Source organism: Leptidea sinapis, chromosome 36, assembly GCF_905404315.1.
Source record: "Leptidea sinapis chromosome 36, ilLepSina1.1, whole genome shotgun sequence".
Taxonomy (NCBI): Eukaryota; Metazoa; Arthropoda; class Insecta; order Lepidoptera; family Pieridae; genus Leptidea; species Leptidea sinapis.
Window position 1 is genome coordinate 4759132 of NC_066300.1, and position 61822 is coordinate 4820953.

The 61822-nt window shown below is 36.3% G+C and overlaps 1 protein-coding gene and 1 non-coding gene across 2 annotated transcripts; one reads left to right on the plus strand and one right to left on the minus strand.

Annotated features, from left to right (window-relative positions):
- The first annotated feature begins 11246 nt into the window (after positions 1-11246).
- Positions 11247-57637, plus strand: LOC126975622 (phosphatidylinositol 4-kinase type 2-beta). Its single transcript, XM_050823612.1, has 11 exons — positions 11247-11597; positions 20012-20130; positions 33697-33897; positions 40338-40463; positions 41532-41629; positions 46633-46762; positions 47479-47636; positions 49311-49386; positions 51824-51963; positions 52670-52779; positions 54193-57637. The coding sequence occupies exons 1-10, from the start codon at positions 11372-11374 to the stop codon at positions 52755-52757; spliced, it is 1362 nt and encodes a 453-aa protein (XP_050679569.1). The 5' UTR covers positions 11247-11371; the 3' UTR covers positions 52758-52779; positions 54193-57637.
- On the minus strand, positions 27789-27861 carry Trnav-cac (transfer RNA valine (anticodon CAC)). The gene has a single exon. It is a non-coding gene; the product is annotated as a tRNA-Val (tRNA).
- Positions 57638-61822: the final 4185 nt, after the last annotated feature.

A 61822-nucleotide genomic window follows, 5' to 3' on the forward strand; every position in this document is an offset into this window, starting at 1 on the left:
ACAGCTGTTCCTTGATGAGATGTCCGCCACAGGATTCAACGACACCCGTGTGTGCCTGCAATTTTATTACTGGCAATGTTGTCTCGTTCAAAAACGATTGCGATGTCTTGAAACACAACTGTAGATTCGATACAAGTATGTAGATCTTATATAAAACTAAACAAGAATGTAATAGAAATTTTAGAAGTGCTAATTGCTTGCGGGACGACTGTCGCCTAAGTATACGTACATTACATTGTGCTTGCAATTCTCCGGATATTGAAAGGGTTATGCTGCGTTTCCATTTACAAGATAAGTTCCGCGAGAAATGTCCGACAGTTTGTCTGACAGCAGCTTGCAAGTGTAAACCCCATTGCAAGTGCTGTCGCGACAGTTTATCAAGCGCTTCTTGCGAGTAGTTGCGAAAACATGTCTGCTTCGGCTCGCGACAGATCTCGCTGCTTATCGGTCTAGTTTCGTATATCTCGCACTTCGCAGCAAGTATCGCTCGCACGGCTTGTGTTTTATAATGTTATGTATAATTGAAAATAATAAGTCATCGGCAAAGTCGTGGAAGGTCTCGTGAAGAAACTATAAAGTTAATAGGATTTTATAGCAGAGATAAATTACAGGAATTAGTGCAACATGTATACACTATTGCAAGAACTTACGCAGGACTTCCACGAGCTTGCTTGCAGGTGGAAACGCTTATCTAAACACGCAAGAAGTTATTCTTGTTTGGCATAATAAATCGAAACACTTTAAAAAAGTACCTATTCCTCATGCTATTTACATTTGTAAAAAAAAACAATATTGTAATAAAGAAGGTAGTTAATTACAATTTAAATATTATTATGCCGCAAACATCAGTTAAATAACGTGTGATTAAATTATTTTTATACAAATATAATAATATAATAACAATATTGACACACTTTTGCACAAATGGAGTGAATTATTTTGTTTTCTTTTAAAAATCGTATATAAATTAAAAATAAACAATGAAATCTATTTAATTCTCGTCCATTGGTTGTGTTTCAGTAGATATATGAGTTACAAGAGCCGTGGTAGCTGAAGTATGATACAAATGGTCTAGTTGACCAGCTAACGTAAGGGTGTCGAATTTGAGTGGCGGTGTGCCCGCGCATCGTAAATATTCATGATAATTTTCCCCAACACGCCAAAAGTATAATTTAAAAAAAAACAGTAGCGTCCGCGTCGTTAAAAAACTTACCGATGAAATATAATCTTTTAATTGCTATAATCATCGTGACCACCGAGATACAAACTATAACTTTCTTTCCCTTCTTCTTAAACTTCAATATATTAGTCATTTCTTGATGAATTTTAGCAATTCAAAGCAAATAAATATATACAGAAACAGAACAGGTACAGAAAAGTATACAGACCTAGAGCCCAGTCTAACATCTTACTTTATATGATCTGATGATAAATAGTGCACCAGTGGGAGGTTCCTTTGAACAGAAGCAGTAATTTGTAAGCATTACTGTGCTTCGGTTGGAAGGGCGGCGTAGCTAGTGAAAGTACTGGCAAATGAGACTTAACATCTTATGTCTCAAGGTGACGAACGCAATTGTAGAGCCGCTCAGAATTTTAGGGTTTTACTAGAATCCTGAGTGGCACTGCATTGTAATGGGCAAGGTCAATGTCTCGTCCCTTATTTTCATAAAAAAAAAATCGTCGACGTCGTCGTATTATGTGCCATGTTGGACAACGCTATAGGCCACTTGGGTTTTTAATAAGATGTATGAAATTTAATTTGTTTTCAGGCTTTAAAGTGATACTAAATGAGATTTGCCCTTGGGAGTTCAAGTCACGAAGATTCAACAGTGCGCCAATTTTTGACTATAATAATCCAAAATATTATAACGAATAATTATGATTTGCAGAGATTATATCTAGGTAATTTTTAGCGTTAAAGTTTTCATTAATATAATACTATTCTACAGAAATTGTTTAATTTTCACAAATAACCTTTATTTGATTATTTTTATGCGAATATAGCTTATATTCGAATCGAACCCAAAAGAGTCAAGTCGTGCACATACCTCTTGTCGGGCGTGTATGGAAATGCGACCAAATGAAGTGACATAGACATTAGTATAGTATCTATCTCTCGACCCAAATGGCGTAGGAGATTGGCAATGGTGACACCAGCAGCTGTCACTTTGAGCTATCTTATTTGCTTAACCTGCAGCAAAGAGTATAATAATATATAGGGAAAAGAGAGCCCTCTCTACGCATTACGAGCTGTCTATTTGAAAACTAGCGCCATCTGGAGATTGGCCCCGAAAATAACTATATATATGCTCGAAATTATAAAATTAATTTTTAATGTTGTGGTGCAATTAAATAACTAACTCTACTATTTTATGTAGGTATTGCAATTTTCTACCAAGTTGAAATTGCGCGTAGAGTTAGTTATTTAATTTTGTCACAACATAGAACATAAAGGATAGATTTAGTAGTGTAAATATGCAAAATGGAACACGAGAGCTACACACATGCGCAAACGCTAGAAGTAGTCGCCATTTTATGACCAGTAGGCAGTGACATAATTAAAGAAAAGTTGAAAGGTTTCAAAGCGAGTGACAGCTGACAAAGCTTTCATTTTCAGGCCAACTAACACTGGCACTACAGCCTTCTGAAAACGTCACTTTAAGGCGTCTGACCTGCAGTCATCACTCTTTTATAACGAGTGATCACTTCATTTATTTGCAAATTGACAGTGTAAACTACAGTTTTCATTGTTAATCTGCATATACATATCCAAAGAAATAATCAGTCTCCAGCCTGCTTAAACTGATGGATATTTGAATTGCTTAAATTATATTACATATTTTTTTATATTAACTGGCTCCGTCGACTGAATGTCGTCGATTCGGCTAACGTCAAGGTGGAGACATTTTTTATTTTTTATTTAGCTGATTGAAGTATATAAAGAGCTGATTTAAAAGGAAATGATCGGTTGATATAGCTGTGGTTTTTTTTTGTGAACTGAAGAATAGGCAACAAGAGTTAGAACGGTTAGTAATAAACACCCATAATATTAACTACCTTGTTAGTATCTAATCTAAGTTTAAGGGAGAAATGTGTGAATGTAAGTGGGAATATGTGCCTAATAGAAGCGTAGAAAGTATCCACTTGTGTGTGGGCGAAGCAAACTTCCGCTCAAACACAAAGTGACGCTGTACAAAACCATCGTACGGCCCATACTGTCATACGCAAGCGTCGTTTTCGCGCACACCCAACCGAGCTACTTACGTCGTTTGCAAGTAGTTCAAAATAAATTCACGCGCATGGCAACCGGAGCCCCGTGGTTCATCCGAAACGTTGACCTTCACCGCGACCTAGAGCTTCCGACGATAGCTCAACACTTTAAAGAGATCTCGCGACGCTTCTTTGACAAGGCGCCTAACCATCCCAACATCTTGGTTAGGAAGGTATGCGGGTACACCCCCCTTCACCATAGTCTCAACCCAATAAGACGTCCCAGACACGTAACGGTAGACCCGGATGACGACATCACCATCGCGAACGCGTCATTTTCATTTTCATTCTCTCTCCTTCCCACAAGCACACAGCCGGTCTGAGGTTCGAGTCTCCTTAGGAGACGCCCCGCGACTGTTGTTGCGTAGTCTTTGCGGCCTCCACGGCCCACGTCCTACTTCGCTGTGAAAGCCAGGGCTGCTAACAGCACAGAGGAGGTTTTAGTCGGTATGGGGCGTCCGCTTACGCGGACACTCGAGTCCGACATATTACGCCCCGTTCCGGGGCGTAAATACGTAACAGTATTTCCAAAAAAAAAAAAAGCGTAGAAAGTAAGGAGGATAGAAATTACAATTTAATATTATTGCGGGAAATAAATTTGTAAAGAATCTTTATGAAAGGGGAATGGCATAAAGTAAGAAGAAAAAGGATGTTGATGGGGCGAGGGATATCCGTCGGTAGATAATTTAAAGGAATTGACAATTTAGGGCAATAGAAAGAATATGTTCAAGAGTACCTTCCTCAACGCCACATTCACATATAGAATGGTCCCTTACCCGGATCTTGGCCAAAAATACTGGGGAACAGACAAATCCCAAGCGAAGTCGTGTGATGACAGAAGTGAAAAGTTTATTTTGTTTTTTTTTTTTGAGGAAAGCACCAGGGCTTAGAGGGGATGAAGGGTTGGATAGAACCATAGAATTTACCATTAGTTTGTTTTGTGGTTTACCATGAATCAACCAGAAAGGGTTTAGACATAGCGCGTAGATCTCGAGGAAAACAGTAATTAAATTTTAATGTTCCAGACTTAATCGCGTCTTTAGCGCACGAGTCTGCAATTTCATTTTAGTTATCCCTAGATGGCTAGGTTTGCCCTGTACTTTCCCCGGGGCATAAAAAGAATAGGGGAGTCCCAGGCCCATGGGTGTCGTAAGAGGCGACTACGGGCTTCTTAGAAGTGGGAGAGTCACGCAGCCGTCTTTTGACGTCAGCACAATCGGGCCAGACTCGTACGGGTTAATTACCACACTCGCACAGAATACCGGCGTGAAGTAGCGGCCTAGTGCCGCTATGATTCGCATAGGTTAGTGTCGAGGACCGGAGGCCATATCCCCCCCCCCCTTCCCCAACAAAGATTATGAAGCGGTCCCTAAAGAGATAGTACCCCAGGAGGGTACCGGCTCTACCAGAGTCGGAGAATCCCTCCCCGAGCACTCTAGCTCGGGCTGCCCTTCGTATTCTGGGGAGGGCACAGTACCGCGCATGACCAAGGACAAACGAGGCAGTAACACCACGGCACCCCGCTCCACACTCAACGTGGACTTTTGCAATATCAGGGGAATTCACTCCAACTTAATCGCCGTCCACCACCACGTTGAGACGGCGAAGCCGGCCTTGTGTTTCCTTACGGAGACGCAGATATCTCGAACTAGCGATACGTCATATTTAACGTACCCCGGGTACAAAATTGAGCACAATTTTTTGCCTCATGCCGGGGTATGTGTGTACGTTAGGGAGGATATCTGCTGTCGCCGTCTCGGCAATTTTGAGGGTAAGGACCTGTCCACTCTCTGGCTCCGCGTAGATTTAGAGGACCGCGTCCGCATCTATGCGTGTGTATACAGGTCCCATAGTGGTAACGCAGTAACCGAGCATCTCATGGGCTGCGTTCAAGCGGCAATTGACGACGTGCTTGCACAGATCCCCTCTGCTGAAATCGTAGTCTTGGGTGATTTCAACGGGCACAATGCCGAATGGCTTGGATCACGTACCACAGACTACGCAGGGCGATCTGTGCATAATTTTGCATTGGCGTACGATCTGTCGCAATTGGTTGAGTCGCCAACGCGGCTCCCGGATTTGGATTGCCACATGCCGTCCTTATTAGATCATCTGCTGACTACACATCCCGATGGTTACCAGGTCATTGTTGACGCCCCTCTCGGAACGTCCGACCATTGCCTGGTCAGGAGTGTAGTACCTATACGACGCCCACGTCGCAGACCACCAGCGACCCGCCGCGTTTGGCACTACAAGTCAGCAGATTGGGATAGGATGCGTTCCTTTTTTGCATCCTACCCTTGGAGCAGGGTTTGTTTCCCTTCGGATGATCCTAGTGCCTGCGCCGTTGCAGTAGCCGATGTGATACTACAGGGCATGGATATTTTTATACCAAGCTCTGTAGTACCGATCGGTGGCAGATCACAGCCCTGGTTCGATGCGTCAGTTAAAGCAGCATCTGACTGTAAAAAACAGGCGTATCAAACTTGGGTTGCGGCGCTGGGCACAAAGGATCCGAACTGTACAGTTCTTAAGAGGAAATACAACCGTGCTTCCAGATTTTTTAAGCGGCAAATCGCCCATGCAAAGTCTAAGCACGTCGTCAAAATTGGCGAGCAGCTTTCCAGTTACCCGACCGGAACACGCAAGTTCTGGTCGTTGTCGAAAGCTGCTCTTGGTAACTTCAGCCAGCCGTCCATGCCGCCGTTGCACATGAGGAATGACACCCTGGCTCATACGGCAAAAGAGAAAGCCGATCTCCTGTGCGCTCTTTTCGCCTCCAACTCGACTCTTGATGACAACGGAAAAACACCGCCGACCATGTCGCGGTGTCAGAGCTCTATGCCTGAAGTACAGTTCAGACAGAAAACTGTTAGGCGAGCTCTGTTTTCGTTGGACGTCAGGAAGTCGAGCGGGCTGGATGGCATTTCTCCAATCGTGCTTAGAACGTGTGCCCCTGAGTTGACACCGGTGCTAACGCGCTTATTCCGGCACTCTTATTCCAAAGGCGTAGTCCCTGACTCATGGAAGTTAGCCCTTGTCCATCCGATCCAAAAAAAGGAGACAGTTCGGATCCTGCAAACTACAGGCCTATTGCTATTACCTCCCTGCTCTCCAAAATCATGGAGAGCATAATTAGCCGTCAGCTCTTGGTATACCTAGAGGGTCACCAGTTGATCAACGACCGACAATACGGATTTCGCAATGGTCGGTCGGCAGGTGATCTTCTGGTATACCTAACACATAGATGGGCTGCGGCTATTGAAAGCAAGGGGGAAGGCCTGGCAGTTAGCCTGGATATAGCGAAGGCTTTTGATCGTGTATGGCACAAGGCGCTCCTCTCTAAACTTCCATCATTTGGGCTTCCCGAGAGCTTGTGCAAGTGGACCTCCAGCTTCCTCACTGGGCGCAGCATACAGGTCGTTGCCGACGGACATTGCTCGAACCCGAAGCCCGTAATGCTGGAGTGCCCCAAGGCTGTGTGCTATCTCCTACGCTGTTTCTTCTGCATATTAATGATATGTTGGACACCTCCAACATTCATTGCTATGCAGATGACAGCACTGGTGATGCCGTATACACGGGCCATGCACGTCTCTCTCGGGAAATCGTCGACCAGTGCCAGGAGAAACTTGTGTCTTCTATCGAGTCCTCTCTTGAGAAGGTCGCGGAATGGGGTAAATTGAACCTTGTCCAATTTAACCCCCAGAAGACTCAAGGTTGCGCGTTTACCACTAAAAAAACCCCATTTGTCGCATCACCGCTCTTCGACAACACTTCCCTAAAAGCCTCGCCTAGTATCGGAATACTGGGTCTCGAAATCTCGAGCGATTGCCAATTCCGTGGACATCTGGAGGGCAAAGCCAAATTGGCTTCAAAGAAACTGGGCGTCATTAATAGAGCACGGCAATACTTCAAGCCGGCCCACATTCTAGCGCTGTACAAAGCGCAGGTCCGGCCACACATGGAGTATTGCTGTCATCTCTGGTCTGGCGCACCCCAGTATCAGCTCGATCCATTTGACCGCGTGCAACGCAGAGCAGCTCGATTTGTCGGGGACCCAGTACTCTGTGAACGGCTGGATCACTTGGCGTTGCGTAGAGACGTCGCTTCATTGTGTGTCTTCTACCGCATTTATCACGGGGAGAGTTCCGAAGAGCTGTTTTACCTAAGTCCTGCCGCCGAATTCCACCTTCGCACGACACGCCACAAGTTAGGATATCATCCTCACCATCTGGATGTGTGGCGGTCCTCCACAATGCGGTTTACAAGGAGCTTTCTTCCACGTACTACAAAGCTGTGGAATGAACTTGCTTGTGCGGTGTTTCCGGGACGATACGACATGGGTACCTTCAAAAAAAGCGCGTACACCTTCCTTAAAGGCCGGCAACGCTCCTGTGATTCCTTTGGTGTTGCAAGAGAGTATGCGCGGCGGTGATCACTTAACAACAGGTGACCCGTACGCTCGTTTGTCCTCCTAGTCCATAAAAAAAAAAAAGGTATCCAAGCTAATGCAACTTCTATTCCGTTTATGTGACATCTGTACGGAATGCCTTTGTTCTTAAATTAATTGTGAAGTTGTTTAAGATTTGAAAGGATTTTTTGTTGGGTCCAACAAGCAGCTTAATGAGTCAGACAGGATTAAAGCCTTGTTGATCTTATGTGATTCAACATATGACACCGCCTCTGACAGGGCAATTGATTCGCCAGTAAAGATGGAATCCTGCGGGAGACTTTTGTAATTTAAAATTATATGGAACTTAGGGATCCAAACTGCAGACCCGACCCAGCTATCGTTGGATAATTTGGATGCGTCCGTGTACAACGTCACCCAATCAGACCAATCAGAAGATGGAATTGAATTTTCTATTGGCTTCAGGGCAGTGTTTAGTAATTCCAAAGTCAAAGAAAATTTTAGGTTGGAAAATGAGAGACTGATATTCTCCTTCAAAGACTGGGCATAAGGCTGATTAGAAAATGGGAACTGGAAAGGCTTTAAATTTAGTATAAGAATTTATTAAAGGAGGTGGATCTTTATGAGACCAATATAAAGAAGTTTGAATAGTTAGAGACATAGAGTGCAGAATATCAAGAAGGGAGTGTGCGCTAAATTGGATTACGTTAGTTAGGAATCTATCGGCTAGGTTTTGACTTCGAAGGTGAAGAGGTGGGTCTACACACTCCACTTGGAGAGCGTTGACGGGAGAACATTTCATAGCATCAGTTATGATTCGTAAGCATATAGACTGGATTTTCTCTAATTTGGACAGGGCTATTTTGCTACATGGCTCAAGTAGAAAACTACCGTAATCAAAATGACTACGACCGATAGCGATACGACAAAATGATACTTTTGGTGGCATGATGATTTAAATTCATGCTTTTTAAAATTAAATTTATTATATTTTTTACAATCGCTAATAAAATGCTCACAGAAACATTTGTATTTTTTTACGGTGTGTGTGGATTGTTGCGTCTACTATACTCAATAAATCTAGTTTTTACGTCATAATTTACATTTACTTTTTGACTAACTCGTGTAAGGCATTACATATTTTAAGTAATTGCCTTTTGAGTGTTTTTGTTGCGTAACATTACATATATTATAGTTTAAATGATTTGTAAAACGATAAAGCTGTAAAATATGTCAATTTATAAAAGTGGCAACACAGGCAATAATGCCAGCATGGTATGTGATAGGTTACAAGCAGCTCTTCGACTCGTCGAGGAATGGTGTAAAGACCATGAGCTCTCTGTAAACCCACAGAAAACACAGGTAGTAATCTTCTCTAACAAAAGATTGGTAGGGAACCACAGACCGCCCACTATCTCCAATATAAGACTACAGTTATCAAAAGAGGTCAAATACCTAGGTGTGATTCTAGACAGCAAACTGAACTGGAGCAGCCACCTTGAATACAAAATCAACTCTGCGAGTATCACCTTATGGCAATGCCGCAAGATGATTGGAAAGAGATGGGGTCTCCAACCAATGCTCAATTATGGCTGTGTAGTGTGGTGGACCAGGACTAGACTTACAACTTGCATCGCCAAATTACAAAATATTTCAAAGGCAAGCATGCTGTGCGGTGACGGGATGCATGAGAACAACTCCTACCGCCGCCTTAGAAATAGCCCTGAGCATCCCTCCGCTACACTTATTCATAGATCAAGAAGCGGCAATGGTTGCGCTAAGATTAAAACATCTGAAAACACAGAGAATTGAAAAAGTAAGACATCTTAGCATATTTTCAGAAGCATGGTCAGCTATGCCACTTGTGGAAGCAGCTAGTGATAAAATAGAGCGGACTTTCATTTTTGACAAAAAATACAGAATAGAGCTCGAGGAAAGGAGCGATAGTGTCCTTACACACTATGAGCTCGACCTCTACACAGATGTTTCGAAGACGTATTCAGGCACAGGTACGGGAGTCTTCTCGGAAGATCTAAATATCAGCATATCCGAGCCCTTGGGTAAGCTTAACACTGTATACCAGGCTGAATGCATGGGGATTTTGCTAGCTGCCAATGCTATCTTGGCCAGAGAGGTTCAAGATCACTCCATTAGAACACTCTCTGATAGCAAATCAGTATTACAATCCCTTCAAGGTAAAATAATCAATTCCAGCCTATTACTTGAATGCCACTCAGCATTAAATAAGGTGGCTGGTAAAAACAACAACCTAACACTTCAGTGGATCAAAGGTCACAGTGGGGTCAGGGGCAACGAGGCGGCAGACCACCTAGCTAGAAGGGGTTCTTAGACCCAACCGTGTGGACCAGAGCCTTTTCTGCCTCTACCACATAGTTGGTTCAGGAACCACTTAGATCAAAAGATAAAAGCACTACATCAACAATACTGGGATAGCCTTGAGGAGTGCAGGCAAGCCAAAGCAGCTTTACCTTGCGCCGACTTGCGTTTTACCAGGGAAATCTAACAACTTAATAGGTGTCGACTAAGATAAATATTATGTGCGGCCACAGGTCACGGCAATTTTAACAGGCATTTCTTTAATATAGGTGTCACGGAAAGCCCTCTATGCAAAGGTTGCCTGGGGGCAGAGGAAACAGCCACTCACGTTCTGCTGGAATGCAGTGAAGTGGCAAACTACAGGGCGAAGCACCTGGGGTCACCAGGCGCTCTTCGGGAAGTCTTCCGCGACGTTAAGAGGTTGGGTGACTTCTTGGAGGAGCTTGGCTGGTTGGAGTAGCCTCTACCACCCCCGCACGCAAAATAGGCGCATATGACGTCGAGTTGCGGAAAGCGCCCGTATGAAGAAGAAGAACAAGAAGAAGAGTGGCATTGAGTTTCATGCCACTTCTTCTCATTAAAGCTCAACCTTTTGCGAAGTGGCGGTAAATTTGATTTTCATAAGTGTCATTACCTTGACCTACATGAATATGTTTGTCTCATTATATCAATTCGCAATCCAAGACCAAGTGTATTGATGTCTCTGTCTTCATGTAATGGATTACGGATTTAGAATTTTTCTAGAATATTAATTATCTAAATGAAGTCGTAAGGTAACTAAACACGATATTTTATGGTAAGTACTTATTTATTATTATAAATGCAATTTTTATATAAACTATCCCTGAGGTTGGCATTACTTTCTTGACAGGTCAGAGTAACTACTCTCTTATTTCGGTAATATTATTTGAAGTATACGTACTACTTTCTTTTTACTTTTACATGAGTTGAAGATGAAATTAGCTTTATAGAGCGCAAGACAGACAACCTCTTCACCTGGATCACCCCTACTCAAATCAAATTTTAGTAGATAATATATTTAATTGACGGATTGTGGTTGATTTGCTGATTGACCTTTGCTGGTCTAAACGAGCACAAAAAAAAGGATCTAGAACAGTGTCACTGTCACTCTTTATAGTGACATAGCGTCAAATGTTGTCAATTATGATGTGATTATTCTGCAGAATTAAGAAGATGTCATCTGTCACTGGCAGTTGTCAGTTGTCACTTTTCAGTACTTTATTTTCAATTCAATGAATGACCAGTGTTTGTGTAAATGAGTGTGAAACAAAGAATTTTACAATACAAAATAGATGAGGCTCATTATTGGCCTATTTTGTAACATTACTCATGAGTACGGAAGAGACTCTGTTGAATCTCGAGTTCGAAAAATCTACGATATCAATTACGCATCCTGATGACGGCGTGGTATCACTTTCAAGTAGTGCAGAGGACATTTGTTTAGTACCTGAAATTGGATTCGAAGGAACCGTGGATTCTCCGGGAGTAAACCGTGAGTCGCAGCCTTTGCTTGGCGGCCGCGGAGACGTAGAACTTTCCTTCAATCATTTCCCAGGTAGTTATATTGTTTTCACATTATTGGAATTTGATTAGTGATTCATGAACTAGTTTTCCCTACCTTCCCATATGCTTATTTGATGTCTAATATATTTCCCTCATAGTATTTATCATTTATTATCTTATTCAAGGGTCATTAGTCTTCTAACAAGCTGGTTGTATTCGAAAATATGAAGCAATAATTTTCACCTTGACATATTCCTCAGCTTTCCTTGTAATTATGTTTTTAAACTAATTACTCGATAAATAATAGAAACATGATCAACTAATCTCTAGGTTCAATTAGTGAGAACTTCAGGTTGTTGTCTTTATGCTTACACATTACTGAAAAATCTATGATGTGAATATAGTTACAGAAGTCATTATGTCAATTTTCAGTGAACTGTAAGATAGTTTGGAGTTTTCTAAAGATATAATGAAAAATTGAATATCCTAAGAAATGGAATTTTCTTTTAACTGCAGTAAGTTTTTGGTTGTTACATGCATTTGTGCTTATCTAAATGAAATTTAAGTTTAAAAAGTACGTTAGTACAAGATTAAAAATAAGCAGCCATATGCTACATTTCTATGGCTTTTCAGGCTTGTAGGCACAGTAGTTAAATACAATAATAGCTAAGACATAATATAGACACAATTTTGAGTTATAGAGAACTATGGAATTGTTTTTTTTTAAACTGTACTTCAATAATAGTAATATTTGATATGATAATTAGCAAAATATTCAAATAAATTTAGATTTGTTTGTATGGAAGGTGCTGCATTTAATTTTTTTTTTACTATTTTCTTTTTGTCTACTACACCAGCCCGTAGTGAGTGTCAACTTCACCGAAACTGAAAAGAAATTAGTTCATGCTGCGTTTTTCAACAGAGATTCTCACACGAGAGTCAACAATGCTAGGCGCTCAGCCAGAGACTCTTTATATTTGTAGGGCGTAGAGTTTAACTAACCACTAAACATCTGAAGGTTCACCATCAACTTTTAATTGCGATTCAATTCCAGTTTAGGTACCTAAACTTTATAGTGTCAAATTATAAACCATTAAGACCTTTTTAGTACTTATTAAATAATAGTAATAATATAATAATAATTTAGTACTTATAAATAATTACATATATTATAGATCTTTGAATTACAAATTAAAGGTTTGTTTAGGTGTTTTCGTAAAATTGAACTGATTAAACCAAACAATTTGTTATGTTTTAAAGTGATAAGTTTAGAGTGACATATTGTCATAAAATCTTGTATGCTTTGATCAACTCTCAGGTTGTAGCTTCATCTACAGGATCTACTTTACAGTTGATTGAAATTGACTTGAGATGTCACTCTTGTAAATCTAAACAATTTGTTATGTTTTTAAAGTGATTACCCTCACTTCTAGGAATAATTCACAAACAAAATTTTATGAATGATGCCGGACTCAAACCCTACGACCTCTGGCGTTCTGTGTCAGTGCTCTAACCAACTGAGCTAACCGTTCGAGTGATGTATCGTCATAAAATCTTGTGTGCTTTGTTTTTTAAATTTTTCCTTTCTGTACATGTATGTTTTCACTATTCTGCTAAGAAAGTAGCAACTTTTTTTGAATTGCTCACTTTGACACATAAGCTATCCAGTTTTGGTGGAAATATTACTTCATGGTACAAATGATTGAACAAACTAAAACAGTTTGCGATTTAATTTCTGACTTGATTTGACGTCTTACTAAATTGGATAGTTCTAATGATGTCGTGGCATGAAATAGCAAAGCAGTTCATTTTAGGTTGTCAATTGAATCCCCATGAGAGTTCATTGTAGGCTTTCTGGTCTGCTTAACTAAACACAGCTAACACAGATTGTGGTATGGGTGCCAGTGTATTTCCCTCATTGAGTCTTGAAACATCTATATAACAAGGACAACTATGTTCTTTTTATTCTTCCGAAAAAGAAATATATCATTGGGTACATTTCATAATTTGTATTAGTTTTTCAGTTGATAGGGGGTGTCCACAAAGTGTGTGTGACACTGTGTGAAAATGGAAAGTGAATGATGAATGTCAGCTCCATACCCTCATCTAATGGTCAAACACTACAATATCACTCCAAGTCTGTCTGTACTCATGTTCGTCAATCAAAATAGACTCTCCACATGTATATTCTAACATCATTTAGTATGGAGGACATTGATGGTCCTTTTACTTATACCTTTGGAGTGCATATAAATATTTTTTAAATGCATTTATCATGGGGAGTGTTCCGGAGAGCAGTTTCACCTGATTCCTGCTGGCGAATTCCACTTCGAACAACATGCCACAAATTAGGATATCATCCCCACCATCTTTCTTCCACGTACTACAAAGCTGTGGAATGAGGTTACACAATCAGAAAGGTAGAAAAAAGGCGGAACTATAGACGGCGGCTATCGGTAGGAAGGGAGAAGTTCGGGCAGTTAGGCTGGATATAGCAAAGGTCTTTGATCGTGTATGGATTACTTGTGTGATGATTTGGAGGCTATTCAACATGAGTACCTTCAGGAAGCTTTTCCTTTGAAGGCCAGCAATGCTCGTGTTATTCCTCTGGAGTTTTATGAGAATGTGGGTGGCGGTGATCACTTAACACCACACTGATTACCCTCCCTTTCTATAAAAAAAAGTAGTGTAGGTATAGGTTAATCTATTATTGTGCTACATAGCCTAAAATAAATATTGCTGTCATAATATCTTAGTGCCATCTCCCACAGGTTGTATTGTATTAACTCAACCACCTCAGCCTGGCGTTAATCCCAGTGGTGTTAACGTTTTTGATATTAACTAGGTGGTTACCAATGGTTCAGAAGGTGAAAATGTCAGTCTTCAGAGCCAACTATTGGACACTAATATAGAATACTTATAATATGTTTGTTGGAGTGGTTTCCAAGTTTAGTACTTTGCAAAAAAAAATATTTTATCGTTTGTAAAGGCCTCATATAGGCTAGGCCTAGTTTGAGGCTAGATAATTTGTTGTTTATTATTATTAATTCTCAAATTTCACATATAGTATTCACATAAATTGTCCACACTACTTGTAAATGGGTCTATTTGAACGAATTGGCCAACTCTTTTAGTCTGGGTATGATTTAACATCCTTTGAGTGATTGTATTCTAACACATACCCAGAGCATCAGACACTAACAAGTGAACTAGCTACACATGGATGGATAATGTATACAGCATTAAGTGCAAAACAGGTGCATTTCCGACATTATCTTTATACATAAAACTGAATTGCTGTTTGTTAGTATCGCTAAAACTCGAGGACGGCTGGACCGATTTGGCTAATTTTGGTCTTGAATTATTTGTGGAAGTCCAGAGAAGGTATAAAAGGTGAATAGATATGCAAATGTTTGGAATTAAAAGAAACACACACACATTTTGTTTTTCTTTTGATGTGTCCCCCATCATCCAGAAATCAAATTGAAAGAATAGTTTAAAATGAATAACTAATTAGAATCTTTGTATCTGTCCAAATTTCTCAGGAGGTAAAACACAAACTTAATTTTAGCTACCTATAGTTGGTAGATTAACTTCAGTTGTTAACTATGATGGCAATACAACATTTGCTGGGTCAGCTAGTAAAGTATAAATATACATGTGTATTTGAAAAACGGTATGTGGCGGGCAAGGATTGAACCCGGGGCTAATTATAGGAGCGATTTATTTATATCATTAACATATTATATTATAGATCAGTTAAACAATATCAACAAATGTACTTTTCTCATCTGTATTCCAATAGCCTTATCTTTTGTTCTTCATACGAATGTGTCATAAATAAAACTTGTTTACTTCAGACTTGGCCCATAGCTATACTTGTTATTATAAGCACTATGTATATCAAAATATTGAAGACCAAAATAATTAATTTGTAACTTTAAAAAACCGATGGATTCACATATGTACTATCCTACAAGATGGTATCACTATATTATATATACTTATCTAAAATATATTTTTTTTAACTGTCTGAGCGGCACTGCATTGTGATGGGCATGGCGTATCAATTACCATCAGCTGAACGTCTTGCTCGTCGCGTCCCTTATTATCATCAAAATAAATAACAACAGTAGTACTACTCACTCTGACTGAATATCAGGTATCTAACTATGGCGGTATATTGGATACAGTTCTTAGCATCTTAGTAATATGGTTTTCTATTTGAATGAATCAAATCCTGAAATGAGAAATCTTTTAAAGCAAATCACTCAGTTAGTCAAAAAGAACAATCCTGATCATCTGAATGTGTGTTGTTTATTCAGATTTGTTCTCAGGGAAGTTTCTACCATTTATAGTTGTGAGTCCATGTTAATTAGAGAGATGGACTTCCTAGACTTTGTGTTGGTGCCAGTGCCGGTGTATCAGAGTGAGGAACTCCAAACTGTGACTGAGAAATGTGTGTTGACAGGTTTATGGGGCCCAATTATACATCAATGCGCTTGAAGCTCCTCTGTCTGGAAAAATATGAAATGAACATCATTAAATTTTCATTATATGAAGAAACTTACTGCACATCTCGACATAAGGTTCCTAGTTGCAGGGACATTTTTATGGTATGCCTCTAGAACATTCTCCTGGCATACAATCTATCAACATAATATGCCAATTCTTTTTAAGTTGTTACTCAATACTTTTATTGTGTATCTTACAAATATCAGGTACAACAATCTTAGAAGTCAGCTCCGGTATAGTATAAGATTGCAAAAAAAAAGAATTTGTAAAATGATAAAGGTAAAAATGTAGATTTAATAATTGCTTCACATTAAAGCTCAACGTTTTCCGACGTGATGGTAAATAGTAATAAATCTATCATTTGACATTCATAAGAGTCATTTATTTGATTTTAATGAATAGTGATTTTGATTTGATTTGACTTGTAAAACTAGAGGAATCAATCAATTGGCGACCGTTATATACCGTCGAATAAAACTAAAAACACATTGGTGACGAAGATCGAGCTGGGCCCGTTTCGTGTACGATGGACGCTTCATGCTATCCCTTTTACCCCAGACAATAGACACAACAAGTGCACATCTTGTATAAATCAATTAAATTTTAGGTAAAATGATAAAAACGATCGAGAGAATTTATGCATCGCAAATATTTCTTTGGTAGTTCATACTTAGCATGCAATTTGATAGCATTAAGAATACCACAGAAGTACCCTTGAGTATACCAAGTAGATACTTTATCAACCGCAAGTCGAAGATCTTCGTGTATTTAGGACAAAGTTGCGAAACATCTTGATCAATCTTTGACCTTGAGTTTTCTTAAACAATTTGTTAGTTTGAACTGATCTCTCTCGATTTTGGGATCAAATATACCAACAGTTTTTATTTATTTAATTAAGTGATTTAAGTTTTCTTTAGTGTTAATTCCGCCAATTATATATAATCTCGTGCCAGATTTTGGCGAGACAACAAGTCCTGAGGATGCCTTGTGTCGAGGCGAAACACGTGTGGAATTCTTTTAAATTAAATATTGGCGGAATTAACACTAAAGAAAACTTTAATCATTACTTTATTAGTACCTTTTATTGAATTAGGCGTTACTTTGCGGAAATTCATAATTATACAAATTATTTAAGTTTTCTTTAGTGTTAATTCCGCCAATATTTGTTTTTAAAACAATTCGACACGTGTTTCGCCTCTACACGAGTCTCGTGCCAGATTTTGGCGAGACAACACGTCCTGAGGATGCCTCATTATTCGCAAAAGATGGTAATGGATCTGCCATAACAACTAGTTACTAATTACTAACTACAGTCGAGACGTTAAAATTTGCGTTAAAATATCGCGGAAGCTCAAGGTTAAGGAACCTTTGGATGTAAGGACATCATGTGGAAGTTCCCGTTAATAGATAAGAAAGAATATATAATAACTGAAAATTATTCATGTGAGTGGAAGTAGCCGAGAAGTATGCCAGGATGTGGTATCTACACCTATGTATAAACATGTATAGGTAGATAGTATTGTTTACAACTGATTGTTGCACAATTATTCCACATTGATGACGCACGACTCAAACACACGCATAACACCTACACACACACACGCATAACAGTAGGTACTCTGTGTAATAACTGTACAGTGAACCGAGATTGTAAGGAACGAAAATGTTCCGGTTTTGAGGGGAGCAGGCACATACGATTTTTTTGTTTTTCATCTAGTCTACGCGCTAAGGACTAATTTCGCATCGACGCGTGTGTGTAGGTACAGTTCCCATACCTATTAGTGATTAAGAAGCGGATTATCCATGGGCTATGTCCAAGCAGCATTAGCCGTATATTATATGTATACTAGGTATTCCCTATCCCAATTGATAGAATCTTCCATGTGGCTCACAGACGTAGATGCCATGTTGGAACTTCTAATGTCGTCTCAACCTGAAAAATACCAAGTCTCCCTCGACGTTGCATGTATTTGGTTGCCTCGAGCATGCAATGCCGTCTAATTTTGTGTGCAAATTTTATTAAAATCGGTCAGTAAATAATGTAATAATAGTTTTTATAACCCTTAATATTTTTTAACTTCTACAAATGTCTATGCAATAAAAATAATTTAAATTTTGATATTTTGTTTTGTTTGTTATACATATTATACACAAATAAAATTTGAAAAACAAAATTTTTTCTTTTGACCTCCTATAATACTAACCCTAGAAGTGAGGGTTATCATTTAAAAACATAACAAATTGTTTAGATTTACAAGAGCGACATCTCAAGTCAATTTCCTAATATGCAAATATTGGGGTTGAGCAGGTTATCAACTGTAAAGTAGATCCTGTAGATGAAGCCACAACCTGAGAGTTGAACAAAGCAAACAGAATTTTATAACGAGGCGGTACTCGAACGCCGGAGTTCGTGGGTTCGAATCCCGCATCGTTCATAAAATTTTATTTGTGTATTAACCCTAGAAGTGAGGGTTATCACTTAAAAACATAACAAATTGTTTATACATATTATGTACATATATACCTATGCATTTGTTTAGGTGAAGTGAAGCCCACCGGTCACCACCTAGATACATATGTAGAGTGTAAATATAGGAATGGTAGATTCAGGGACTGCCCGAGATGAGACAATATTGATCATTGATGAGGCACACACACACATACACACCTTATTTAGTTCACATTAACAGTACCAGCCAATACATTTGTCCCGAATTCGAGAGGAAAGCGATTTAGGTCGAGATACACTTGTCTCGACTTATACTCTGATAAAATATTCTCTTTTTACAGATACTAATTTAGAGAAGGTAGTTGTAAGAAGTGTAATCACTTAGCGAAACAAACATAGTTATATATACGTCCATAATATTTAATATTGTATGTCTGGATGTATGTTTGAACTTCTTTAACGCAAACACTACTGAATGGATTTTGATGAAACTTTGCAATAATATAGCTTACACACCAGAATAACATATAGGCTATAATTTATAAAAATATTGTGTGAATTATCTATACATTTTAATAAAATTAGAGTGTCTGTTTGTAATATTGAAATAACTATTTTTTACTAAATGTATATTATGAATATATATACGGTACATACTCCAATATAACATTTTTGTCTGTCTGTCTGTTTGTTCCGGCTAATCCGACGACTTTTATTGGCAGGTAGCTGATGTAATAAGGAGTAACTTAGGCTACGTTTATTTTAGATAAATAAAGCAATGTCCACACAACGTTTGCCGGGTCTGCTAGTATAGTCATAATGAGAATCCCAGGTATAGTTGTCGCGAAGAGGACCTTGACACACCCGGAACAAGTGTAGTGCGTTCCACATAAAAATGAGGAAACTATTGATAATATCTGAGAGGAACCACTACATCTTTGTCAACATAATTTATACGAGCCTCCTCTCTCAGAAGCAAAGGGCGCAATAGATCCTAAAGGGTCGCAATATTCGATGGGACCTACGGCCTCTTAGCCTACACAATCCCTTTTTGACAAAAAAAAAATAGTAAACTACCAATATACTACAGCTTCAGCTAACATGATTGTTAGAGATATAGTTGTGTAAAAATCAGATTACTTTGCGCTCGACGCACATTTATATTCTGATAAAAAAAATAAAAAACAATATTACCGCAGAACTTGACTAAACAGTTATTGCAAATAAATAACTGATATTGCTTATACGAGTATTATTTTTGGCAAATATTTTATTACAGATCTTGATATTTTCTTACATGATTTTTTTGCATTGACGAAATTAGGAGTCAGTCCCTCTGATGTTAAATGGCATATTCTGCCCATCACGTGATCTATGCCGTATGGCTTCACGAAATTACTATAGGGCGTACCATACTGCGATACGAGTTACTCCACCGATTGTATCTGGCTGCGCTCGTCACCCAAAGCAGATGGAATGTCTAAATTCATTTATTGTTTCAGATGACCCACAGTTCAGTGAGCTGGTGTGGCAAGCAGAAGTTGCCATCGACAATGGTATATTCCCGGAGAGAATATACCAGGGCTCGAGTGGTTCCTACTTCGTTAAGAATCCAGGAGGGGTGAGTCACCAATTTCGATATACCCCCTTATTCATAATAGTCTGCTAACTTAAAGCATTGCTAATTCTCACTCTGTCATCTTCTATTAATCTAAGTCAGAATGAGAAAAAACACTCCTAAGCGGCTGTTTAAAGTTAGTGGACCATTATGAATAAGGGGGATAATGTTTACGTTTGAGGGAAGAGTATTGCCGCTATCGCGTATTTGCTCACACTTGCCACTATTTATTATAATAGAAGGGCTTTTTTGCCACTGGTAACATGAGATATATGTTTTATAGAAGCCCTAGATTTAGGAATTGCATTTTACTCTGAATTTGGGAAAGTGACCGGTTAATATCTTAAGTAAACTTTCCTTAAAGTGCTAGTGTGATCAAAACTATAACATCAACCCATAATTGCTTGAAGTACCCTCGTTCTTGGTTATTTCATCTAATATTTTATTATGTCGTTTTTTTTAATTGATATTAATAATATTCGACAGTTTAATTTTTTTGTCAATAGTTCAATACTCCATCATGTTTTGTCTCTATCGCTCACGTAACTGTTTCCATCCCACTCACTATTTTATTGGTCCTGCAATTATCGCTCTTAGCGCTTAGCGTCAACTATCAACGAACGATTATCGGACTTATTTGGTGGTATCTAAACATTAACAAACCCTTATTCATAATGGTCCGCTAACTTTAAACAGACGCTAAGGAGTGTTTTTTCTCATTCTGACTTAGGTCAATAGAAGAAGACAGAGTGAGAATTAGCAATGCTTTAAGTTAGCAGACTATTATGAATAAGGGGGTAAAACACCCGCCGGCAATAAATTATTTGATTATGATATTATGGAGTAAAAAAATCACGTGCACAATCAAAAACATTATAAAAATCTTTTTAGGGTTCCGTAGCCAAATGGCAAAAAACGGAACCCTTATAGATTCGTCATGTCTTTTCCAAAACTATAAGAACAATACTGTTGAAACTTAGTAAGTAGATATTGTATTCTGTGAGCCGCATTGACATTTTCACACTAAAATAGAAAAATAACATTAAATTTTTGGGGGATACTTGGAACTGAAACTCAAATTCTTTTTTTCATCAAACCCATACGTGAGGGGATAGGTCTTATTATAGATATTTATGAAAAGGTCTTTAAAAAATGATATCAAACCCTATTTTTGCATCGCGTTTTTTATATTATTCTGTTCCATCCACAAATCCGCTATAGGGTTGCAAGATGGCAATCGAATACAATAATTGTAGTACGATATATTTGGTAGGTCTGAGAATCGGTTGCATCTACTTTTTACACCCTAATTTTTTTTTATTACTTAGTTTGCTGGGTCAGTTAGTTACACATAATATATAAAATTGAGTTCGTCGCTTTTTTGGTTTTGTTTAGATAAGTACAAGGTGATTTTTCTTTTTGAATAATTGTTATATTGTGGGGAGATAGGTCTTACTAAAGATATTTATGAATAGGTCTCTAAAAAATGATATTGAGGTTTCTAATATAATTTTTTTCTAAACTGAACTCAAGTTTGCGCAAGAGACACTTCCACAGTGGTAAAATATGTCTTCCCCCGTAATCTATACTAATATTATAAAGCTGCAGTGTTTGTTTGTTTGTTTGAACGCGCTAATCTCTGGTTCTACTGGTCCGATTTGAATGATTATTTCAGTGTTGGGTAGTCCATTTATCGAGGAAGGCTATAGGCTGTTTTTTTTTAAATTAGCGATCCGTAATAAAATTGCTATTTTGTAACACAAGGTGTAAAATCGAAAACCTATTTTTGCGTGCGCTGCAAAAACTATTGACAATAGAACAAAATAATGTACAGGCTATAATATAGGCAATATTTTATTATTTATAAAACTATCGCGTGAATTATACTTTATATGGCAAAACAACGGTTGCCGGGTCAGCTAGTTCCTAAAATAAGAGAATGAAGAAACTAAAAAAAATATATTATGATATACATTACCATACAAATGATTTAGGTTTTCTTAAGTGTTAATTCCGCCAATATTTGTTTTTAAAACAATTCGACACGTGTTTCGCCTCTACACGAGGCATCCTCAGGACGTGTTGTCTCGCCAAAATCTGGCACGAGTCTCGTGAAGAAAACCTAAATCATTTGTATAATTATGGATTTCCGCAAAGTAACGCCTAATTCAATAAATTTTCTATACATTACGATGCAAACTTCAACCGAAAATTGGTTAAGTAGTTTTTTTTAATACGTCATAAATCGTTACAACGAACTACAAGAACTTTTATATCATGTTACTAAGCAAGTAACAGTTACTTGCTACTACGGAACCCGTCATGGGCGAGTGCGACTCGCGCTTCTGGGATTAATTACACATATAAAATTGACTTGGGAGGTTTTTGGTTTTGTTTAGATAAGTAAAAGGTGTTTTTTTTTTGTTTTTTTTTTATGGAATAGGAGGACAAACGAGCGTACGGGTCACCTGGTGTTAGGTGATCACCGCCGCCCAGACTCTCCTGCAACACCAGAGGAATCACAAGAGCGTTGCCGGCCTTTGAGGAAGGTGTACGCGCTTTTCTTGAAGGTACCCATGTCGTATCGTCCCGGAAACACCGCACAAGGAAGCTCATTCCACAGCTTTGTAGTTAGTAATTGTTATATGTACACGGCGCGCATACTTTTTCACTATACATGTTTACGGATCTATGATAGATACCATTCGTAGTGTACTCCTGCAACATTTAACATTACTAAAACCTAACTCGTACGTCCAGAAGATGATGTAAAATCCTGACCTAGTGGGTATCGATCAAGCTCAGCAGGAAGACCAGCGGTCAAGTACTTACGCGCGCGGCCCCGAGTAAGTACAACATCTTCCCTACTAGCATTTCAGCGCACTAGTTTCTACCGTACTCAGTTTCGTTTTCAGCCCGGGTAACAAGTTACTAATCTATTAGATTTTTCTACTCATCTATTAAAATATAATTCCCAAATGTACCAGTGGCAGCCTCCTTTCCACAGGATGAAGGTTAGATTATGGGTACCACAACGGCGTCTGTTACTGCCGTGAAGCAGTAATGTAAAGCATTATTGTGTTTGGGTCTGAAGGGCGCCGTAGCTAATGAAATTACTGGGCAAATGAGACTTGGCAGAATGAAACAAAATTATTTTATTGTGCGTAAAATTAAAATGATTTAAAAAACCCATTAGTGCCAACAGCGGCCTTCCCACTTGTAAAGCCTATTTATTTTTAATCTCGGGATCTCCCTGGAAATGGCGCTCTGAGAGATAGGAAGCGGCGCAAGAAACTCCCAGCATTCTTTCTTTTGCGCTCTTTTTAATGAAATATACAATATTGTACTGTCATTGCTATTGCTATAAATACCTTTGTTACTTAATCCAGTCTCTTTCATTGATTTTTTCATCATTATAATAATATTAATCACAACGCAACAACTTTACATCAATCAAAAGTACAGAAGATAAATCGTAGTTTATTCACTGATAATAATGCCCAAGTGATGCTTGTTTTGCACACCGTAACAAATCGATGTGACGTCATCGACGTAAACTCCAGAGACAATATGTAACCGGGTTGTAGCCTAGCGAAACTTTAAGAAAAAAGCGATTCCCTCGTTTGTATGAAACATGCAGTCATTGACAGATGACGGCTAAAATCTTGTAAAAAAAGAGGTAGCTGAACTCCACTACATTTCAAGCGACTGTTCGCTTTTAAACTCAGCCGGATTATACTTCGTGGCCAATAGCGATACTGTAATTACTACTATTTCTTAAACTTATGTCAAATCACTGCACGTTTCATACTAAACCTAATTTCAATTTTTACTGAGGCAGTCCCTTATTACTTAGTATTGACATACTCTTTGTAGTATACATTATTGACTGATAGTATTGTATCTAATGATTTAGAAATGTATTTTGTAAAATTTGCCCGTCATAATTGTGGCAAACATGTATTTTATAATATTAACTAGCTGTCCCAGCAAACGTTGTATTGCCGATATTAAAATCGCGATACAAAAGTAACTGTTGATCGTAGATGGGTGAAAATTTGAAGTTGTATGTATTTTTTAATGCTGACTCATAATCAAACAAAATAAAAAGAAATGTAAAAGATGTTGTCCGATTCTCAGACCTACCTAATATGCATTCAAAATTTCATAAGAATCAGTCAAGTCGTTTCGGAAGAGTTTAAAGTTTAACACCATGACACGAGAATTTTATATATTAGATCTATGTAACATCAATCTAACGTGTTTATGCAAATAAAAACTTTGACTTTTACTTACTGCGCCAACAGAGTAATTTTTTTACAGATTGGCTTTTTAACTTTCTTAAATGACTTATGTGTAAAATAATATGTGTTTAAAATATTTATAGCCTGCCCTTGACACTGTTATAATCAAGTTACGTCGAATGTTCATTGGAATTAATATAATCTGCTTGAGTACAAAATATGTAGGTACTCCCTATATCTCATACATATACGAGTGGGCGCCCGCTACTTTGCCCGCGTAGGTTTATTTTCTAGTTTTAACAGTTGAATTTAATTTATTTCCTAGATTTAACAATAGAATTTGATTAAATCCTCGATTTAACAGCAGAACATCATTTATTTCCTACATTTAACAGTAGAATTTCATTTTTTTTTTGCACGGAACCCTACTTAGTATTCTACTTTTCTTTCTGTATGTTATTTCTCAATTCTTATAACATAAGCGGCTTTGAAACTTTATTCAACTTATTCCAGTTATTTTTAACACAACAATATTTGCTATCTTCAAAACGCGCAGAAATACATTAAAACTCATATTATCTATTTATACGACTTGTAACAAACTTGTAGTCTACGTACATACTTGTCTTACTTTTTTTGTAATATTTCAAAACAATAATAGCTTTTTTATCGACAGCCCATGTACAAAAATACATTTATACTAGTGGACCCAACAGACGTTGTCCTGTACACACGTCTTAAATTTGAAAAATCGCTCCAGCCGTTAGGAGGAGTTCACTATCATACACATGAGCAGGAGAATTATATTATATGGACGGAATTGAGAATCTAAACCTATCTCAAATTCACTGAAACAAACAAAAAAAATCATCAAAATCGGTCCTGCCGTTTAGGAGGTAGTTTAATTGTGAATCTAAACCATTCTCGAATCCACCTAAAGACACACACCAATCTCAAATTCACTGGAACACACAAAAATATCATCAAAATCGGTCTAGCCGCTTAGGAGGTAGTTCATTTGTGACTCTTAACCATCCTCGAATCCTCTTGAACTTACATAAAAATTTTCATCAAAAGCGGTCCAGCCGTCTAGGAAGAGTTCAGTGACATACAAGAAATACACTATGAGGTCACCGCTGCCGGCCCGCCATATATGTAACAAAGCCAATATTTTCAAAATTCTTGCGTGGAAAACAGATTATATGCTTACAATCCTCGTTATTCACTACTAATCTGAATAAATGAACCTACACAAAAAAGTACAAGCTATAAGAATAACTTTTCTGAGAGAAGTACCAAAAAAATGCGTCACGCCATGCCAAAAAACTTGTTTAACTTCAAAGAAAAGTGGTAGAAAAAAGCTCGGCAGTGTTAACTATAACCAACAGCAAGCATTAGCAACCTACAAATAAGACTTAAGGATATGTGTAACAGGATTAAGTAGTGTTCATAGCTCGAAATGCTATACATGCACCACAAAACTTGTCTAAAACACCATGTTTGCGTGTTTTCTACTTACTCTCCCGCCTTAAGATATATTTATTAATGTATTTATAAGGGCATAACCCTCAAATTGTCAGACGTCATATCGTGCAGCAACGTACATGACGAGAGTTGTCAAACTTCAAGACATTGATAATTTTAACAGCTCCGTCAACCCTTTTCATATTTAACGGAGCCTTCTAGAAAGTAGGCATTATTAAAAAAGCAATTCACTGTTTCTAGTTTTGTTACTATAAAAACCACTTGTTCGAGTAAATATGTTACGAGTTTTGTAAACATTATAACTTAATTTGTCATAATATTTATTTTTTAAGTGAAGCCATAAACCAATCTTACGGAATATACCCCCATAAACCTCACGTGCAAGCATTGTTAAGAAAGAAATTCTTTATAATCGATGCCAGTAACAATTTTTTTTTATGAACATAAGGTACGAGACGAGCAGGACGTTCAGCTGATGCCTGATGGTACTTGATACGCCCTGCCTATTACAATGCAGTGCCGCTCAGGATTCTTGAAAAACCTCAAAAATTCTGAGCGGCACTACAACTTCGCTCGTCACCTTGAGACATAGGATGTAAAGTTTCATTTGCCCAGTAATTTCACTAGCTATGGCGCCTTTCAGACCGAAACACAGTAATGCTTATACATTACTGCTTCACGGCAGAAATAGGCGCCGTTGTAGTACCCATAATCTAGCCGGCATCCTGTGCAAAGAAGCCTTCCACAATTAGTTGTTTTTAAAGTGATTACCATAATTTCTGGGATTAATTACACAAATAAAAACTGAAATTAATTCAGATTTGCAAGAACTCTCTATCTCAATTCAATTTCCTAATATGCAAATATATATTTATAAATCTACGATATACGTTTATAAATCTTGTATACTTTGTTCAACTCTCGGGTTGTCGCTTCATCTACAGGATCAACTTTACAGTTGATAAACTGTAAAATATATATATATAAGGTTATCAACTGTAAAGTTGATAACCTTATATACCCTGTAGATGAAGCCACAACCCGAGAGTTGAACAAAGTATACAAGATTTATAAACGATACGTCACTCGAACGGTTGGCTCAGCTGGGAAGAGCTCCCGCACGGAACACGAGAGGTTCTAGTCTCGCATCGTTCAAAATATTTTTTTTTTCAATTTTATTTGTGTAGGAAATCCCAAATTCAGTAACTTTTTCACGTATTTTATTTCTGAGTTACACTAGAGTTCAGCCTAGGCGTTTCGCTAGTTATTAGGTTTAATTAATATTATAAATGTGAAAGTTTGTATGTCTGGATGTATGTTTGAACTTCTTTGACGCAAAAACTACTGAATGGATTTTGATGAAACTTTACAATAATATAGCTTACACACCAGAATAACACATAGGCTATTATTTATAATACTATCGCGTGAATTATACTTTATATGGCAAAACAACGTTTGCCGGGTGAGCTAGTTAGGTTATAATTAACTTTTGTTTACCATTTGTAACGCACAGAATATACTACTGTATATTATATAAAATGTCGTATTGTTTACGTTATTAATTACTGCTTATCAATATTCTGTCGAGCTATAATATTATTATATTTTATAGTTTTCACAATAAGCGTACATAATATGTGTTCCTTTGCGGGGTTAAGTGAATTTTAAGTTTAATTTACTTATTTGGTGTGAAGGATACATTAAATCGTTTCTTATTTGTCACTTCAGCAGTGTACAGTTTTTAAAACATTATTAAATAGTGTTTATTCGTAGTGTTATTGTTACAATAGCATGCATCGAAAGATATGGTTTTCTATCTTAAATATTTACCAATACAATAAAGAAATTGTTAAACAAGAGAAATTTTGTAAAGATTTTCCAGATTTATAAAACTTAATTAAATAACAAATAAAATTACAAAATAAACATTGTTTCCGCCCGGGATCGAACCGGGGGCCTTGTGCGTGTGAAGCACACGTGATAACCACTACACTACGGAAACGATATGCATGAGGTTGAAATTTGAGTTCGGACTGAACGTCTTTCACGTATCATGTACCTACTAAGTTGGCGCTCAAAGGAGGATAGCGAGAATGGACCCACATAATTTAAAAATTAAGGAAGCTTCGTGCAAGTACAAGTTTATATAAAAATGAATTGCTGTTCGTTAGTCTCGCTAAAACTCGAGAACGGCTGGACCGATTTGAATAATTTTTATCTTGAATTATTTGTGGAAGTCCAGAGAAGGTTTAAAAGGTGAATAAATATGAAAATTTTCAGAATGAAATAAAACCAACAATATTGCTTTTCCTTTGATGTGTCCCCCGTCGTTCAGAAATCAAATTGAAAGAATAGTTTAAAATGAATAACTAATTAGAATCTTTATAGCTTTCTATCTTTCTCAGGAGGTAAAACAAACATAATTTTAGCTACCTATAGTTGGTAGATTTTATATACGATTTAATATTTGATAGGTCTGGGAATCAGTCGTCATAAATTTTTTATACCCCAAATTTTTTAATTCTTGATTTTTTCTTTTTACTTTATATGGCAACACAAAGTTTGCTGGGTCACCTAGTTAATTATAAATATTAGTTTATACGATGTTTATAAATAATTATAATTTTTTTAAAAACTAGCTGACCCGGCAAACGTTGTTTTGCCATATAAAGTATAATTCACGCGATAGTTTTATAAGTAATAAAATATTGCCTATATTATAGCCTGTACATCATTTTGTTCTATTGTCAATAGTTTTTGCAGCGCACGCAAAAATAGGTTTTCGATTTTACAGCTTGTGTTACAAAATAGCATTTTTATTACGGATCCCTAATTTTGAAAAAACAAAAACATAGCCTATAGCCTTCCTCGATAATTGGACTACCCAACACTGAAAGAATCATTCAAATTGCACCAGTAGTACCAGAGATTAGCGCGTTCAAACAAACAAACAAACACTGCAGCTTTATAATATTAGTATAGATTATCTTTTAGCAGAGAGTAATTAGGCATAGACATAAGATACAAATTATTGATTTAACAATAGATTTCAATTAATAATTTTACGTTATATTTTACTTTTAGGTGTATCTTTTTTCTCCCACTTTCTTAGATTTACTTACGATTTGCTTTTTTCTTAGTATTGTTACGTTCTACAATTATATATTAATAAGTTTCCATGATGTACGCCACTTCTTTCAGTGGGTCCCAAAATACATGCGTTCTCGCCATCCTCCTTTGGCCGCTACGGAAGTTTGCCGTATTATTGGCATCTAGCTTCTTCTGCGTGCACTGCATATATCGCGATAACATTCGTGGGAAAAACTTCGTGTTCCGTCTACGGCGATTCGGCTACTTAATGCGAGTTGTTTAGTTTATAGTTTATCGCGATGTACAAACGCAAAAAAAAAACAAAATGGATGCCGCGGTGTCTCTGCATGATGGTAGTAAATAACTATTTTTTACATTTATGTCATCTTAAAATGTCAAATAAAAGTTAAGAAAAAGGAGGAAGTGGATGATAGCAATTTACAAATCAAGAAATCCGGAAGTAAAACTGTTCACAAAGGATACATAGTTTTAGAAAATTTTTACGTCTAGTTCATAGTTTCTCAAACTTATTTTGCTCACCGCCCACTTTGAGAATATGTTTTTCTCTAAGGTATTGTCGTGTATTTTTTTGCCTTTTTAGACTATATTTTTTAATCTACCCACGCCGCATCTGCGCCATCTCAATCTCATCTCAATTCTCTGGATCTTCTACTGCCCCCCCGAAAGTCTCAAACGCCCACAAGAGGGCATTATCGCCCACGTTGAGAACCTATGGTCTAGATAGAGCATCCCTACTGCTAGACAACCGATGAAAAAACAAACCCAGGTTTATTACTTTAGTGTGCGTGACAAGCTAACTATTTGTATGTCACTTTGTGTTAGTGAGCGTGCATTGCTCAAAATAATGGTTCAAGGTCACTCCCTATTTTTTACGAAGTTTTAGACGAATAAATCCTACGACATGGGTATGATTATTAAATAGGCGATAATCTTCCTCAATTAAATACCTGAATTAGTTCGTCCGATATCGTTTGAATCACCTTCTTATCAAGATTTCTATAGATACTATTTACCTACAAATTACCATACTATAAATTATACAGTGTTAAGGTAGCAGTCTGCAGGTTAGTTGCCCAAGACTTTGACACTGTCCTCTAAACAACCGATCGTTTCAATTCAAACTGTTTGCCTCACCCATAGACCAAGTATAATAACTACACTAATTGATAGCTTCTGTCTCACCCACACGAGAAAAAGAAAAACTTATGCGAGTCTTATGTAAAGAAATGAGATTCTTCTTCTTCGTCGGATTACTCTTGACAGAGCAGTCGTGGTCACTTCGAACGACGAACGATTCTACGCCAGTTATCCCTGGCTGTTGCTTCTCTGGCACATGTGTTGAAGCGAGTATTGGTTAGGGCTTTGATCTGGTCTGTCCAGCGCATAGGGGAGCGTCCTCTTGACCTACTGCCGTTGACCCTTCCCTGAACAACAAGTCTATCTATGGCATGCTCTCCACGTCGCGTGATATGTCCGAAGTATGTGAGGATACGGGCTCTGACTATAGATGAAAGCCTTTCTTTCACCTTGAGCTCTTCAAGTATCGAGACGTTTGTGCGGCGTTGAGTCCAATATACTCGTAGCATTCGTAGCAAAGAAATGAGATAAGAGTGATAAGATTTTTGTTTCGCCATGCGTGTCGGTTTTTTCAAGGTCAGCACACCCGGTGTGCTAAACAAACTTGAAAGCGCTGCACACAAAACTTATGAAACGTGTGAAATATCTACAATTTATTCAACACCAGTGACAATTTTAAGTAGAATCGAAGGAAATATGGTGCGATGTTGTGTTTTACGAGGTAAAAGTGATAGTGGAAGAACACTTGTGTTATATTATGTACCTATATATATATAGGATATTATCTGTCTCATGTTGGCCACGACAAACCGATGTCGAGTTACTATGCTTGGTCTATGGCCTCACCAAACTTATTGTGAGACTGAGGTACCTCACAAGATCTTAAGTCATCACTCAAAGCCTGCGTCAAATAAAATCAAAATCTATTGAATTAGGCGTTACTTTGCGGAAATCCATAATTATACAAATGATTTAAGTTTTCTTTAGTGTTAATTCCGCCAATATTTGTTTTTAAAACAATTCGACACGTTTCGCCTCTACACGAGGCATCCTCAGGACGTGTTGTCTCGCCAAAATCTGGCACGAGACTCAATTGAGTCTCGTGCCAGATTTTGGCGTGTGATTTTGGCAATGCCTTACACAAGTAAGTCAAAATGTTTTATAAGCGACGCGTCTTCCACCACAAAGGGAAGAAATATGCATGCATGCATTATTATTTTATCCAACAAAAAGGGATATAATATAATAATATTTTCTCCAGCTTAGCGCCTTGATGTGATTTGAAGGTGAAGACGAATCCACATCTGCACATTTTTTTTTTTATCTATTTAAAAAATTCCGCCAATAAGGTACAGTCAGCGTCAAAAACATCGTCAGCCATTGTATTTAAAAACATGGCAACACCGATTGTTACATAATACAACGATTCACTGACAGTGACCAAATAGAGGGCGTCATCCAAAGTATTCAAAATATATCGGGACACCATACACTTCATAAACAAAGCTACATTAAACGCAAATATATCGCTACACAAAGTGTTCAAAAATATCCAGGATACATTTGTGGAAAATACACTTTCGGTGATAAGTCAAATCTGATTTTTTATAGATTTAAATTTAAGAGATTCAAATTAGATTGTCGACTAACTTTAACTTCAGTTGAGATATTAACATCAACATTGATTATGGGTGACGCTTCCTTTTTGACGCTGACTGTACATACACTAATGCATATTGTAATACATCAACAGTAACATTCATATAGTAAGTGATGCCTCTGTTAATATGTTCGCGCTACGGCTCCGGTGTCGTGAACACAAGACCTAAGAAGCCTTAGAGATGTCAAGTACGGGCGAAATTTATAATAATGCTCTTTTATTAGGGTTCCGTAGCCAAATCGCAGAAAACGGAAACCTTATTGATTCTTCATGTCTGTCTGGCTGTCCGTCCGTATGTCACAGCCACTTTAAGTAAGTACATATATTCTGTAAACCGCATTAAGATTTTCACATAAAACTAAAAAAAAAAAAAAATTGGGGGTATGGGGAATACTTAGAATTGAAACACAAATTTTTTAACAATCCCATACGTGTGGGGTATTTATGGATAGAATGATATTGAGGTTTCTAATATCAGTTTTTTTTTAAACTGAATAGTTTGCGCGATAGACACTTCCAAAGTGGTACAATGTGTCCGGCCGTCCGATGTTAAAACTAAAAAAAATATATTATATACCATGCAAACTTCCACTGAAAATTGGTTCGAACGAGATCTAGCAAGTAGTTTTTTTTTATAATTTTATTTTAATTTTATATATATATATATATATATTTTAATTTTATTTAAATATTTTTTTTTATAAAATATTGACACATTGGGTTAATTTAAATTGATTTAAAAATATATATTAATTCTAGTCTTTAAATAATGACATTTAAAAATAATAATTATAATTTAAATTGACCTAAGTACTTGAAATATAGAGTTTATTAATGTTAAATCAATTATAATAATAACTAGAATTTTGTTAGTAATAATTTTGCATGCCAGAAATGGCCGATAACATTGATACATTAAAACTATTTACACCCATTGTTACATGTTTTCTAGCAAAATAAAGAATTTATTTATTTATTTAATTCGTCATTAGCGCATTAGGTTCAACTAGTAATGTTGTGTAAAATTGAAATTATAATAAATAAATAAATCTTTACAACGATCTTCAAGAACTTTTATACTTTCTACTAAACTAGCAGTTTTTAATTCGCTTGTTCGAAGCAGACTTGAATACTGTTCTATTGCATGGATCCCATATTATCAAATACATAAGAATAGGGTAGAGAGAGTCCAGAAGAAGTTCTTACGGCACCTAGTCTACAAGGATAAAATACATAAAAACACCTACACTGATCTTTTAAAATTGTATAAAGCGTCGTCACTGTCTGATCGCAGGGACTTAATTGATCTCTCTTTCCTAAAAAATGTTATAGATGGAGGGGTCGATTGCCCAAATCTGTTGAGTAGGGTTCAATTGGCGGTACCAAAGCGTAATGCTAGGTCACATGTTATCAAAAAACTAACGTTCAGGCCTAGATTAACTAGATCGAACCTAGGCAGATCCGCCCCTTTGTATAGAATAGTTGTCACCTACAACAACTTGGTTAAAAGAGCCGGTATAGATATTTTTCAGCACTCTGCCCAATGTTTTAACAAAGAAGTCAAAAAAATTATGAAAGTACTGCAAGATGGTTAGTCATTGTTCATAGTTATTTTTTTATTCTTTAGTTTTCCTTGGTTATTAAGAAAGAACATAGTTTTTTATTTTTTATCAATTTTTTGCTTGTGGCTTTAATTTGTAAAATTTTTTCAAAAATTGTTTTCAAAAGTTTTAGTTTAACAAAGGATGTATATAATACTATTAAGCATGTCGAGTTTACCTGTAAGTGGAGTATACAACATTATAAAAGAATTTTGAAATGTATCTATAGATTAAGATAGTTGTATGCACGTTGGCTTCCTAATAAATAAATAAATAAACTATGCTACTTGCTGCTACGGAACCCTTCAAGGGCGAAAGCCGACTTGCACTTGGCCGCTTTTTTGTTGTGTTATAAGATCTCTGATGTAGCTCACCGGTGATATTCCAGAAAATCATCGGCGTGTTCAAGCCGAAGGATGAGGAACCTTACGGGCGCCTCAACCCGAAGTGGACCAAGTGGATGCACAAGCTGTGCTGTCCGTGCTGCTTCGGAAGGTCGTGCCTCATCCCCAACCAGGGCTACCTGTCCGAGGCGGGTGCCAGCCTCGTCGACGCCAAGATCGGACTCAAGATAGTGCCCAAGACCAAGGTGATTCACCTCTCTATTCACATTTTTTGTGACAGTAAGGGACGAGGCTAGTATGACGTTCAGCTGATGGTAATTGACACGTCCTACCTATACGAATGCAATGCCGCTCAGGATTTTTGAAGTTCTGAGCGTTACTACAATTGCGCTCGTCACCTGAGACGTAAGATGTTAAGGTTCTTTTTTTTTTTATGGAATAGGAGGACAAACGAGCGTACGGGTTTTTTGAAGTTGTTGTTAAGTGATCACCGCCGCCCACACTCTCTTGCAACACCAGAGGAATCACAGGAGCGTTGCCGGCCTTTAAGGAAGGTGTACGCGCTTTTTTTGAAAGGTACCCATGTCGTATCGTCCCGGAAACACCGCACAAGGAAGTTCATTCCACAGCTTTGCGAGGAAGAAAGCTCCTTGTAAACCGCACTGTGGAGGACCGCCACACATCCAGATGGTGAGGATGACATCCTAACTTGTGGCGTGTCGTGCGAAGGTGGAATTCGGCGGCAGGAATTAGGTAAAACAGCTCTCCGGAACACTCCCCGTGATAAATGCGGTAGAAGACACACAATGAAGCGACGTCTCTACGCAGCGCCAAGTGATCCAGCCGTTCACAGAGCACTGGGTCCCCGACAATTCGAGCTGCTCTGCGTTGCACGCGGTCAAATGGATCGAGCTGATACTGGGGTGCGCCAGACCAGAGATGACAGCAGAGATGGCAGATGACACGTATTTTTTAGTTTATGCTCATTTTGAATGTTAATTTATTTTTAAAATATGAATGTTACACTAGCGCATTGGAAATAATCCTGAAAGGCTAGATATATGTGTTGAAAACAAATTAATAAAAAAAAGTCTCATTTGCCCAGTAATTTTACTAGCTACGGCGCCCTTCAGACCGAAACACAGTAATGCTTGAACATTACTGCTTCACGGCAGAAACAGGCGCAGCCATAAGTATATTCAATCGCGATCCTTAGTTCCGATCCTATGTTAATATTTCAATCTATCTTCTGCTTTCGACAATTCAGTGACCGATATATGGAACGCTTTGGTGATCTTTCTTCAATCCGGGATGATGGTATTGATATTTTTAGATTCGTATTTGTACGAATGTGACAGGGAAGCGATTGATTGCATGTGAACGTTCTTTAATAATCGTTAATAATATATATAAAAATGTATTGCTGTTCGTTAGTCTCGCTAACTCGAGAACGGCTGCACCGATTTGGCTAATTTTGGTCTTGAATTATTCATGGATTCCGAAAGATTTTTGGTTTTTTATTTATATCTTTTTCAAAAATAAAAAATGTTATTCTACGAAATTTGGTGAAAACTTATCTTATTATGTCCCAACTACACTGTAATTTATTTGATTTAAAATATTTATTTTTTCAACTTATTTTAACTTAATATAAAAAAAGCATCCTAATTTTCAATCGAAAATTCTGACGTCAAAATATCAGCTTTTTTCAAAAAGTTTGGGGGCTTTTTGTTCGTTGAAATATCTACTTTCTGATGGTATAAAAAAATTACAATTGTAAATGTTCGGAAAATTTAAGTCCAACAAAAGGCATTTCATAAAGAATTCATACCTGTTGTTTCGTAGCAGCAAAAATATGGATAATTATTAATAATTAATTAATTATTTTTTTAATATTTTTCCCGTATTTTGTTTCCCTTAATTTTTGTTATATTCTCGTCCTTTTCCAATGGGTTTCATCCTACTATTATTTTGTTTCACTTTTTATCATTTTCAAAGGCATTTGGTCTAAAAGTGAAAGCGCTCGTTATTACCTAACCGACCTTATAACCCGTATGGTGTGTATGTTACATCGATGTTACAATAAGACCATACAGTTTATAAGTGGGAGGCTCCTTTGCACAGAATGCCGGCTAGATTATGGGTACCACAACGGCGCCTATTTCTGCCGTGAAGCAGTAATGTGTAAGCATTACTGCGTTTCGGTCTGAAGGGCACCGTAGCTAGTGAAATAACTGGGCAAATGAGACTTAACATCTTAAGTCTCAAGGTGACGAGCGCATTTATAGTGCAGCTCAGAGTTTTTGGGTATTTCAAGAATCCTCGGCGGCACTGCATTGGCAGGGCGTATCAATCAGCTGAACGTACTGCTCGTCTCGACGCTTATTTTCATAAAACAATACAATTTAATTTTTATGCTTAGATGTTTTGATTAAAAGAACATTGACATCTTTATGCATCGCGCGGGGTCAATGACACGCTTTATCTTAACTTTGTATGATCTCCACCATTTAATATGATCTGAATTCTTTAATGTAAAACTATAAATACCTATTTACACATTACGTTTTATTAAATAAAAAAACATTGCGTGCGTACAAAGTACACATGTCAGAAGTGAAACCTGCATGGTGCATGAACCTCTAAACTGCATATGAATTCCTGGTACGTGTTGCTAGGATGACACATGATTTCAATCACTATGAAAGACATTCCTACCACCACTAATATATTATATAATAATATGTTCTCCTGGTGTCTATGTAGTAATACGTCGTACGCTTGGAGTCAGAATATATTAAGGTATACTCGCGCCATACTTAAGACAATCTCTTCTTTAACTATGATCGCCTGGTACCAAAACATTGTATTATGCTTCCTATCTCATTATCTCCCATGTTAAATATTATGAATTGATGTGACTGCTCTTTTTATTGTCACTTTTTCGTTTCATCGACTTTCAAATCACAACGATGATAAAGAAGTTTTCACTTCAATACTATGCATATTTCTGTCTCATTGTTTGCCGGCTTCATCCGACACATTTTTGTATTTGTGTCTTTTACCTGTCGTTTTTTCCGTTGCATCCGGTTTGAAATCACAACGATTCTAAAGAAGTTTCACTTCAAAAACTTTCTGAATTTATGTGAATAACGCGAGTATCACGAAATTGATATTAAATATTTAATTTGCTGTAATAATTGTTATGCAATGATTAACACAATGACGTTCTATACATATCTAGACACATCACGTATAAAAACAAATCTATACATTGCCGCATTTACTTCAGCTGTTTAAAATATTATTGTATATTTATATTATATTATATATATACTAGTGGACCCAACAGACGTTGTCCTGTCGGAAATTTCGGACACACGTCTTAAATTTTAAAAATCGGTCCATCCGTTGGGAGGAGTCAACTTAAATACACATGAGCAGGATAATTATATTATATCGACGGAATTGAGAATCTAAACCAATCTCAAATTCACTACAACACACAAAAAAATCATCAAAATCGGTCCAGCCGTTTAGGAGGTAGTTTAATTGTGAGTCAAAACCATTATCAAATCCACTTGAAGACACACACCAATCTCAAATTCACTGCAACACACAAAAAATCATCAAAATCGGTCCAGCCGTTTAGGAGGTAGTTCAATTGTGAATCTAAACCATTCTCGAATCCTAAAAGATATATATATATATATTATAATGAAAATGGTATTTCTTTGAGACTCCAACACGTCTAAACCACTAATCCTATCAACATGAAACTACCACAATTCTATGTGAAATTTATCCTAGATGGTTTACGGCTACTTATTTTTCGAATTCCAACGTTCCTTCCTTAATTTATTTTCTTTTAAAATTCGCCCAGCAAAGCGGGCGAGAACGGCTATTATACACATAAAGACATATCATTCGCAGTCTGATAGCGGTACGGCAAAAGTGCGCTTAAAGACAATGTATGCACACTTTTCTCCTTAGTCGTGTGTGAACTGTCACTGTCAAAATCAAACCTGAACTGAATAACTATTTTACATTGCTGCTTATATTGATCTGATAGACTTTTTCTGTAGATATTTCAAACAAAATACTGTTTTATAGGAATTTGCCAATAATATTTCAAAACATCAAGAATTATTTCGTAAAAATGCTCCCTGTTGTTATAATGAAATTGTTTCATAGCGGAACTGTCAAACCGTGCGTCACTAAATTCTTTCATAGGAAGTATGTCCATACAAAACAAATATTGAAAATAAAAATAATTATGGGTCCTAAATCGAAATTAAAACTATCCTATCTCTTAAGTTAGACTAAACTGCACTCCATGAAGTTATCCCCATTAAAATCCGTTCATTAGTTTAGGAGTCCATCGCGGACAAACAACATGTCACGTAATTTATACATATATTACTAGCTGACCCAGCAAACTTTGTATTGCCGATGTTAAAATCGCGATACAAAAGTAACTGTTGATCGTAGATGGGTGAAAATTTGAAGTTGTATGTATTTTTTAATGCTGACTCATAATCAAACAAATTTAAAAATAAATGTAAAAAAAATAGAAAAAAAATTTCGCGTGGACCACCCTTAACATTTAGGGGGATGAAAAATAGATGTTGTCCGATTCTCAGACCTACCCAATATGCATTAAAAATTTCATGAGAATCGGTCAAGCCGTTTCGGAGGAGTTCAAAGTTTAACACCATGACACGAGAATTTTATATATTAGATAAGATATGTAGATAAAACGTCATTGAATTAACATAATTTTTTACGGTTCTTTGTTTTGTCAGAACAAGGTTTTCAAGGATGACTGGGGTCGAGTTTTTCATACTTATTTTCCTTTGGTTTTCCAACTTACTTCCATTGCCACTACAGCCCTTTTTAGCTACCATGTTTAGTCTTTCTACCATCGCAGTGTGTTGTATGATTGTGGTCTTGTATCACGTCCAGAACATTATACAAGATGATGATAGTTAATGTCAGGTGGGCCAACTATCACCTGGTCACATATAAAAGGGACCTCCGGACAACCCATTCGGTAGGGCACAAAACATTCTGTGCCACATATTATTAATCTTGAATAAATGATTATTATTTATTCAAGACTAATAAACTAATCGGTTAATTATTCACCGGAACCTGGGTTGTCCTCGATATATTTTAGTTTAATTACTGGGCAAATGATACTTAATATATTATGTCCCAAAATGACGAGCGCAATAGTGGTGCAGTTCATATGTTTTGGGTTTTTCTAGAATCCTGAGCGGCATTGTATTGTTATGGGCAGGGCGTATCAATATCCATCAGGTGAACGTCCGTTGACGCTTGTCTCGTCCCTTATTATCATAAAAAAACATTTGTGTTGCAATTTTTTTTTTGGAAGAGTAAGACAAAACTTGCCTGATGGTTAGCGACATCGCCGCCCATACATACCAACACAGTAGATGAATTGCAGGGGCCTTGCCGTTCTTTTGATGTGAACCCTTGTCGTATGAACCTGGATACATTGCGTAAGGAAGCTTATTACACAACCGCACCATAGGGGAAAACAATATATATCCACATGATGAGGATAATACCTAGGAATCAGGTTAAACAGGAATCAAACAGCTCATCGAAACACCCTTCTTGGTAAATATGTTGCAGAGAGTTTTAACAGGTCTGCTGTGATACATTCATTTCAATACTTCAAGCCGGCCCACATTCTAGCGCTCTACAAAGCGCAGGTCCGGCCACACATGGAGTATTGCTGTCATCTCTGGTCTGGCGCACCCCAGTATCAGCTCGATCCATTTGACCGCGAGCAACGCAGAGCAGCTCGAATTGTCGGGGACCTAGCGCTCTGTGAACGGCTGGATCACTTGGCGTTGCGTAGAGACGTCGCTTCATTGTGTGTCTTCTACCGCATTTATCACGGGGAGTGTTCGGAAGAGCTGTTTAACCTGATTCCTGCCGCCGAGTTCCACCTTCGCACGAAACGCCACAAGTTAGGATATCATCCCCACCATCTGGATGTGTGGCGGTCCTCCACAGTGCGGTTTTCAATTAGCTTTCTTCCACGTACTACAAAGCTGTGGAATGAGCTTCCTTGTGCGGTGTTTCCGGGACGATACGACATGGGTACATTCAAAAAAAGCGCGTACACCTTCCTTGAAGGCCGGCAACGCTCTTGTTATTCTTCTGGTGTTGCAAGAGAATGAGGGCGGCGGTGATCACTTAACACGAGGTGACCCGTACGCTCTATTGTCCTCCTATTCCATAAAAAAAAATCTAAATTAAAAGACTTTTTTTTCTCAACATTGCTTCCTTTAGAATTATTTTTGATGTCACTTCTAATACTACTTTTGCCGCTTCGGAAACAAATGGCGATCTGAGAGAGAAGTAGCGGCGCAAGAAACTCTCAAGCATTCTTCTTTTGTGCTCTTTTTAATCAAATATGCAATGTTTGCCACCTCAGCCTTTTTGAGTTGCACCTTAAGATCATGTTGAATATGTAGTTCAGGATTTATATTTTCAAATATGAGTGACATTTAGCGGATCAGTGGATATATTATCCAAGCTCTGGCTAGGATAGCATAGCTTTTCCAATTCATAGGTTAACCCAATGTTTAATGTACAAAACGAAAGAGCTTTATGTTTTCCTTATCACTGATTCAGTCTTACGTTACAGGTGGTGAAATTGGTGTCTGAGACGTTCAACTACTTACGGATAGACAGAGAACGATCGAGACTGAAGCGGGCCATCACAGAGCAGTTCCCCAATCTACGCTTTAACAGAATGGGGCTGCCTCCTAAGGTATGTTTTTTTTTATGTAAAAAGGAGGATAAACGAGCGTACGGGTCACCTGGTGTTAAGTGATCACCGCCGCCCACATTCTCTTGCAACACCAGAGGAATCGTAGGAGCGTTGCCGGCCCTAAGGAAGGTGTATGCGCTTTTTTTGAAGGTACCCATTTCGTATCGTCACGGAAACACCGCACAAGGAAGCTCATTCCACAGCTTTGTAGTACGAGGAAGAAAGCTCCTTGAAAACCGCACTGTGGAGGACCGCCACACATCCAGATGGTGGGGATGATATCCTAACTTGTGGCGTGTCGTGCGAAGAATCAGGGGAAACTGCTCTTTGGAACACTTCCCGTGATAAATGCGGTAGAAGACACACAATGAAGCGACGTCTCTACGCAAAGCCAAGTTGATGATATCATGCGAGCTCCACATACAACGAACACTGATAAATGAAACAGAAAGAGTGTGTGTTGCGTATTTTGACAAAATTAATATAAGTTTATATATTTAATTATGAATATTTATTTATAACATTGCTTTATCTATATAACTGTTTACTTTATCTATTCTTATTTAATTTTGTTACAGTTCTTATTATAAGATAGGTATGCTTTAAAGTTAGATAAATATTGTGTCAGTGTCAGTCTTAGTTTTATTTCATTAATTATTAACATTAAATAAACTTACATAGCAGACGGTAATCACTGGTTGGCGCTGCACAGGGTTTCCTAGTGAGCCATCCAGAGGAATTTAATTTAAAGGTGCCTCTTTGTTTCTGTTTTTGAGACTGAGACTGTTAATTTATATTAGGCATGAAGAACAATGTATTTAATTATAATTAATTATAAAAAAAAGGTAATTTGCGAGCATTTATTAGCGATTACAAATAATATAATAACATAAATCAACAGGATCATCTTGCCACTACAAGTACGGAACGGGTGCTGGTCACGAGCATGACGCATGGGCCAGCCATCGCTCTTTGAATCTATTCTATTCCAATGTCTTTCTAGCTCCCGCATGCATATGCAATTATTTGATATAGTCTTGTGTATTAAATACAGAGTTATTGTTACAGAAAGGATCTTTCCAACTGTTTGTGGAGGGATATAAAGATGCTGACTACTGGCTGAGACGGTTCGAACAGGACCCACCACCAGAACACCTCATGAAGAAGTATGTTCCAACCAACGAAGGGTAACCAACAGGACCCTATTATTAAGACTCCGTTGTACTTATCTCATATCTCATAAACCGCTATATTCAGACAACTGTAATTGAAATGATGTGAATTAACATTGTCACTCTCTTATATATATATATATATATATATATATACTAGTGGACCCAACAGACGTTGTCCTGTACACGTCTTAAATTTGAAAAATCGTTCCAACCGTTAGGAGGAGTTCACTAACATACACATGAGCAGGAGAATTAAATTATATGGACAGAATTGAGAATCTAAACCAATCTCAAATTCACTGAAATAAACAAAAACATCATCAAAATCGGTTCAGTCGTTTAGTAGGTAGTTTAATTGTGAATCTAAACCATTCTCAAATCCACCTGAAGACACACACTAATCTCAAATTCACTGGAACACACAAAAATATCATCAAAATCGGTCCAGCCGTTTAGGAGGTAGTTCAATTGTGAATCTAAACCATACTCGAATCCCCTTGAACTCACACAAAAAATTTTGTCCAAATCGGTCCAGCCGTCTAGGAGGAGTTCAGTGACATACACACTCACAGAAGAATTATATATATAAAGATGAAAATGGTCCTTGTTTGAGGCTCTTTCACGTCTAAACCACTGATCGTATCGACATGAAACTACCACTATTCGGTGCGAAATCCAACGCTCCTTCATTAATTTATTTCCTTTTAAAACGGGAATAGCTAGTTATATGTAATAAATCCAGTGTCTTGATGTTTGTTTCCAGTGAAATCCTAAATTAATGAACGGATTTTAATTGGGATAACTTCATGGAGTGCAGTTTAATCCAACTTAAGAGATAGGATAGTTTTTATTTCGATTTGGGACCCATAATTATTTTTATTTCCAATATTTGTTTTGTATGGACATATTTTCTATATGAGAATTTATTGACGCACGGGTTGACAGTTCTACTGTGAAATAATTTCTTTATAACAACATGGAGCATATTTTACGAAATAATTATTGATGTTATGAAATATTGTTGACAAATTCAATTTAATTTTATACAGAACAACGTATGTCGGGGCAGCTAGTATGAAAATAAAAACCAAAATGGCCGCCAAGCAAATATTTTTTGTTCTTTTACAAGAGTGTTGAAAAAGTAGATATTGTATTATACGATGGTACGGAATCCTTCGTGTGTAAGTCCGACCCACGTTTGACCGGTTTAATTATTCAAAAAATCTACTTCTTTAAAAATTGCGAAAATTAAAGACAATAATTAAATTAGAAAGTAGCTAATTACCCCGACTAACTTGAGCTTTCTGAAAGATCTGTATTTATTTATTAGAGTTACAGACACTTGTATTTATATAATATTATACATAGTTCCGCTCAAACATTACTCATATAAACAAGCTTATTCACAGAGTAAACAAGGGAAAAAGTAATGGGAGAGCCGGATGTTTTACATTCTTAGCAGATGTAGTCCTGTAAGCTATGAATACAGCAAACACATTCTAATTGCAAATATTTGCCATATTACCTATTTCCATAGTGATCAACAGATCCCTGCATATCAAATCCAATCACGGTTACGGAAATGACACTTATGAATGTCAAAAAAAATAAAATATTTTTCATATTGAATCTACCGCTACTTCGTAAAGGGTTGAGCTGATGAGAAGAAGTAGCAAGACACTCATTGCCACTCTTTTATGTCAAGATTTACATTTTCATCGTTTTACAAATCATTTCAATTACAATATAATATGTGAAGTGATGCAACAGACATACTCAAACGTCAAATAGTCAATGTCTTACACGAGTAAGTCAAAAAAGTATATGTAAATTAATACAAAAGTTATTGAGTACAGTAGCTACATCATCCACATACACCATAAATAAATAAAGGTCAATCTTATCGACCTTCTGTAACGACTTGTTAATCTATATAAAAGTTGGGATGCTGAAGCACCATCTGCATAAAAGTGGAAAACGAAATTCTCACGAAAAATTTTTTATATAATCTAATATATAAAATTCTCGTGTCATGGTGTTAAACTTTGAACTCTTCCGAAACGGCTCGACCGATTCTCATGAAATTTTGAGTTTTTCATCCCCCTAAATGTTAAGGGTGGTCCACACGATTTCTTTTTTGACATTTTTTCTTTAATTTGTTTGATTATGAGACATCATTAAAAAATACATACAACTTCAAATTTTCACCCATCTACGATCAACAGTTACTTTTGTATCGCGATTTTAGTATCGGCAATACAACGTTTGTTGGGTCAGCTAGTATAATATGTATTTTGTTACATCCCAATTTTCAAGGTTGAATGCCAGCTGATGGGAAGCTATAACAAATATAGCTTAAAAGACACAACATAATAATAACAACTAGAGGTCCTGGGTTCGAATCCCGGTAGGTGCAAGCATTTATATGATGAATATGGATGTTTGTTTCCGAGTCATGGGTGTTTAAATGTATTTATGTATGTTTAAGTAAGTATATTGTATTAAATATATCATTGTCTTGTAACCCATAACACAGGCTATATATGCTTAACTTGGGGCAAGATGATTTGTGTAAAAATTGTGTCAATTTTATATTTATTATAATACTTTGGGTCATTTTACGTATTGCTGCCTGCTTTATTTATTTATATATTTGGGCAACTAACAAATTACACTCTTTACATGCTTAAACTTAAAATATAATAATAATATGGATAAGAGTTAATTCACTTATAAGCTATCACAGCATTCATAATTTTTACTAAGCTTATAGGACAGTAATTTAAACAATTTATAAACGAAAATCTAAAAATATTGTAATATATAATTTAAAATAAAAATGAAATATGAAAACAAGGTTTCTAAGTCACGTGTAAATAAAGTATTTTTTTTTTATATTGAGCAAGCGGAATGAATGAATCAATGTTCTGCGATTTGGCCAGTGAGTTATATGACCTACAGGGCCTAGAAATAGTTGCGTTTTGACCCAGATTAGTCCTAGATTGTGGTACTGCAAACAACGAATAGGCAATTTTTTCCTATTAATTTTGGAGAAGCGTTTATTTTGATATTTTATAGCAAGTATGGAGAATCTATTTTACCGCTAAAAATATTGTGTTAAAACAAAAGATCTATATATACATAACTCTCTAATATATAAAATTCTCGTGTCGCGGTGTTCGTAGTTAAACTCCTCCGAAACAGTTTGACCGATTCTCATTAAATTTTGTGTGCATCTATATGCACCCAATAGTAGGTCTGAGAAACGGATAACATATATTTTTCATCCCCCTAAATGTTACAGGTAGCCCCTGATTTTTTTTATATTTTTGACATTTTTTTTTAATTTTATTTATTATGATTCAGCATTAAAAAATAGAAACAGCTTAAAAATTTCGCCCTTCTACGATCAACAACTATTTTTGTATTGCGATTTTTATATTATTCTGTTCCCTCCACAAATCCGCTATAGGGTTGCAAGATGACAATCGAATACAATAATTGTAGTACGATACATTTGGTAGGTCGGTTGCATCTACTTTTTTTACTCCAAAATTTTTTTAATTACATTATATGGCAATACAACCTTTGCTGGGTCAGCTAGTATCAATATATAAACATCGAGAGACAAGAAGATCTCTACACCACTCTTGGAACTAGCTCCTTACTATTTTAAATATTAAATATTAAACTAGAAAATTGACCACGCATTATGGGGCTGTCAGATCGTCTAGAAGCTGTTATTAAATGATACTTTTCGAGTTACAGAGCATAATGCGACTCAGTGCACAAGTCCCAGCCACTGTTAAGGCATTATCTATAAATAAATTTAAATGTTTCATAAAAAAAAATGGCTCTGTCGTAAATACTATTACTCCACAGCTGAATATCTAAGTGATCGGACAGATTGGGACTAGATTATGATTATTTTATAGCGATAGAAATGACTGTACAATATTGTATATTTTTATTGAAAAGAGCGCAAAAAATGAATGCTGAGAGAGTTTCTTGCGCCGCTTCTTCTCTCTCAGAGCGCCATTTGTTTCCGAAGCGGTAGTAGTATCTAGTATATTAGAAATGACATGAAAAGAATTCTAAAGGAATCAATTTTGAGAAAATAAATGCCTTTTATACTGATGCATAATTGGAACGTGAATTAGTTTTCAATTGCACCAGCAGAGTATGCTAAGTTCAGTGCAAAAAAATAATTCATAGAGAAACCTTAATAAGGTTATTATATATAAATATAGTGGTATACAATAATTGTTGTTGAAAACTATTTACGGTTATTTTAAGTAACTTGGATTTTGATTATTTTATTAACATTTTTAATGTTTTGAGTATTTTTTAACACAGTCTAAATTAACTTTGAATGTACTGTAATATATTTTGATAAAATTTTGATTAATGCCAATTTTAAGAAAAAGACACTTGTTAATTTTAATCAGAGTTAGTATCGATTGCACGTATCATGCGAAAGAAGTACTTTTCAGAGTGTCTTCTCGATTGTACGAAGCGTTGCTGTAGTTGGAACATTCAACGTTGTGCCGCATAATGCACTTTAGTGCTGTTATTGGAAAACTACCTATAAGTCTATGATATAATAGTTATTTATGCAACTGTTGTGTAATAAGGAGTATTAAAACACGAATGCGGGTTTATCACATATAACAGATAATAGTATCACATGAGTGTTTTAATACTTAATTATCAATAGTTGCATACAAGACTTTATCTACACCGATAATATGTATCCTTTATTAAAGATTCTGAAACAGTTAGCTTACTGTATTAAGGATGCCATTGCTAGTAACCATTACATCATCGAAACGAGTGTTGTAATGAAAACGGGAGCTATAATGTTGTACTTAATTTCATTACAACACTCGTTTGGATGATGTTATGGTTACTAGGACTTTGGAACTGTTTTAGAATATTTAATAGAGGATTTATAGAGTGTAGATAAATGTGGTAACGTGGTGTTGGTGTTACAGGTTCCAGTTGCAGTTCGAGCGCCTGGTGGTCCTGGACTATATCATCAGGAACACGGACCGCGGCAACGACAACTGGCTCATCAAGTACGAGCAGCGGGGCCGCGCCGACCGCGACATGACTCACCCCACGGTAAGGCACGACCTCATCTACCAGTGGGAGGCTCCTTGGCACAGGATTCCGGCTAGATTATGAGTACCACAACGGTGCCTATTTCTGTCGCGAAGCACTGATGTATAAGTATTATAGTGTTTCGGTCTGAAGGGCGCCGTAGCTATGAAATATTGGCAAATGAGACTTTTATGGTTCAAGGTGACGAGCGCAATTGTAGGACGGCAGGACGTATCAATTACCATCAGCTGAACGTCCCGCTCGTCTCGTCCCTTATTGTCATAAAAACATCTACCTCCTGTAAAGAAGGAAGGTGAAAGATTCTGTGAGGAAAAGGAGTATTTTTATCTCCTTGTCTTAAGTTGTGAAAATCAATTGGAGAATATAAGAAGAGTAATGGTATTAATGTTTAATTTAATGTAAATATATTATCTGTAGGAAAATTTTATCGTAGTTGTGAATCTACGCCTATCATAACTATAATATCAGCCGAATATTGTATCTAATAAGTAAAAGTGTGAGTGTAGTGACATAATAAAATGACAAAATACTACTTCTACTCTTTTTTAAGTTCCGTAGAAGCTTTGATCCGTACCGTCGTATCGACTGAAAAACACCTATTTCTATAATTTTGTTGTCCATGGAAAAAGTTGTTTTAAAAACGCACTGTGGACAACATTTCACATCTAAATGTTGTTTTCAAAATAACTAACTTATGTTTGAATGTCTTTTACCAGGAGTGGAGTGGAGATTCAGACGGTGATCCAGAGGTTCGGATAGCGGCTATCGACAACGGCTTGGCGTTCCCCTTCAAGCATCCCGACTCATGGCGCGCTTACCCCTACCATTGGGCGTGGTTGCCCCAAGCCAAGCGGCCATTTACACAGGAAACCAAGTCAGTAAACCACATTATGCATTTAGCCGGATTTCATTGCTAAGTAATAAATATTCATTGCAAATTGTGCAGTAGTATCATGCTGTAATGTTGAATATATAATCTAATGTCTAATAGGCCAGTTTTATCTATTAAAATTAAATTATGAAATTATTGTTATTTTTAGTGTTTTTACCATAAGAATTACGAATTCAATTCTAAATTGTTGTAAAAACTTAAGGATTATTTATATTTTCGAAATTAAAATCACAGTTTTATTATCTTTGTGTCACGTGACCGAAAACGCCGACCACCATTTGTGACGTAATTATAGCAACACACCAACGATACGGACTATGTAAAGTCATTTATCTACACCCATGCTTTAAATCCTCTATTAAAGATTCTGAAACAGTTAGCTTATTGCCAACATTAAAACACCCAATGTTCTTATAACCATTACATCATCCAAACGAGTGTTGTAATGTTGTACTGAATTTCATAACAACACTCCTATGTTTTTTTTATCCCTTCATGCGCAAAGAGTTTCAACATACAGCCACATTCTTATTGCTCGATGCGTGGTTTTTTCAAAAAAAATTTCAAAAAAAGAACATTTTCGTTTACGCGCGCTCCACACTCCCAGAACGTCGCACGCCGTAAAAAAAAGTAGGTTATTCGAATCCCCGCCATTTTCCTTCGATATTTTTACTGTTTTGTTTACAAAAAATGAGCGATTCATTTTAAACGCTGCAAAAGAACATTATATTCGCGTGAATTTTAATTATTGCACTATACAAAATGTAAATTACTAGTAAAATAAATAATTATTTCATTAATACTTAGTTTATTTGTATATAATCAGTAATGAATGATATTAGGTTACTACTAGGACTGGTGTTTTAATGTTAGCAGTAAGCTAACTGTTCCAGAATCTTTTAGAGGATTCATATTCTGGGTGTAGATAAAGTCTTGTATGCAACTGTTGATAATTAGGTATTAAAACACTCATGTGACACAAATCCACATTCGTGTTTTAATACCCCTTATTACACAACAGTTGCATAAATAACTATTTTATTATTATAAAAACCAATAAGGATTGCACTGCACATTTGACGTTTCTTTGTTTATGTTATTCGTCACAATCATGGCGGCCCCCTTTTTTGGCGCGACTATTTAGAGTTTAAATTTTAAACTTTTTTCCTTGAAGTAATAAAGTGTAATTATTTTGATGAAATAAAAATGTCAGTTGGCTATCGAATCTTTTCGATAAATACTCTTAATATAATAATCTTTACGGTAAAAATTCAAATTGCCTATATTTCAAAAAAATATAAAATTTATAGCCCCCAATTTCTATAAAATTTTAATTATCATCCTGTTTTGCTATGGAGTTGAAGGTTAAAAAAGGGTACTGGTCACCAGATGTTAAGTGATCAACGTCGCCCACATTCTCCTGGAATACCAAACAAATAGCAGGAGCTTTGTCCACGTTTTTGAAAGGTGTTTGCGACTCACGTCAGTATGGTATCCAGGTTTTTTTGGGTATGGTGATAATTTCGTTAGAAAACACACTATAATATACAATGTCTAGTTGTTTACAAGGCACTGGATGCCGACACTTCGAGCAACTCTATACCTAAGTTTAGATTTTCGTGATAAAATAAATTCTATTTCCCGTTTTAAACACAGGGAGCTGGTATTGCCCCTGCTGTCCGATATGAACTTCGTGCAAGAGTTGTGCGACGAACTCCACGTGCTTTTCAAGGTAAGAAAGACCAATTAACTTAAGTTTTAGATTAGTTAAGTTTTAATTGAATCTGTCACTTTGAGAAAAATATGTACGAGTGAGATTATATCCTCAGAACTACTTAAAATAATTGATTTTCATATACCACCCCGTGCTACACGCTCTAAAAATTTATTTCATATCTCAAACACCAGTACAAATACTGGTATACGTACACCACTGCACAGAATGTTTGCTAAAACTCGAGATTTAACGAAGTAGATATGTTTTCGTGTTCCTCTAAAACTTACAAATCTATATATGTAAGAGATTTCCACGTATATAGTCACTCATCACGATATCTCTGGAACCATTAGAGCTAAAGAGGTCAGCTAAGTACGGATTTTCCAAAATTCCATCCGCAAGAGTTTTTTTTTATTATGAACCGAACAATGTCTGTCGGGTCAGCTAGTTTAAAATAAAACTAATCTCGGCACAAACAGAGTAAGTTAGAAGTCACAAAATTTGTAATTGTAACAACGCCTATATTTGCTCTGTGTTAAATTTATTTATTATTTTCTATAATTTTAAGATCTTCAATTTTGTAAACTGGTTGTTTGCGACTAACTGTAATTTAAATGTAAACTTAAATATTAAGTGTACTTGGTGAAACTGTTTAAGGAGACATATCACTATATTTATTTTATGTTTAAGGATGTATCTGTATTTGTTTCCAAATAAATAAATAAAAAAATAAAATAAAGACAAGGAGTGTTGTATTGTAGACTACACTTTAATTATGCAGAAGTAATGTTAAATTTTATATTGCTAACTATGGGCCTCGAAGGGCGACCACGTACCGGAAGACGCAGTGTTGGCAGGCCCCCCACAAGATGGACCGACGATCTGGTCAAGATCGCCGAAATACATTGGATGTGGACAGCGCAGGACCGATCGTCGTGGAAATCTTTGGAGGAGGCCTTTGTCCAGCAGTGGACGTCTTCCGACTGATGATGATGATATATTATATATAAATAAATTAGGCATCAATTAAAATTCACCATAATTATGCGTTCACGGTGCTCAAATGAAACTCGTATATGATATGCTGGGTCCATAAATAACGAACAACGGTAAGGTAACAAACGAAACAGAAAGAAAGTGTGTAGGTGAGGTTTACCAAGGAGCACTTTCGGTGGATTTCGTCTGCCGTTGTTCTTTGTATGTGGACAAGGCCACACAAGCCGAATATCTAATTACTCGTCCATGAAGGTTATCGAATTACTGCATGTTCATGTCATCACAAAAAACAAAATTGGCGACTGGTCGAGCCTGTTATTAGAAATATGTTTGTTGGAAATAATTAGTTAGTGAATTTACTGTACCCGTAACTCTTCTCTGTGTTTTTATGATTTTCCTCTTTACTTTTTCTTGTAACTTACTTATGTCGAAAGGTTTCTGTTATGTTTTTTGTTGAAGCATAAATTTTATGGAATTTTTGTAAATTGTTGAGTTACGATTTGTGCTTTAGTATTTATTTCAAAGAACAGTATAGAGGTTTATTTGTCATTTCTTCTTATTATAGATCAACTTTGTGTTATTTTAATATTTATATAAGAGATGTGCCGATTATGACTAATCGGCTAGTCGGCCAAGCCAAATAGATTTGTTTTTTTAACAACTATAATTTAATTTTGGAAACTGATGAAAAATTATGACCAATGAAAAATTCACGTTCCATTTCGAAATTTAAAGACTGATTATAAAAAAATATTAATATGAAAAATACACATACAAGGTAAGAAGCCGGATGGTCAACACTTTTTGCCTTATAATCAATCGCCGACTAGTCGGCACATCTCTAATTTATATGTATGTGCCTTTGTTCATGTAATTGAATAAATTAATTTTGATTTAATTTGCCTGGTAACGTGAGTGCGGTCTCCATTTCGTCACACGGATATAACATTAGGTAATTTAACGAGCTGTATATTGACAAATTTCGAAAATCCGAAAAACAACTGTAGGTTTCGTCTCATATAAATTCTTTTGTTTTCTTATTTATTAATACGGCTTTACTCACATTTTATCGGTGTGGGTACCGACTAGTTTCGGACCATTTAGAGGTCCTTCATCAGTGTAGTGGGTGTGACTGTAGTGGGTTTACGGTATTCGGTATCACTGACACTATGTCACTATTGGTGTCCACGGGTATAATAATAGTGACACAGTGTCAGTGATACCGTGCTCGTTATCACCGACGCACCCCGCCCTGTCCAGCCGCGCACTTCGAGCCCAAGTCCGCAGTAAGAGATGGGACGTTATCGCGAACCCACTACACTCACCCTGATGAAGGCCCTCCGAATGGTCCGAACTAGTCGGTACCCACATCGATAAAACGTCATTAAAGCCGTATTAATAAATAAGTAAATAATGTGTCACGAGAGCTATGATCATTTGTTTTGTTTTGTTGCAGCAAGACAAGGGTTTCGACAAAGGCCTGTTCGAGCGGCAGATGTCCGTGATGCGCGGCCAGGTGCTCAACTTGACGCAGGCGCTCAAAGACAACAAATCACCCGTGCAGCTGGTGCAGATGCCCGCTGTCATTGTTGAGAGGTAGCCATGTTTGTTGCTACATGTGTTGTTGTTTTACGTAGATGATATCATATTATATTGACGTGTGCGTGACGGCGGCAAACGGTCGTCTGTTTTCAAACTGTACCTTTGATTGGTTGATTTTAAAGTCTATACCTGGGCCTATTGGCATCATGACGTCACTAAAATGGCGGCCTGTCCCCATCTGAATATCAATGTTGAGTCGTCAATGATTCATGACACTTGATGACATAATGTTAATCTAATCTCTGTTTGTTCGGCACCTCATTTTATCGGGTCAGTATTAAAAAAAAGTACACACAATTATGTAAGTACGCAAGAAGTTATTCTTCTTTGGTATAACAAAACCAAAATCCATAAAAAAATTATCCCTCTTGCTATTATACGTTTGTAGAAGGAACAATGTTGTAATAAAGAAAGTATAAATACAACTGATGAAAATATTATTATATCGCATAATTTAGTTAAATAACGTTTAACTATATATCATTACTTCAAAACTTATATAAATCTCACATCCAAGTTGCTGAAGTATGATACAAATGGTTTAGTTGACCAGCTAACGTCACGGTGTCGAATTTGCGTGACGGTGTGCGCGCGCATCGTAAAATTCACTCTATTTTTTCCCTTACGCGCCAAAAACCTCCCAATTAATTTATAAATTGATTATTCTTAAGAATTTACTAAACAGCAGTATTGTGTACAGGTCTAAGGGTGGTTCAGCGTCGACACGGTTCTTCGACTCGTTCCAGCAGCGGTTCCAGCACAAGTCGCCCTTCTTCTCGTGGTGGTGATAACACGCGCGTGGGGACAGCGGTGAGCAACAATTCAGTTTTTCCTTTAATTAGCGCGAGTGTGACTTACACATTTAAGTAAAACGCTTTTTATAGCATTAAAACGCGTGTAATAATTGTAACTGTGTTTTTACATTAGATTTTGCGTAAAAGTTACATTTTTATTATTATTTTAGTTAACCCGATGTTTCGAGACCTTTCAAGATCACGTTTTCAGTGGGACTGCGGGAACACTTAAATTTATCGATATGGTTTTCCTGGAGGTTTTAATAGGATTGCATTTACTATTAGTACGAGCATTCTTACCTGATGGTAAGCGATCACCGCCAGTAATACATTCTTAACACCGTTTCCAATATACTATCTACAGATAGAGATAAATTACTACCTTCTTCTGTCAGTAATTTGGTGTCAATAATCCGAAGCTGTTCCAATAGACCCGATAAGTTATTCTTATATTGGGACGCGTGAATTGCAATTTCCATACAAAATTCTATCGCTGGTAAGATATACGTCGTCCCATTGACAGACAGCGTGTGATAAGGTGACTTACGGTCGATAAGTTTATTGAAATAGAAAACTCAACGATAGTCGATTTTTATCTCAAGTAAGAGATAGACTGAATATTGGGAACGACCGTTAGACACCTCCAACCAATCAACAAAAAATCATGTTTGTTGACGTCTTAAACAAATAAATAACTGGAAATAACATATTATCAAATGAATAATTATATTTTTACTGGAGTAAAATACTTTGTGATTGAATTAAAATGCATTACTTTCACATATAATTATCACTCTTAATAGTGATTTTCATTATTATAACACTAGAAATAAGGGATTGCTTGTAACTAATTCTAGTAGGCTTCATAAGATACATAATAGCTTTAAGGGTAAATGTATACACTTCTACAATAAAGTCCCAGCCACTGTTCAGGCATTATCTATAAATAAATTTAAATGTTTAATTAAAAAATGGCTCTGTCGTTAATCCTATTACTCCACTGCTGAATATCTAAATGATCGGACAGCCTGGGACTAGATTGTGATTATTTTATAGCGACTGTACAATATTGTATATTTTTATTGAAAAGAGCGCAAAAAAAAGAATGCTGGGAGAGTTTCTTGCGCCGCTTCTTCTGTCTCAGAGCGCCACTTGTTTCCGAAGCGGTAGTAGTATCTAGTAGTATAAGAATTGACATCAAAAAGAATTCTAAAGGAATCAATTTTGAGAAAATAAATGCTTTTTATGCCTTTATATTTAAAAATATATAATTTACATTCATTCGGTCTCATGTACCGTGCAGGATGCAAAGTATGCCAAACCATTTTGATCCTTTCAAAAATAATAACCATTTTAAGATAATACTAATAATAATGAAATATAAAATTTAAACGTGCATTTGTTTATATAAAATTTATTATTGTTTCAGCCACGGGACCTAAAATGGACATAGCAGGCACCAAGTTATCATATAATTGTATAGAACTAATGTGTATGTATGTTGTAGGGTAGCTCCGGAACGGATGTACGCTCTCGTCGACTTGTTATTATATTAAGGGCATTCCAAGTTGTAGCTGTTATAGGAAAATGTTAGATAATTAAATTTTTATATAACGCAAATCAATAGTCTGACGAAATAATTGAATTAACAGGCTCATTTTATAAATTTATTTGTTTTTATATTTGCCATAAATAAAAAAACAGTTTTGTGTACACAGGAATTTTAATGCATTTTAAGGAAAATGCATTAAAATTAAATAGATAGGATTTTAGATAAAATGGGTCGATGTTTCTATAAATTCGATATTTGTATCTCTCGCAATCTTCTTGTATGTGTACTGTTTACATATTATTGTCTACCAAATAGACGACAAAATCAAATTTGATTTTTACCTACGTATTACAACGGCGCGTATTTCTGCCGTGAAGCAGTCATTGTAATAAATGTGTAAACATTAATGTGTTTCGGTCTGAAGGGCGTCGTAGCTAGTGAAATTACTGGGCAAATGAGACTTAAAATCGTATGTCATCAAGATTACGAGCGCAATTTTAGTGCAGCTCAGAATGTTTTGGTCTTTCAAGAGTCCTGAGAGGCACTGCATTGTAATGGGCAGGGCGTATCAATTACCATCAGCTGAACGTCCTGCTCGTCTCGTCCCTTATTTTCATAAAAAAAATACCTTACCATTGTGTTATATTAGAAACAGAATAACGTTGACGGTAGGGACGACACAAATGTCAAATAACCACCGATTTTTTTAATGTAATATGTAATTATGAACAGCCTTTGTATATTCTTTTGCCTTTTGTACTGAAAGAAAAAACGAGCGGACAAGAAAAGTTAAACTTAAGCTGTCATTGTTAACTTTATATTGTGCTGCTTAGTTTTTTTATGAGATAAAGTGACGTGCCCAGTAAGACGTTCATCTGATGTTAAGTGATACGGTTTTTGATTGAACACAAACTTGAGTGGCCCTGCGGTTGCGGTCGGCACCTATGAGACATAGAGGTTGTGTCATTTGCCCAGTAATTTCACTAGCTACGGCGCCCTTCAGACCGAAACACAGTAATGCTTACACATTACTGCTGCACGGCAGAAATAGGCGCCGTTGTGGTACCCACAATAGTAGACTTTTGGTGGACTGTTCGAACAAAATAATATGTAAAATTATCATCGTGTCAAGGAACTAATCATTTACTGGAGTGGCAATACCAATTTAAAATTAACGATTTAATAATAGAAGACTAAATACACATTTCACAACACGGTACATTGTTAGATGTTGAAATAAAGTCTACCAAGAGAACGCCTAAGATTGCGAGGGGCAAATACAGGACTTATAAGATTAGATCGATTAATTTGTGATGAGTTTATAAAGCAACAATAGAACACTAGTAATTGTTATAATATTCTTTATTTAATTAAAAAATATTTGTTTACACATTATATATTAATTGGGCTCTGGCACGATTCTATAAACTTCTTATAAATTTCTTCAACGCTCAAGATTGTTCACCAAGGATAAGATATAAGCGATTCCTACGAGTGTAATCAGTGGACCCGAGTCGGGGCCAAGGGCCTCAGTAGACCCTTGCAGTGGAATCGCTCCTCCTCTCAATGTAATTTTAGCAAATTAATATCTAATTAAATTTTTTTGGTCAGTTCTTAAAAATATTTTTAAGACTGTAGTTTGTATATAACATTTAACTGGCCAGTATAATTTTCGCTTGTAATATTCAATAGCAAAACAAAGAAGGCAAAAGAAACACATTAGAAATTAATTTTCATACAACTTATACGTACGTTTGATCGAAATAAATGACGCATTTTGACGCAATAATACGAAGAAAACTTTGGAATATTGTTTTGAAACTCAGCATGTATTATAATACATAGAATGGTTGTTTAAATCTGCCCACTATCGTATGGAAGAAAGTTGTTTAGTTTTGAGCCAAAGTTTTGCCACATTATCCTGTACTTGTTATTTAATTTATAATATAGAGAGCAATTGTAAATCTTGTGTATAAGGCCTTATAAATATTTTAATAACATCCGTGCTGGAGCCTGTATTTAAGTACCGTAGGTTATTGTGTCAAGCTTTCAAACATTATTATTGGTTATTGACGGTTCAGTGTAAACACGGCAAGTATTGTTTCAAAAAATAAACATTTTAATGTAATATATAGGGGTGAAAGGAAACTCCAGGCTGAATCTAAACTAAAGTGGTTGCTTTCGTACCCTTTATCAGAATATCATATAGTTTAAATTATATTATCATGATTTGTATCTTTTGATAAATTGAATATACCATATCCATTGTAAAGTTAGTTTCTATGCATCCTCGAGGTTCAATGTCATGTAGTGTCGCAATTCCGGGAGAGATATTTTGGGTAATGTGCTAAATTCCTTGTTTTGGAACTGAAAAAAAGGATAAGACAGATACTTGACTCAAGAAAGTCAGTCAAATAATAGGTTATTGGAAGGCAACCGCTAAACAGGCGCTGGAATAATACATATTGTTTATCAATCCCAATAAAAGAAATCGAGAATGCTTATAAAATGTATATTTAAATTTTATATTTTAAAGTTATTATAACTATATATCGATACCTCCGTTCGAAAGAGTAACAAGAAAAGTGTTTCAAAAGAAAAATAAAGAGGTATGTAATTTATAAAAAGAAAATTTTCTAAACTTATGAAGAAATGTTGGAAGTACTAATCTGCATTCACTTTTCGACTTCTTTCTTTGTGGTAATGGTGGGTTATCGTTTATAAAACAATTTTTCATACTTATCTCAAACTTACTCAATTTTTTACTTGTTACACTATGGAACGGAAGTATCGATATGTATAACTTTATGATAAATGTCATATTATATTCATTCGTTTTCAGTTCGACTGTTTCTCAACCTTATGTTCCGTTTTGCTCTTTTTATTAGTCTAGTTTTGAAATATTTATTTACCATTTCTGGCCAGATCAATGCCATTCCCCACTGAACTGTCAGAAATGACAGTTTCACAAAATGACGGCTCTAGTTCGCATTTTGGCCGCTCGAGTGGATCTAGTGAATCGTATAGTATAATCTTATATCTTGTTCTGTTACATATGAGAGTAGTTAGGAATTAATTGGAGGGACTCGCTGTGAGACAAGCATTTTGAAACTATTTATTTTATTATAAGATGAACATTATAAATAAATATTTGTTAAATTGCATACTACCATACATTATTGATTTGTCCTTCTGTGAGATTTGTATCAAGAAGTGTATAGACATTTAATAGGATTGAATTTTGTATATATTTTTATGTTCCATGGTTATTTATAATTATGCATTAATTAATTGGAGAGAATATAATCACATTGCATTTTTATTTGTTGTTTTATTTTAATCCTGAGTGTTTTTGGTTTTCGAGATGGTATGATATCTCCAAGGTCCAAGTTTAATTATAAAATTGTTCAAATAAACCTAATGGAAAATGAAACTCAGATAAAATCAAAATAATATATTCAAAACAGGAACAATAAATAATTGTGCGGTAAAATAATCTTAAAACATAAAATTCATTCACTTTTACAAAGGGAACGCAAGAAATAATTCGACTAGAGCAGTGCGAGCAAATAAGCAAGATATTTAATATTGCACTTATTTTAATACAATAAAGATTTACTATCACGTCCGTAGTAATGCGTAATTAAAACAACTTAAAATTCATCCTACATAAGTAATTCTAAAAGTCCAATTAATGATTTTATATGACTGAATATTATGAGTAACTGTAATTATTCACCAAATAATTTTAAATATGTAATATCATCAAATACAATAATAAAATTAGATTTGAAATATTCAACCAACATTTGACACAATCTAAAAATATAAGTATAATATTAATCAAAATATTCAGCCCGTAATGTCCTACATTAATATAATATAAAATTGTTTTTCTATTATTTATAAAGTTACAGAAAGTCATTTTCTACCACGCAACCGGAAAAAAGCGAGTAACACAGGGATATGTTTAAAGTTAAATTAGTATACAATACAAAATTTAAGTAACGAACATGATGCTGTAAATATTACCCAAACCACAAATGTATACATTATTTCATGTGATTACCTATGTGTGTCGCCGGCTTAACATAACAGCCGATGCAGATGGTAATGCTAGCTTCTCCATTTTATTTATGAAGGAGCCAGACGAACAAGACAATCACAAAGTGGTGCTACGCAGGCTTATTTAATAACCGCGATTATGGTCTTTTCATCTTAGGGCTATATTTCACCGGGACACCACGGTGGCGCATACAGTCGCGCCTAACTGGGGTGGAGTGAGTGAGACACCATACACAGCTCTATAAAAAGTAGCGGTGGCGTGAGTAGTAACATTCTGTGCACGCGTCCGAGCTTGTCGCGCCATCAAACGGACACGAGGTGAGTAACTCTATAGAGCTGCATGTTATGTTTTATTAGTAGCGGCGACTGGTTGCGCCAACATAGGTCCCGGTAGACCTTGTAACGTAAGATGTTACGGTCCGTTATCCAGAAGGCGTCTCAATACGTAATCCATGATCAATTGTGTTGCTGTTGTCTTGTCTATAAGAAGCGGCAAGAAGTCTCAATAGCAAAGTTATTTCATTAGCTATGGAGCTCTTCGCACAAACAAACACGAGTGAAAATATTTATTCCACTCTTACCGACTGTTACAATTGTATTGCAGATGTGCGCTTGTAATAAAAGGTGCAGTGCAGCGATCGTATATGAAAATATCATGAAAATCCACCATTACACGTTAAATGCCTCTAAATGCTTCCTATATACGATGAAGAGATTTGAATTTAAAAAGATTTGCGATCGGGTGATTAGGAACAGAGTCCTCACGCCATTTAACTTCGATTATAATACTTAATATGGACATATATATTGATTATTTATCTAAATAAGCGTTATCCTCTCTATGCAACATTTCGATTGTAGCTTTTTTTTTTCAATCTAAGTAATTACTACCCCACACATTTGATCCCGAAAAGCCCCAATATCTGTCCATTATTATATCCATATCCGAACCACCTCGGACAGAACAAAACTTATCGATTGGGGACATAACGCATTTTAGTTAGGTACGTGTCATTTTCTGCCAGTTCGCTCTACTGTAAGCCGCATAAAGAAAAGCGTTCTAAAAAGCTTTCATATTTACAATTTACCCTACCTGTGTTATTAATAAACGAGTGTAAAGTTACTCCTAGTTTAAAAATATTTGTTTTTATCTTACCATTGTCACTACAGAATTACATGCTAGGGAGACGAAATTTGAAACTCAGAATAACTTTATATACCTGCGTTTATTAATAATTTGGACGTAGTTCCAAGCCACAAACATCACATTTTAGGGAATTCGTGTTTAAAGTTTAATAAATATTAGTGTATTCCATATACCTACTAAGTCATGATGTCAAGAGTGACAGTAGGGCTGCCATTTTTTGTGAATCCGTTAATATGAATCACGTGAGTTTTTTGTTCTTATCTCAATTTCGGCATGATTGTAGTTTGGAACGTTTTTCTGGAATAACGTCTAATAAAAAACCGTCTTATTAATAAACGTAAAATACAGCGATGGGTGTTGAACGAACGGACCAGTTCAATCAACCAGTCGACGGTTCACGTATTTCAAATGGACTAGTTCAATTCATAGACTATGACAGATGTAAGGTAACAAGGAGTTCGTTTGTCGTCCGTTTAAAACAAAATGTAAATTATGAACTAATTTTCCCCACTGGATACTCATCATGTACAAAAAATCAGTTGATCTTTTAAGTAGGCCAAAATATAATAATGCTTTTATTTAATTTAGCTAGTAAGATCCTCATAAACTAAACATTATTATAAAAAAATAAATTATAATGTTACAAATTTATTCGGTATAAAAAAAAATTAATGTCAATCTTACGAATTAACACAGTCTATTCTAAGCCACAGCGGTCGCGACAAGCCCATTCAGTCGATTCGGTCATTCCGTCTAGCACCACAACGTAAACTTGTAATAGACTGTCTTGTCTAACGTCTACAATACCGTCGAAGGTGAACAGTCCACGATTTGAACTAGTCCATCGACTAGTCGACGAGAGAAAATTAACGGTCTAGTTTCGTTCACACTAAATACGCCGACGACCCATCGCTAGCTAAAGTAGTAATGTTAAGTAATTAAACTTATTATATAACGTATTGCATTTATAGCGAACACTGAGAGCCCGTTATAATAAGCCCACGCTACAAGGCCTGCGTTTTTATTTCTAAAATGACCATCACTAACATCCATCTGCTCTCCTTAATGAGTCAGTCTTTTTTGCACCATCCCTTTATTTATATTCAATTGTTGGTTATTAGACATCAATAATACTTACATATTAGATCATTTACGTTTAAATAGACTGTGGCTGCCGTGAAATCGTCGAAAAAAGCTGAGGAACCTCTATTTACAGCAATGCACGCACACTAACACAAAGTGACATACACATCGCAAGTGCAAGATGTAACTTGTCACGCACACTAAAGTAATAAACCTGGCCTGTTTCCATCGCATGTCTAGCAGCAACAGGCTATATGTATGCGTATAAATTATTATCTAAGACTTATATAATCACTTCAAATAACATCATTGTTATATTTGGATATTATAATCTTATTTACAGACAATATTCGTGGTATCAGAAAAATAAATAATGTGAACAATACCACCAGTTTAAAAACAATTAACACACTGGGTGCTGAAAAACAACTACTGTGGTTTATCGACCTTCGGTGTGGTGCGTTGTTTACGCAACTGTTACGTTTACAAAATCTAGGCAATCGTGCGTTTTAACACGCAGAGTGTGTACATACATAATTTACTTATAAATGGCTTCTTTAATCTAATAAATGCGATATTTGTATACAAGCTATTATCATCAACAGTCAGTATAATATTTAAATATTAACACAAATAAAGCACTGGTATATCAAACAATTATGTTGGCAGGTATGAGTATTGAAAACGGCGGGATTTGATTGAGGCAAGAAACAAAACTAAGTGGTGACAATATAATCACAATCTATTTGAAAACCAATCTTTACGAACTACTAAAATATAAATATCAAGTAACAGAATAATGATATTAAAAAAAGAAAAGTTTACCTTGAATGATATGTAGAACATTTGCTTGATACTGATCAAGCAAATGTTCTACATGTCATTCAACTCAAATCACATAATATGACAATATGTCATTTCGAAATTGACGTTACCAAAAAAAAAAACAATAAAAATGTTATTAAATTTATCAGACAAGCAACTCGTATCGAATAAATTATTTTATCTACACTCATGCTTTAAATCCTCTATTAAAGATTCTGAAACAGTTAGCTTATTGCCAACATTAAAACACCCAATGTTCTAATAACCATTACATCATCCAAAAGAGTGTTGTAATGTTGTACTGAATTTCATAACAACACTCCTATGTTTTTTTTTATCCCTTCATGCGCAAAGAGTTTCAACATACAGCCACATTCTTATTACTCG

Bases quoted from the DNA above. Each gene is read 5' to 3' on its own strand.
- LOC126975622 (XM_050823612.1), top strand. From the start codon at position 11,372: ATGAGTACGGAAGAGACTCTGTTGAATCTCGAGTTCGAAAAATCTACG. The intron at 47,637-49,310 runs GTCAGTAAACCA...TTTTAAACACAG, and splicing joins CCATTTACACAGGAAACCAA to GGAGCTGGTATTGCCCCTGC. The intron at 49,387-51,823 runs GTAAGAAAGACC...GTTTTGTTGCAG, and splicing joins AACTCCACGTGCTTTTCAAG to CAAGACAAGGGTTTCGACAA.